This window comes from Lactuca serriola, chromosome 4 (genome assembly GCF_051521515.1).
Source record: "Lactuca serriola cultivar US96UC23 chromosome 4, Lser_US96UC23_V15, whole genome shotgun sequence".
Taxonomy (NCBI): domain Eukaryota; kingdom Viridiplantae; phylum Streptophyta; class Magnoliopsida; order Asterales; family Asteraceae; genus Lactuca; species Lactuca serriola.
The window spans coordinates 293,152,694-293,224,782 of record NC_136411.1 but is presented as its reverse complement, the minus strand read 5'-3'; the positions used below and the strand labels follow the sequence as shown (position 1 = coordinate 293,224,782).

General features: G+C 37.2%; 2 protein-coding genes across 2 annotated transcripts; one reads left to right on the top strand and one right to left on the bottom strand.

Annotated features, from left to right (window-relative positions):
* Positions 1-38,248: 38,248 nt before the first annotated feature.
* On the top strand, positions 38,249-51,010 carry LOC145097163 (DNA-directed RNA polymerase subunit beta). The gene is made up of 5 exons (XM_079034679.1): positions 38,249-38,401; positions 38,507-39,242; positions 39,392-39,445; positions 39,524-39,708; positions 50,782-51,010. Exons 2-5 carry the CDS (start codon positions 38,621-38,623, stop codon positions 50,845-50,847), a joined length of 927 nt encoding a protein of 308 aa, XP_078890805.1. The 5' UTR covers positions 38,249-38,401; positions 38,507-38,620; the 3' UTR covers positions 50,848-51,010.
* Positions 51,011-53,726: 2,716 nt separating this feature from the next.
* Positions 53,727-58,091, bottom strand: LOC145097162 (Eukaryotic aspartyl protease family protein). Its single transcript, XM_079034677.1, has 10 exons — positions 57,481-58,091; positions 56,741-56,858; positions 56,389-56,630; positions 56,025-56,252; positions 55,646-55,784; positions 55,488-55,558; positions 55,311-55,410; positions 54,753-54,816; positions 54,541-54,612; positions 53,727-54,160 (listed from the first exon to the last, which is right to left on the bottom strand). Exons 1-10 carry the CDS (start codon positions 57,798-57,800, stop codon positions 53,907-53,909), a joined length of 1,608 nt encoding a protein of 535 aa, XP_078890803.1. The 5' UTR covers positions 57,801-58,091; the 3' UTR covers positions 53,727-53,906.
* Positions 58,092-72,089: the final 13,998 nt, after the last annotated feature.

Genomic DNA, 72,089 nt, shown 5'->3' with positions numbered 1-72,089 from the left:
AACATAACATCATCCTAACCAGGATACCGACCTAACCGGTCACTAGCATAGCATCATCCTATATACCAGGATACAAACATAGAAAAGCAATAACATAACAATGATATCTGGATTACAATCCGATAAAGGGCCGGCCTTGGTGCCTTAGACCCTGTTGATATAGTGAGGATAACTCACCTCGCAACTGCTGACTGAAAAGGATAAGATCACGCTGCTCCAACCTCCGACACGAACTCCATCACTGATCAATACCAAACGACTGAACTCAATAAATACCCATAATTACCAAAATACCCCTGGAAGTCAACTGGTCAACTCTTGGTCAAAGTCAAAGTCCTCAGTCAAACTCAACCCTCCTGACCGACTCTACTCGCCGAGTGAACCCGCTGACTCGTCGAGTCCCCATGCTCTGAAACTCCCATAACACAACTCAACTCGCCGAGTTGCCCCAAGACTCGTCGAGTCCCACAACTCTGAGTCTAACCGTACTCAACTCACTGAGTCATCCCTTGACTCACCGATTCACATCTTAACCAAAAAAGGTTAGGACCTCACGACCAGACTCGCCGAGTCCAAGAACAGACTCGCCGAGTCTAAGGCTATCTTCAACCAACTCGCCGAATTGTTCTTCCAACTCGTCGAGTTACTGCCCATCTTCATGCAACTCGCCGAGTACCACCAACTCTTAACCCATAGAGAGGCTTTCCAAGCCATGCAGGGTCTCAAATCCATAGATCTACTCTTATACAAGCCATCCATCGCATAAAGTAGCAAACTTTACGTGAATCCAAGGAGATCTAAGCATAATACACTCTTGGCTAAGGTGTGGGACTAAAAGGCTTCATCAACAGCTCTTGAACATGGACTTTATGCTCTTTTGGATCATCACTACTCTAGATCTGATGTAGCAACCTCAGATCCAACCTCCAAACTCAAGATAGCACTAGTTAAATTCCCAAAAATACCACAAATAATAGATCTAGATGGATAACAGCTCAAGCAACGAATCCTTACCTCCAAAGAAGACCCCAACAGAAGAATAAGCCAAAACCTTGCAAAGCCCCTTGCTCCAAGCCTCTTAACCTTCAAAGATTTCTTCAACAAACACTCCTTCAAGGTCCAAATGCTCTCTAATTCTCTCACACACGAATATTAGGGTTTCTGGACTTCAAGGGAGAGCAAAGAGGCTGGGGAGAGGGTATTATGTTCTTTATATAGGGCTCAATCCCTGGGATTAGGGTTTTCTCCACACAACACCAAGTCGCCGAGTCCAGATGCCGACTCGCTGAGTTGGCCACTTAACACGCGACCAGAATCGCGACCCTACTCGCCGAGTCCACCCATGGACTCGCCGAGTTGACCATTCATAATTTCACTTTGAACCCTGAACTTGCACTCCTGAACTCGGGATGTTACACTTTTGCTGGCGGTGCACTCATTGGCGTAATGCCCCGTCTTCCCACACTTGTAGCTGGTCACCTCCTTGCTACATTTCCCCAAGTGCTTCTTGTTGCACTTTTCGCACCACTTCGCTTCATTTCCTCCTCCGAACTCTCTTGAACCAGACTTGATTTTCTTATTGTTGGGCCTTGCAGACCCCTTGAACTTCCTCTTCTCGCCAACCTCAACCTTGCTGGCAGCTCTTTCCTTAATCATATCCTCCACAGACTTGGCAGCCCAGATAGCTGCTTGACGTACGGGCACCGCGTACTCCCATGGAAGTCCTTTTGCGTACTTGTCGATTTTCGTCAGCTCATCTGGAACAATACACAAGGAAAACTCCATCTTTTCCATGAAGTTGTTGGTGTATTCATCAATCGACATGCTTCCTTTCTTCAAAGTCAGGAATTGGTTTTCTAGATCGAGCAGGTTTTGGGTCGAGCAGTACTTGCGTTTGAACTGCACCAAAAACTCAACCCACGTCAATTGCAGGGGCTCATTGGGGCTTAAAGTCTTCCTCAGAGTGTTCCACCAATGAACCGCACCTCCTCTAAACTGGCTCACTGCAAATGCGGTTTGTAGTTTGCCTCTACAACCACACGTCATAAAAGCCAACTCCATATTTGAGATCCAATCCATAACTCCCATCGGATCTTCCTTCCCGGTGAAGGTTGATGGCTTGCAAGTCAGAAAATCCCTATACTTGCATCCGTTCCTCTCGAATCTGTCATCTTGATTGTTCCTCCTTATCACTGGCAGATCATCTTGACCAACGGTCCCACTATAGTTACCTCGTTCTGACTGACCATTGTTTAGTTCGAGCTTTTCGATCGGTATGGTAGCTTCCTCTCGATTCTATAGGAGCAAACATCTGGTTTCCTCCATCTGACGATCCAACATCATTTGGATCACCGCTTGTACTCCGTCATCGTTATTGTCTCAGGAGCGGCTACCACAACCGGTATCTGCTCAATCACTGGAGGATGGTTTCGGTTTCCATTTGCATTACCGGCTTCACTTCGGGTTCTTGCCATTTTGATCTGTACACCGAATAAGGTGAATTTAGATCTTTATTTTGGATAGACGTTTAAATCATCCTTATCACCCTGAAACGTTTACATGTTAGTTCTAATATCGTAGTCGTGCGTTTAGAATTCTAAACACATAAGGTTTCCAGATCTGGTTGGCAACAGACCATAGATCCGAACAAATAACAGCATATCAGGCACAAAACATTTAGCACATAAAAGCATTTTAGGCACAATTCCTAAAATAAGCTTGTAACATCCTGTTCCAGATTGTTTTGAGATTTAAGGCTCGTGGGCCGTAACCTTAATATGAGAAGGTTTTGAGATTTTGAAGGAGACATGTTTAGGCCTTCTTGGATATGGATAGGGTGTATTGTGTGAGAAAAGGGTTCGGGTTGTGCTTTAGGTCCCAAGGGTATCGACAAGTGTTGGTTTGGGCTTTTCATAAATTTTGGATTTGAGCTCGAGTGGGCTCTAGGATATATAAAGTTGATAGAAGTGTAGAGCTTCTCGTTACCTTTTCGTGGATAAAAAGTTCGCCGAAAACGGACATTAGGTGAGGAAGATATGACACTTGGAGTTTTTTTTGACATAAATGGTCCCTTAAGGAGAAAAGTTGGTATGAAAGATCGTGCATGTGAAATGGAAGTGCGTGGGTACGCCCAACATAAGGCTGAGTTACGCCCAACGTATAAGGGAAATGGTTGCGGGTGCTCCTTGGCGTACACCCAACGTACAGGAGGTACGCCCAGCGTACGTCCAGAGTCCAGAAACCCTAAATGTAGGGTGTGCCACTATATATAGAACATTATGGTTCGAACCCTAGTCTCCATGTTTGTTCCCCAACATCAGAGAAGCCCTTGAACTCCTCATATCTTCTTCCTTTGGGAGATTTGGTTTTCAAGAGGTTCATTTGGTGGTGTAAGCTTGGGATTTGCAAAAGAGGAAGTTGGCCAGGAAGAACTTGGGAGTTTGGAGCTCATGGATCTGGAATAACATCATCATTTGGAGCTCTTTTGAGGTATAAAGTTCATAATTTTACTTAAGAATGCATAGATCTTATGTAGTGAAGTTTTGGAGTTATTTTGGTCCCAAGTTTGGACGTTTATGTGGGAATCTCGTTTTTGAGCTTAGGGCTGCCACCCTCAGAGCTAAAAGGGTCCTTTAAGCAGTAAAGTTTCAATCTTGTTGGTCCTAATGAGTTCATGCATGATATCTAGCTCTTGTTATGGAAGTATGTTGTTGCCTTTTGAGTTTGAGCTTATTTGGTGGATTACAAGTCACCAAGATTATGACTTTAAGGATTAAGAGGACGATAAGGACCTGGATATGAGTTTGTAGCCTCTGGATGAAGTAATAAGCACTTAATGGAAAAAGGGCTTATCAGGAAGGTTACGTTGAGCGTACGTGCAAGTACGCCCAACGTAGTTCCCAGCGAGTCGGTACGCTTAGCGTTCACAGGTGTACTCCTCGTGTAACTTGTCTTTGTTGGACTTTGTGTTTTAGGCCATGCTTTGGGTTGTTGGGCTATCAATAGTTTGTAGTTATGGTCCAAGGATATATTTGGGCTTGGGGTGAGGCCCATTAGAGGGAGTGGGCCCAGTTTAGCAAAGTGGGCCTTTAGTGGGCTTGGGGAGTTTATCTAATGTTGGGCCTGCCATTTAGTTTGAGAATTGGGCCTTGAGAGGGCCCATTTATTATTGGGACTTGGTGGGCCTAATGGATTTAGGGCATTGAGGAGTTGGTTATTGATCAACCTCTAGACCCAATGAGTGAGCGTTTGGACTTAGTTCTAATTGAGATAATTATGGCTGTCACACCCCAAAACCGAGAACGGCGGAAACGTTCTCGGGCGGAGGACGTCATGTAATGTATCACAACAATGTAAAGTAGTAAACAAGGAACAACATCATCCATTGAATTAATAGTATAATTTTAATTACAAGTGTGTTCTTTCATAGTATAAAACGACATAATGAATATTCAAAATAAAAGACGAGTCTTGACCGCTCCGTCTTCACAAAACCTGATCGTCGTACCTGTCTATTTGTGACCTGAGAATACAAGTTATTTTGAAAGCGAGTATCAACAATAAAGCTGGTGAATTCATAAGTATTTATGTGTCTTTGATTTGTAAAGCTATAAAGAAAAGACTTGTTTGGAGAAAAAGTTTGTATAAGTATGAGAATGTTTGTAAGTAATTGTAAACGTTTGAAAACCCTAGAAAATCCCATATTTCCTACTAGTATAAAATAGTAGCCTTCTACCAAGACTCGATTGTTTTGGAGGTTTGAACCTCTACATAAGTGAGGGTTTTTCCCTTGTACAACTATTATTATTCATATCTAATCTACCTCATCGATTATGTGGATGTGACACAAAGTAAAGGTAATAAGGAAAATAATATAATCATTTAAGTATTATCCTTTGGTACTAGGATAATCACGACGGAGGAACTTGCTGAATAGTATTAACCGTAGACATCCGTCGATGTGCATTTTCCCTTTGTAGCTAACAGCTGGGTGTAGAATGGTTAGTCTCGTCTTTATATAATAGTATCTACTCATATAACATGTAATAGTATCTCATCATATAATATGTAATCGTATCTCTTCCTATAATATGTAATAGTATCTCTCCATACAGTATGTAATAGTATCTATGTAATTGTAACTCTGTAATAGTATGTCTTGTAATTGTATGTATTAGTATAGACTCATGAATGAACTGACTCTTGTGTGATTCCTTGTATCTGTAATAATAAGTAGTATCTCCTAACTATACCTATTATAATTACTAGTAATGTACGGGTATAATCGAAGGTATACCTTTGCTACCCAAAGGTACTGAACTAACCGATGGAGCTATTATGTCTATATATATGTATACATGATATATAATTAATATTTAGACGACATTCGGACGAATAACCGATACCCTAAGGCCACATCCCAACGAGGAAAAGGAATTACAGCGAGCTAGTCGTCCTAAGTCCTTTAAACATTACTTATATAACTATACATATATAGGCATGCATTTTACAATATAAAAGTATAAAAGAAGTTTTGTAAAACCTTTGAAAAGTTTAATAACTAAGAAATGATGACTTGATGTCAGTTTATAAAACGATTTGAGAGTAGTTTGTTTGATAAGACAGTTTTAAGTATAAGGGAAACCTTTGTTTGAAACACAACTGTAACAGATATTGAAAGGAAACATACAATATGTAAGATGGTTTGATAAAGAGTTTTAACATGTAATAACGTTTGAGAAAGTCATTTGAAGTAATATGTTTGGTAAAACAGCTAAAAGTGTAGTAAATCCATTTGTATGCTAGTTGTTAATCACTTGTGATTGATATAATAACTAGCATGATTCAACTTGTATCCCCCCCCCCCATAAAAGCATTTATAAACATATAGAAACATTTAAAAGGTTAATTACAGGGTATGAACTCACTTGTAGTGAGTGGATCGTATGGAAGTGTCAGACAAGAGCTTGGTGTCAAGTGAAGACTTAAACACACACACAATGATCCTAATAACATATTAGTACATATGTATATATACAATTAGTGATTATAACACTAATTAGACAAGTATAAACATTCTAAGGTGTGGAAAACACTTTAGTCAAAGTGTTAGGAGGCCATTGGGTTGCAACAAAAGATTGCAAGGCATTGAAAGTGAGTTTATGGTCAATGGACCATACTTAATGGATTTTACGGCCCAGGGGAGTTTACTCCCGGCCGTAAACTCTCTAAAGAGTCTCCATTTGAGGCTTAAAGCTATGATGTCTTAAGTGGTTAAGTGTTCCAAGGCTTAAACAAGAGGCTAGGTGAGTTTAAGGTCCAGAAATGACCTTAACTTGTGTTTACGGCCTGGGGACCACTTCCCCATGAGTTTACGGCCGCAAACTCATGGTATGAAGTACCAATTCGATGTTTGATGTCCCTAATTCAATGGTGGTTGGTTCTAGACTAATATCCAAGGCGTGGTAAGGGACTAGGGTGCAATTTGCCCCACTTATAGGGGTTTACGGCCCAAGAACATGTCTTGGCCGTAAACTCCTTTGATCTTGTGTTTCTTTGTGATTTCTAAGCTCTAAACCTAGTGTACAACGAGTTAGAACAAGATTACTTATGATCTAGGATCTTGAATGGTCGGATTTGGCCAAGAACACTAGTGTGTGTTCTTGGTGAAACTTGAAGATCTACACAAATGGAATGATTTCACGGATGAAATCATGTAAGATCAGTAGTTCATGTAAGATATCAACTAGTTAGGGTAAGAAACTATCGAGTTTTGAAGATCGGGGACGAAGATCGGGATGATACTTGAGAGGATTTCAGCCAAGGGAAAGAAAGAAGTGAACTAATGGCCAAAAACTCATCATATAAGGTGGAGTTTACGGCCCACTTGGAGTTTACGACCGTAAACTCCATTGTGGTGGCCGTGAACTCCTTTTCAAGTTGTTTCAAGCTTGTTCCTTGAGCTATAACTTCAGCAGATAAACCCCGACACTTATCCCTTAAGTGTACACGGCTCATAATGCTCAAACGGACTCCAATTTGTGCTAAATGATAGCAAAAATGAGTTTGACTTTCAATGAAGTGTTTGACTGTACAGGATAGAAAATTTTGGGTTGTCACATCATCCCCCTGTTAGAGGGAATTTTGTCCCGAATTTAGAATTTAGGTAAGGAAGTAGGTGTGAATAATCAAGCCAAGAAGTGGGGATACTTCCTAATCGATTGATTCTCACACTCCCAAGTGAATTCAGATTCTTGCTGGGCATTCTAGCGAACCTTCACTAATGGGAAGCGGCTTTGCTTCGTTCGCCTGACCTCTCGGTCCATGGTCACTATGGTTCTTGCATGAAGGTGAGGTTCTTGTTGATCTCGTTCTCGTCGAGTGGGATTATAAGAGTCCTGACGGAAAGGTACTTTTTTCAAGTTCGAGATGTGAGGGTAAAATGTACGTTACTGAGTTCGTGGGGTAAGTTAAGTCGTGGGTGCTTCTTTGCTCTTTCTAACCACGTGGGTAGATAAGTAAGTCATTTACAAGGACAATGACGAACTGATCCAAGTAAGGATGACGTACCCTATTCATTAAGTTCATGAATACTACGGGCACATTGGTCTTATCCTAGGGGTATCACTACGAACTCGTAGTGTCCGCATCGAGTTTGGAAGATTGTCCTCGGGACTTCCTTCTCTAACACTCGTAACTTGTGATATTTGTATCTCAGGTCCATTTCTGAAAGGTAAATCGTTCCTTACGGTTGGTCAACCGACTCATCTATGCGAGGCAGAGGTAATGATTTCTAATGGAAATCTTGTCGAGGTCTTCGATAGTCGATGCACTTACAAAATAATTCGTCTACCTTCTTGAAGAATAAGACCGGAGCTCTCTAGGGTGAGGATCTTGGTCTTCCAATTCCATTGCTGAGTAGTCGTTAAGTTATCCGGACGGTTCTTGTATCTCTATAGGTGTTAGACTGTAGGTCGATTTGGTTACAGGAGTATCCTTTGATTGAATTCTAATTTTGTTCGCATGACGATGCGATTACTCGTAGTATTGGATAGTCTTCGTCCTAAAGTTCATATTAGAAGTCATACATGGTTCATCAATCACAGTCTCTGATGGGTTTTAGCCATATGAACATTCCTATGTGCACATGCAACCCTAATGCTTGGATCTAGGTTTCTCTAATTGAACATACATTGAATCCAAGACTTCTAATGGCTAATATACAATAACAATAATATGAAATCAGAGATTAGAAGTTTACCTTGAATCACTTGCTTGATCTTGTTGTCCTTGAGGCTTTAGAGTCATAATTGTCACTCCTCTAATGGCTTACAAACACCAACTAGCAAGGAAGATGAATTGAGAGAGAGGAGGGAAGAGAAATTCGGCCAGGGTTTCTTCTCTAAGCACAAGTCCCGAATTCCCTTAGCCCTAGAGGTCTATTTATACTTGTAAGGCTCCTAGGGTTTCACCCTTAAACCCTAATTGGATAACTTAAGCCCTAAGCAATCCAAATCCTTTCCATGATAAGCCTTGGATGATTTTATGGCTATCCTTAGCCCTAGAAATCGTCCACCCCTTATCCATAAAGGATATATAGCCCAAAGTGCAACTATCAAACAATTGATAGTTTATACCCCTTTATTTAATTAATCTCTTTAAGTCACCAAATAATTCCTAATTAATTTATGACTTATATTAATCAAATAATAATATTATTATTCCTTATATTATTCTTATAATATATTAATAATATTCCTTCTCTCTTTATAAATCATCTTGTCAAGTTGCTATGGTGAAGGCAACCCAAAAGGACCATGCTCAACCGGGTCAAATACTTGCCTAATATAGTTGTAGCCTTAGACACTATTCCAACAGTCTCCCACTTGGATAAGTCTAGTAACTATATATACAAGTATATTCCGATTAGCGATTGAAGCTCTCAAAGACGCTGTCAAACTTTGATCTAATCAATCTTGTCCTTTAGATAAGGGATCGTATAGTCCTCTGTTTAGATATCATGCTGACAATTCTATGGAACAATTTATCTAGCATTTGGTTTCTCGATCTCCGATTCATTTGACATAGAACTTAATCGAACACATCAATTCAGTTCTGACCGGGCCCGGCACATAAGTCAAATCAAATAATCGAGCGGCCGAGATATCGCTTTTACCCTCTTAGGATAAAAGTAACAGATAAACTTCGACTTATATGCATTTACTTATTCATTAATCAATCATACACAACAATGTGTTTTATAACATCAAGTTACTGATGCGGTTTTGCATTATCAATGTACGGCCAATTAACAAATAACAAACCATATATCTTGGTTTTAAGACCATATGATATTATCGTCTTGCGATCACCCTTTCTATCATATCCCATAAGGTGATTCCAGCAAGCGCGGGTTTGTTCCAATGCTCAAAACTAGTTCATAAGCACTCATCAACGTTGCAACAAACTTTTGCTATGTCTAATACTATTTAGACAATCTACACACCAATTCATGACAATCTTCATTCATACCTACTTCCAACATATAAACGATTGTGGACAATTTGAACAATTCGATTATTCTTAATAAACTCAATTATTCTGGAAGTCAAAACATGCAAAATGAAACAATAGTTAAACAATTAACATAAGACAGTAAAATTACTCCTAGCATGCTGCAAGTGCTTAACCCTACTTAGTCCCTTCGTAAGCGAATCTGCTGCGTTATCTTCTGATGATATCCTCTTCACTACAAGTTGTCCTTCTTCTATACGATGTCTAATAAAGTGATATTTTCTGTCGATATGTCTAGATCTACCATGATCCCTCGGTTCCTTGGTCAAGGCAACCGCTCCTTCATTATCACAGAAAATCTCCATGGGCTCCTTTATGGCAGGTACAACTCCAAGATCACCAATGAAGTTCTTTAACCATATTGCCTCCTTCGACGCTTCGCTCGCTGCAATGTACTCTGATTCACACGCTGAATCAGCTACGGTTTCCTGCTTAGAACTTTTCCAAGTCACTGCTCCTCCATTCAGGGTAAGGACCCAGCCCGACTGCGAACGGTAGTTGTCCCTGTCGGTTTGAAAGCTGGCGTCACTATACCCTCGCACCTTCAAGTCATCACTCCCTCCGAGGACTAAGAACCATTCCTTCATCCTCCGAAGGTACTTAAGGATATTCTTAACCACAATCCAATGGGCTCTGCCAGGGTTCCCTTGATATCTACTGACCATGCTCAAAGCAAAGGCTACATCAGGGCGAGTACAAGTCATAGCATACATGATAGAGCCAACTGCGGAAGCATATGGTACTCAGCTCATTTCTGCTATTTCAGCTTCGGTACTCGGACTTTGAGTCTCACTCAATTTGGCATTACTCTGTATCGGTAATTCTCCCTTCTTCGAATTCTCCATACTGAAACGTTTTAGTACTTTATCCAAGTAAGTGTTCTGACTAAGTCCTATTAGTATCTTACTTCGTTCTCTCACTATCCTTATTCCCAAAATATAGGAAGCCTCTCCGAGGTCCTTCATAGCGAAGCACTTCCCGAGCCAGGACTTAACCTCCTGCAGAGTCGGGAGGTCATTTCCTATGAGTAGTATGTCATCGACATACAGAACGAGGAAGCTTACTGTACTCCCACTGGCTTTGACATATACACACGATTCATCTTCGTTTCGCACAAATCCAAACTCTTTGACTTTCTCATCGAAGCAAAGATTCCATCTGCGAGACGGTTGCTTAAGTCCATAAATGGACTTCTCAAGCTTACACAATCTATTCGGATGCTTCGGATAGACAAAACCTTCTGGCTGAGCCATGTAAACATCCTCAGCCAACTTCCCATTAAGGAAGGCGGTTTTGACATCCATTTGCCAAATCTCATAATCATTAAATGCGGCAATTGCTAGCATCACTCTAATAGATTTTATCTTCGCAACTGGTGAGAAGGTCTCATCATAGTCAACTCCGGGAGTTTGAGTAAAGCCCTTCACAACCAATCGCGCCTTATATGTGTGTACGTTTCCATCCACGTCGGTCTTCTTCTTGAAGATCCATTTGCACCCAACGGTCTTACGTCCAGGCACATTATCAACCAAATTCCAAACTTGGTTGTCATACATGGACTGAATCTCGCTATCCATCGCCTCTTTCCATTTTGCAGAATCCGGGCCTGCCATGGCTTCCTTATAGCTATTAGGTTCATCAAGGTTTATTAGTGTACCATCACTAATATACGTGTCCCCTTCAGTAGTAATATGAAAACCATAAAACTGGGGTTGAACTCTAACTCTTTCGGAACGTCTAAGAGGTAATGACTCGTCAATTGGTTCAACCGGAGTTTCCTCCTCGGGTTGAGTGCCAGCGGTAGAGGTTCCTTCATCTATCGACTCTTGAATCTCTTCAAGCTCGATTTGCCTCCCACTGTCTCCTTGGCTTATGAGTTCTCGTTCTCGGAAAACTCCTATCCTCGCAACAAAGACAACATTGTCCTTTGGTCTATAGAAGAGATATCCAAAGGATTTATGCGGGTAGCCGATGAAAATACATCGCTCACTACGAGGTTCGAGCTTTTCGTGAGTATCTCGTCCTACGAAAGCCTTGCAACCCCAAACCTTGATATGTGCTAACGAAGGAGCTTTCCCCGTCCACATCTCGTGAGGTGTTTTGGCAACCTTCTTAGTAGGGACTCGGTTAAGGATATGAGCGACAGTCTCTAAGGCATACCCCCAAAAAGAGATTGATAGTGAAGCACGACTCATCATAGAGCGAACCATGTCCAACAAGGTTCGATTACGCCTTTCTGCCACACCATTCAACTGCGGTGTCCTAGGTGGCGTCAATTGTGAAACTATTCCACACTCTTTGAGATAATCGTGAAATTCAAGACTTAGGTACTCTCCTCCTCGATTGGATCGAAGCATCTTGATTTTCCTGCCCAATTGATTCTCCACTTCATTTTTGAACTCTTTGAACTTTTCAAAAGTTTCTGACTTTTGCTTGATTAAGTAAATATACCCATATCTACTATAGTCATCGGTAAAAGTCACATAGAAGCGGTTTCCATCCTTCGTGGTTGATCTAAACGGTCCACATACATCGGTATGTATTAGGTCCAATAGACCCTCACCCCTTTCACATGTACTTGTGAAGGGTGACTTATTCATCTTTCCAAGTAAACAAGACTCGCATGTGTCATCTTCCCTAAGGTCGAATGACTCCAACACTCCATCCTTTTGGAGTTGGGCTATGCGCTTCTTGTTGACATGTCTAAGACGACAATGCCACAAGGATGCTCTATCTACACCATTGGAAGAATCCATGCATAAAACATCATTTCCTAAGTTATCTACAATCATAACAGTTTCATAAATTCCATTACATGGTATAGCTTCAAAATATAAGACACCATTTAGATAAGCAAGAATAGAACCATTCTCATTATTAAAAGAAAATCTAAAACCTTGTCTAAACAAACCATGAAATGAAATGATGTTTCTAGCCATTTATGGAGAATAGCAACAATTGTTCAAATCTAAAGATAAACCATTCCTAAGCATTAAAGAATACACTCCAATCTTGGTCACAGGCGACGATCTTCTGTTCCCCATGATTAGATTTATTCTTCCATGCTCCACATCCCTATTTCTTCTTAGTCCCTGCAAATCGGAACAAATATAGTAACCATAACCGGTATCAAGGACCCAAGAATTAGCATGAGATGATTCATTAGATTTAATTGTATAAATACCTGCGAAAGATGGCTTGATCTTTCCTTCCCTTATGGCTTGCAGGTAGTCTGGGCAGCTTCTCTTCCAATGCCCTATTTTATGGCAATGATGGCACTCTGCCTCCTTAGGGTTAGGACAGGGTTTAGCAGGATCAAATTTGGTCCCACTAGAAGAGGAACCATCTCGGGACTTTCCCTTGCGGTGGCTCTTAGACGGAGCCTTCCTCTTCTTGCCTCTTCCTTTCCCAATGGCCAAAACAGGAGCAGCGGGTGGATTGGGAGTGGGTGCAACAGACTTGTCCTTTAGGCTGCTTTCAGCAACCCTAAGGAGACCTTGGAGCTTGCTTAGGGTGACCTCTTCCTTGTTCACGTGGTAGGTCATCCTAAATTGATTGTAACACGGAGGTAAAGAGTGAAGCACCATGTCGATCGCCAAGTCTTCCCCAAAGTCAACATTCAACTTGCGAAGACGATCAACATACCTTTGCATCTTTTGCAGGTGCACGGTAAGAGATTCTCCATGACCCATTTTAGCGGAAATCATGTTAGTGAAAATCTCGTAACGCTCTTGCCTCGCGTTCTGGTGGTATCTCTCCAACAAGTCTTGGTGCATTTCATACGGATACATGTCCTCATAGGACTTTTGGAATTCGACATTCATGGTGGCTATCATGATGCAATTTTCCTTCGTTGCATCACGCTCGTGAGTTTCAAAAGCGGTCATTTCAGCCGGAGTAGCGATTTCTGGGTTGATTTTCTCGAGCTTCTCATCTAGGACATACTCCTTGTCCTCATATCGAGCAATTGTGCGAATGTATCTTATCCATTCGCTAAAGTTCGTCCCATCGAAAGTGACCTTTTGACAAAGGCTCATCAATGTGAATGAACTAGCAGCAGCGTTGTTTGCGTTCGACATCTACAAATAGAAAGGACAAAGATAGATTAGAATATGAATCCCTAATTATCACCCAATAAGAAAAATTAGGGCTAGGATCCAACAACAATATTTACATATTAGAAAAGGGATGTCGTAATCTAACATGCAAACAATTTGAAGGTAAGTGAATGACGATTCACTAATTCTCCACCACATAACTTTAAGTTCTAAATGTATTGAGAATTCCTAGGTTTGGATGAGATTCATTGAAAAATTTTCAATGGCATGTTTAAATCTCGATTTGCCCCTCTCGTTTGTGACTGGGATACCGAGGATCACAAAGTGGGTGTGAATTACCATGCAAATTTACATGGTGCCTTCATTGTCACGATCACCTATTCGATGTGTCGGTAAACCACACACGCTCCATCGAACTATGATAAACAATGAATCACCCTTTGCCACCTTTGCTTAGAACCAATTAGTGTGCCGGTAAACCACACACGCTCCACTAACTTCTTAGCAAGGGTGCAAAGTGTAATTTCATGGGATTACATCAATTCACTTTTCCTAAAGTAACTAAGATTGGGAAATTTTTGAAAAACATGTAGCTACTTTGTATATTATACCTTTAATGAAGAGATGAGGTTGCCCTATCCTACCCGTTCGACTAACGACCCTCCACCGATCAAGCAAGCGGTGGGTGTGAGTGTGCACCCATTAAGCGCCATTTTATAGGCAGCAACCTTATACCCACCTTATAGACCGGCTTCGTGAATGAGGCCTACTAACGGTAAGACTAGCATTTTAATTATACACATATATATATATATATATATATATATATATATTAATCTTGTAATATTATATTAGTATAGGGTTGGATTTTAAACTTGTAAAATTCTAGGGTTTGAAATTTAAATTGTCTAAATTAAACTTTTATCACAAAACATAAATTTCAAAACTTGAGGGCAAGTTTTAAACTTTTAAAAACATAGAGGATCAAATAACAAATAATGTTAATTAACAATTAATTCCATAATTATCCATATTTGATTTATTTAATGATTTATTGCAAAACAATTTACCAATTTAATAAAATGATTAATCAATTATCACACAAGGAAACAAATATTTTATTAATTGATGAATATCTTCAATTAGGTCAAGAATATACTCATATATATAATAAAATCGGATTTATATTGATCTAACATGATTAAGGCAAGTATCTCAAAGATAAACAACAAGAAATCCCGAAGTTTCCTTTTTCTGACGCTCGAACTCGCCGAGTACCCAGATGGACTCGCCGAGTTGAGCCTACTCGCCGAGTACCACCATGGGACTCGCCGAGTTCATCAGCCAGAGGAAAAAAAACAATTTTTTCAGCAACAAACAAGCAATCAAAGTATGAATTCAATAGAAACCAATCTAGGCTTTGATACCACTGATGGTTTTAGCCATATGAACATTCCTATGTGCACATGCAACCCTAATGCTTGGATATAGGTTTCTCTAATTGAACATACATTGAATCCAAGACTTCTAATGGCTAATATACAATAACAATAATATGAAATCAGAGATTAGAAGTTTACCTTGAATCACTTGCTTGATCTTGTTGTCCTTGAGGCTTTAGATTCACAATTGTCACTCCTCTAATGGCTTACAAACACCAACTAGCAAGGAAGATGATTTGAGAGAGATGAGGGAAGAGAAATTCGGCCATGGTTTCTTCTCTAAGCACAAGTACCGAATTCCCTTAGCCCTAGAGGTCTATTTATACTTGTAAGGCTCCTAGGGTTTCACCCTTAAACCCTAATTGGATAACTTAAGCCCTAAGCAATCCAAATCCTTTCCATGATAAGCCTTGGACGATTTTATGGCTATCCTTAGCCCTAGAAATCGTCCACCCCTTATCCATAAAGGATATATAGCCCAAAGTGCAACTATCAAACAATTGACAGTTTATACCCCTTTATTTAATTAATCTCTTTAAGTCACCAAATAATTCCTAATTAATTTATGACTTATATTAATCAAATAATAATATTACTATTCCTTATATTATTCTTATAATATATTAATAATATTCCTTCTTTCTTTATAAATCATCCTGTCAAGTTGCTATGGTGAAGGCAACCCAAAAGGACCATGCTCAACCGGGTCAAATACTTGTCTAATATAGTTGTAGCCTTAGACACTATTCCAACAGTCTCGTGTATACGAGTCGTATATAATTAAGATTGAAAAGGTAGTCGAATAACTGATTCTTCTTTAAGCCCACATCCAAACGAGGAAAAGAAGTTAAAGTGGAATCATCAATTCTAAACCTGTAGAACCTTGATTATATACTACCCTTGTGTATACATTCTTCAGCGATAGATCAACCGTATGGGTCCTTGTATTGAACTTGACGTACTGTACGAGTGGTACTTCGGGGAGGTTTGCTGAGGTTTCTTCGAAAAGGTTACGAAACATGAGGTACTCTATGCATGAGTACCTCGGAGTTCTAGATTGACGGCTTTGCTAGAAAGATGTTTTACGGAGAAAGAGATGTGCGCACGAAACTGGTATTGTGCGGATCGGATTGACTCAAGTTGTATGATAATATCGGACTCACTTGGAAATAATGGCATTAGATTTGATCATAAAGGCGTTACAGACAAAACACAACAGTGCAACTTTTAACAGAGTTACAGTACTTTAGATTAATTACAAGATTACTGCTGCGAACAATGTATACTACAAAAAGCAAGTATACGCAGCACGAGGGTCCCTTAACTGACGGGATCTCGCAAAAGATAAGACTCGAGTTGCACTAGTTTTAAACATGTTTAAAAGCATACTTAATACTGACGATTGGAAGTGAACCTATATTATAGTAGGGTCCTTCGTTGCCTTTTTCCATTCTGAGGTCAAACTCCTCCTGTTCCACCGTCATTCTTCTCTGTTAGGCAGTCCTTCTTGAAGTGTCCCATTATGCCACATAGATGACATATCCGAGAAATTTCGACATTGGTGGTTGAAGTAATGTGTTGGATCCGAGTCTTGCAGAAACGGATAGTGTGTCCCTTTTTGTTGCAGTTTAAGCACTGCATTTCCCGACAAGGTCCATGATGGTGATAATTGCATTTGTTGCACTTTGGGAAATTGCCAGCATACTGTCTGGTTGGGTTAGGGATAACTGGGATACTAGAAGGGATGGTAGTAGGAGGTACAGATGTCATGGCCACGAAGGCTACCACATGTTGTTGTCTTTTGCTCGCCCATTGGGGTGATTTGCCTTTAACTCTATCCCATAACTTTCGTTTGTTATTCTTGGGCTTGAGATTCGGGGTGTCGTGGTAGTTTGTTACTCGTTGAGGTACTTGATTGTTACTTGGATTGGAATTATTTCTAAAAATCCCGCTAACATTTGCGTTGTTAGTGTTAAGGTGAGTCAGAACAGATGTCACGGTAGCTGAGACTGCAGCTTGAAAGGTAGCTGCATCAATATGAAGAGTTGGTGTTTGGTTGATGGATTGATTACTTTTATTCGGCGACATAATTCTGTTACACGGAAAGAAAATGATTTCGTGAGCGATTATGGTTGAACCTATATTTATTCCGATTGTTCATGAAAAGAGTATAAGTATGTTCTCTAGGGTTTGACCTACATCCCTATGATGCATTCCCAGTAAAGAGTAGAAGTAAGTTCATAGAATGGTCTCAAAACGTTGGTCGTTAAAACCAGGGTATTTTTGGTTGGTGGATAACATGATCCTGTTGGATTAATGTCTAAGTCCATAACTATATTTGGTATGTACTTGACCCGACCCGGCATGGTCCATTTGGGTTGCACTTCACCGACACAATTTATATGGATAATCTTTTGAGAATAGTATGTTTATGATTAATATTAATATATTATAATTTCTTATATATTAATATGGAATCATATTATTTAATTAGTATTGATCAATAATTAATTTATAATTAATTAAGTGATCAAAAAGAACTAATTAAATATGGACTCTTATATATATGGAATGGGCCAAGTTCATTTAGGTTGGGTTAAGCTTTCATGGATAGTCCATGGAGTGTTTAACCCATGGATCCTAGGAAATGAAAGGTCATGGGTATTAGGGTTTAACCCTAATCCTCCACACTATATAAAGATGTCATTGGTTGGTGAAATTGGCACTAGTGTGGTACACTAAGAAGGGCTATTCAATTTCACTAAAGAGAACCAAGTATCCATCTTCTCTAAAGTCTTCCAAGGTGTTTTGGTGATTTGTGATTCCATTTGAGGCTTCCACACTATTGGGGCTAAGCTCTTAAAGCTTGAAGACATCAAGCTACATCAAAAGGTATGTCATCTAACTAGTACTTTGTAGTTTAAGAACTTCATAATATGCTAGTTAGGATTAAAGACTTGGAAAGTTCTTATATGCATGTATTATAGAGAAAACATAGATCCAAGGTTTATAGGGTTGCATGTACACCATAGGAGTGTTAGAATGCTCAAAACCCAACAGTGGTATCAGAGCCTAGGCTTGTTTTCTTGTTATACTAGCAAAAGAAGCTTAAAAAATCGAAATTGTTGTTGTCTGATCATCAGACTTGGCGAGTCCATGCCTAAAAAGTGATCAAATCGATCCAACTCGCCGAGTTGGTTCATGCACTCGACGAGTTGGACCCCCAGACAGCATAAATTCGACTTTTTTGGTTGGAATTGGACTAGGAACATTACCCAAAGATGTTTTGGACTTATAAACTTGTTTTTTGATGTGGTAATGTTCATGCTAATTCAATTTTAAAGATAATTGTCAATAGATTCATGTTTTGTATTAGTTTAAAGTGTTACTCTAATTACATGGAAAAGTTTGATTTGAATTATCTTGTTTATATGAGTTGCTTAGATTAATAGAAGTTATGTGAAATTGTTGTTTTCAATCCAAATTAATCTAAGAATTGATTCTAAAATGTGTTTTTGTAACTTGTCCTCAAGTTATATGAAAAGTCACATTTAAGAATCATAAAACTCATAAAAGTTGGCAAAGGTTACAAAAATGAAGAGTCTAGTTCTAATTAAATGGTTTTATGACTCCATAACTTGTCCTCAAGTTATGGAGGACCAAGAGTCTCTTCATTTAATAAAATAAAAAAAAAGGTGTAACCTTAATTAATTCCATAAGTTATAAAATAAAGAAAATTTAATACTTTTATTAGTTTAAAGTCTTCCATAACATGTCCTCAAGTTATGAAACTTGAAGAGTTTTTTAATTAAAACTACTTTAAACACATAAGTTATGGAATAAGAAAAGTTTTGAAAGTTACAAAACTTGCCCTCAAGTTTTGGAATTTGAAAAGTTTTCTCTTATGAATACTTTAATTCCAAGTTAGCCCTTAGAATTTTAAAAGTTAAAATTCAACCCTTATACTTTATAATATTATAAGTTAATAATATATATATGTATAAGAGTAAAGTCAGTCTTACCGCTAGTACGCCTCATTCACGAAGTCGGTCTATAAGGTGGGTATAAGGTTGTTGCCTATAAAATGGCAACTTAATGGGTGTCCACTCTCACCCACCGCTTGCTTGACTGGTGGAGGGTCGTTAGCCGAACGGGTTTGACAAGACTAGAATTCTCCCTTCATTAAAAGTATTAATGATAAATACTAAGTAACTAAACTCTTAATAATACTCAATCTTAGTTACTTAGGAAAATGTGAATAAGGTGCTAATCCATGAAATTACACTTTACAATTTGTTTTAAGTCGGTTAGTGGAGTGTGTGTGGTTAACCGGCACACTAACTCGTATTTAACAAGGTAGGTAAAGGGTAACTTAAGGCTTATCTTAGTATCGATGGAGCGTGTGTGGTTAACCGGCACATCGATTGAGGGGTAAACACTTAAGGGTACCAAGTAATTTGCATGGTTACTTCACACCTTGTTTTGTGATCCTCGGCATCCCAGTCACAAAACCTGAAGGGCACACTCGAGATTGAAACATGCCATTGAACAGTTCAATGAATCTCAAAAGATCTAGGAGTTTCAAAACCAATTAAAACCTAATAATGCATTTCGTTTATCTTGGTGGAAATTGGTGAATCGTCATTCACCTACCTTCAAATATTTGATAGCTTGGATTACGGCATACCTCTTCTAAGTTATAAAATAGTTTGTTGGGTCCTAGCCTTAATATTTCATATTGGGTGTCATATTAAGGACTTAAGATCAACTATCTTGAATATCTCCCAAAAGATGTTTGGTTTAGACATTTATGATCTTCCCAAATCTCTTGAAACAAGCTTTCCTAATGAAGATGATGTCCCATGGATATCATACTTCTTTCACCTCCTCCAATTATTCTCCCTAACCCACAAGTTCTTGAAAAGTTTAAGGTCACTTAAGCCCTATTGGCAAGGCAAGGTCTAGGTGTGATCACATCTTGGAGGTGTAGTCACATATTGACAAGCCGGAAGAGTTGAGTGTCAAAGTCTTGAGAAAGTTGGTAGTTCAATCACTTTCTAAGTTACATAGTGAGTTCCTTTGGGACACCTATGAAATAGACTATGACAAGACCCTTAATGATCTTATCGATTTGCTAAGATAAACTTCCTAAAACTTGACGGACATTGACAATAGTGACACAGGAAATCCCGGAAAGCATTCTCTTCCCAATGGAAAGGGATCGGCCATAGTCAACTCGGTTGACCAAATGGTAAAGAGAAAAGCTAAGTCTGTGATAGTTCCGTGTACCATTATCAAAGGGTCCATATGTTTATATTGCCAAAGAAAGGGGCATTGGTTGCGAAGCTGCCAAATTTACCTAAGGATGTTAAAGTCAATAAGTTTGACTCTACTTCAGGTAAAGTCCACTATCTAACTCTGTTAAGTTTCTAATCTGAGATTCTTGATACATGATGTGACTGGGTCACATGTTGATGTTTTAAGAATCAAAGAAAAGTAAAGAAACTTAAAGAAAGAATATGCCGAATCTGATCGCGTAGATGGATTTCTAACGCGTAGTTTGAAGATCGGATTCTTGAGCTACTTCTTAGGAGTTATGAGATATTGTTTAGGAATAGATAACAACAAGTTTTCATATGGATTGTAAGGATAAGTTTTTCCGCAAAGTTTTAAAATAAAAGAAAATTTTAGATTTTATTTATTTTAAAATACCCTTACAATGGCATTTGATAAAAAATTGTTGCTTATATGATTCCATTAATAGCAAGAGTGGAAATATGAAATTGATTCTTTCATTTGTGGTAATCTCTAAATTTACCAAATAAGGAAAGATTCTCATCACCTAAGTTTCATTTGGACCGGAACTTGGAATCATGCAAGTTGTATAGCATGATGAATGAGAACTTTCAAGTATTGGAAAATTAAGACTAATTACTTGTTCACATGGATGTGTGAGTCAAGTGAAGGACTAAGGGATCGAGTACACATTATTGTGCACTGGTCAAGTCCACCACAAAAGATTGATAAGACTATTCGTCATAGTTTACTAAAGCTCAGTAAATATGATTATACTTACAAGCTTAAGTGTAACTCTGAGACATTGGAAAAGGTTCCAATGTATGGCAGAGCGAATAAGAAGAATCAAATTAGGCAGAAGGATAAAAGTTTCTCAAATCTGAAAATATGGGAGAGTACTTTAGTATCAGTTTTGTGATCATCTTAATGATTAAGAAACCATATCAAACTTAGTTCTCTAAGGAAATCTTAGTGCATTCTTATGACTAAGAAGAGGGATCTTGAATTTTTGAAATGGTTAAATTAAGAAATAGAGTCATACTTCGTTCCAATACAAGTCTTAGAGTCATACTCCAAGATTGTAACTTGAGTGACATGTCTTAAAGAAGGTTTAAAACACTTGTCAAATGTAAGAGTAAAAGTTTTCTACTCTTGTACATTTGAAATTGGTAAGTTGTGATGTTTTGGATAAAACAAAGACCAACTTAGGCCAATTGTGTGAAGTGGTTGTCTTGATAAGAACCCACACTATCTCTTGAATATCTGACAAGAAAGTCTTATATGTCAAGAGGACAGTGGAAGTCTTAAAGGTCTTGAAAGTCTCAAGAACTAATCAAGAATAAAACCTGAAGTTCTTCACTAGCACACGACTTGAGGTTTATAACCTATCGTGTTGACATATTCTGTGCCCATTCCAGTTAAAGTTGGCTTTGCATATGAGTTCTTAGAGTTCTCAATGTGTTGCACAACAACTTGGAAGCAATGGCAGACCCGCTGCCAGGTGGCAAGAAATTAAGATTAAGTTCAGTCCATATGAGTGTGGATTTGTCATTATCCTTGTCTTGTGTCTATGGTTTTGACAATTCACATGGATAAGAACACATACACCATTAAATCTAAGTGTCATAAGGTTTCTCTCCGATTCATGAAAATGATGGTGAGGAAACACTTTCACTAAGTAGATTTTAGCTAGATAACAATTGTGATATTTGCATTCTCAAAGTCGTTAGTGGAGCGTGTGTGGTTTACCGGCACACTAACCTGGACTTGTGAGAAGTGGCAAAAAGGTCTAACCATTATGATTACGGCATCCCTCTTCATAATTGTTTAGACACACAAGTGTGCTATCTAAGGGAAGGTGTATGATTTTGATAAAGTCTTATCAAAACAATCTAGTATCAGAAATCTGAACTTTGGTAAGAAAGTCAGCTGATTTCTGAGTACATGTCAAAGCTAGTGGGAGCATAAGTGTTATGCTAATAATCATCATGTTAGTGGGAGCATGATAATTATGATAAGTATTGCAAGTTAGCAATGTTAATTATAGAAAACAAAAGGTTTCAATTGGGAAAAGTTGTTTTGCTATAATTAAGGGAGAGGAAATTATACTTCATCTCAAATCTATAAGCTTAGATCATGAGGTTTTAATCACTTAGTCAAAGATATATATATATATATATATATATATATATATATATATATATATATATGAATTTCAAGTTGGAATGGCTCAACATAAGGAAATTCTATATATGGGTCCATTATTTGCGTTCTAAAATTCGATTATGATTACGGCATCTCTTTTCATAATCTGAATTATGAGAACTTGGCAAATTGAAATGGAAATGTTATAGCAAAAGAATGGTTTAGTCTTTATGTGAGACATCATGAATCGATTCCCATATGCTTCGGATATAGGATCGATTACATGTGCTATATTCATCCATTCTAAAATTTTCCAAATGCCTGGGGCATTAAGAAGGGAAAAGGTTGAGAACTGGATATGACTAAAAGGATTAAACAATTGTCGAGGACAATCTAAGGTTTACCAAAGATTGGTTGCTCAAGGACAGTTAGAAGTATAGTGATAATTCTGGAAGGACCATATTGACATAATCTGTAAGGAGGCAACTCCTGTTCAGAAGTGAAAGTCAAAATGGAATCTGGAAATGTTTCAAAGTTAGAATTTTCAATCTGTCTAAGATTAGGAAACTTAATGCAAGAAGGATGTTCCCAAGGAGCTGATCTCCTTTGGAATGGTCTGTAATGGTTGTTGTCAAGTCCTTCTGACTTTGTGCATAATCATTACAAGAGGATCAATGCATATAAGTTTAGAATCTAACAGATTTCAGTAAATGGCATAAATTTGGAATTCTTGCATTTGCAGTAACGATTTGGGAGTGTGAAAAAAGAATCATTGGAGTTATGTTCAATTGATTTATTTCACAAAGTAAAGATCATAGACAAACATAGTATGCATACTTGGTGTGTGGCATGACTAGTGTTTAGAAAACATAGTGTGCATGCTTGGAGCATGGGACTACTACTGTTTTAAATTCAAGAATAAAGTTGATAGCTGAAACAGTATACAATGAATAATGTGTAATCATATGGTGATAAATAAAAAGGTGTTTTATTTATGTTCATAGGTTTTGATACCATATTGGATTCAATTATTATTGTGTTTCACTTTGCATGTTTTGACTTCCCGAATAAACTGGGTTATTCTTCCAGAATGACCAAGTTATTCAAACCATCCATAGTCGGTCATATGTTGGAAGTAGATATGAATTAAGACTGTCATGGGTTGGCTTTTAGAGGTCTAAGGTGTTGGACAAAGGGCTACAACACTCATGAGTGCTCATAAGTTCTGAGTATTGGATTCAACCCACGCTCATTGGAATCACTTCATGGATTTTATCACGAGTGATCATGAGACGATAATATCTTATATTCTTCAAACCTAGAGATATGAGTTGTTATTATGAGTTGATAGTACATTGATTGCACGAAAACGCATTTGGTAACTCGGTGCTATAAAACGTGCCTTTGTGTATGATTCAACAAATAGTAGAACAAGCCATATGAGTCGAAGTTTATCCATTCCTTTTACCTTCGGGATAAAAGCGATATTTGTGGGCCCCTCGATGATTTGATGATGACAAATGAAAGTGCTCGGCCGGACCAGGACTGATTTGATTTGTTCAATTAGTCAGTCGTCATAAATCGGAAATCGGGAAACAACAAATGGACAGAGAGAATGATTATAATCCATGTCTCAGTCCATATGATATCTAGAATGGAGGAATATATGATCCCTTATCTAATGGACAAGTTTGTTGACAAGATCAGAGTTCGACAACGGCTTTAAGAGCTACGATTGCCAGTTAGGTTTGAAGTCATACGCAATAATAGTTTTAGACTTATCCAAGTGGGAGACTGTTGGATTAATGTCTAAGTCCATAACTATATTTGGTATGTACTTGACCCGACCCGGCATGGTCCATTTGGGTTGCACTTCACCGACACAATTTATATGGATAATCTTTTGAGAATAGTATGTTTATGATTAATATTAATATATTATAAGTTCTTATATATTAATATGGAATCATATTATTTAATTATTATTGATCAAGAATTAATTTATAATTAATTAAGTGATCAAATGGAACTAATTAAATATGGACTCTTATATATATATGGAATGGGCCAAGTTCATTTAGGTTGGGCTAAGCTTTCATGGATAGTCCATGGAGTGTTTAACCCATGGATCCTAGGAAATGAAAGGTCATGGGTATTAGGGTTTAACCCTAATCCTCCACACTATATAAAGATGTCCTTGGTTGGTGAAATTGGCACTAGTGTGGTACACTAAGAAGGGCTAGTCAATTTCACTAGAGAGAACCAACTATCCATATTCTCTAAAGTCTTCCAAGGTGTTTTGGTGATTTGTGATTCCATTTGAGGCTTCCACACTATTGGGGCTAAGCTCTTAAAGCTTGAAGACATCAAGCTACATCAAAAGGTATGTCATCTAACTAGTACTTTGTAGTTTAAGAACTTCATAATATGCTAGTTAGGATTAAAGCCTTGGAAAGTTCTTATATGCATGTATTATAGAGAAAACATAGATCCAAGGTTTATAGGGTTGCATGTACACCATAGGAGTGTTAGAATGCTCAAAACCCAACAGATCCAACCTTTGAAAGAGACATGGAAATGATTACGGAGTTAAATTTCTATAACCCAACAACTTGACTAGATAGGGTTTCAGATAGACTCCAATGAAAGTATGATAAAAGTATCTGAACAAAGATTGACACAGAAGTTAGCCGACTGTCAATATCATCGATGTTTAAGATGTAATAAGTTCGGGAAATTGACCTTAGTAGGTCTTACATCATTTCCGGAGTAGAAAAGTCTTTGACAGCATAAAGGCCTAACTAAAAGTACTTACAGTACAAGGTAGTCACATAGAAAATTGCTACATAGAACATAGACAGGAACACGGTTCTTTAAGACAAGGAAGGAAAGTAAAGCATCTCCTACTGGTGACGGTCACCCCTATGGTGAACCCTTAGTTCAGCTAGTTGACGTTCCATATCAAGCTGGTATCTTTCATACACCCTATGGCGTACTCGGAGCTTTATGACTTCGGCTCGAGTTTCAGCTAGTGCTTGTAGCAGGGTCTCATGGTCTCTCTCAGATCTCTCACGAGTGTTTTCAAGGTGATTGGTGCGGAGGGTATGCATTCCTACATTGGTATCAGCTTCTTCGGTACGATGGAGAGTCGTCCTGCCCTGAATTTCGTTTCGGGCAACTCTACAGACTAGGATTGGTAGAACTCTGTCTATTGAGCTCCCTTTGCTTAAGTTGTAGAAGCTTCGGTCTCCATTAAATGGCATCGTTGATCTTGCTCTTCGCTCCATGTTTCCAAGCATTCTACCCAAGGAGGCGTCGGGCCATGAAAAGTCGGACGAGGGTTACGATTTGGAATGGGAGCTACCGGGGGTAAGTTCTCAACCTCAGGCTCGGAGTTATCATCATCCGAAAGGTCTTCAGCATGGTGATCATTCAAATGGATTGGATGATCATCCTCTGGTTCTTCTCCAAACCATCCAACATTGCCTTCATTCGGAAGGTACGGGTTGTCGTGGGGATGGAGTCCAGCCATGTTATCTACACAAGAATTGGGGTAAGGAAATAATTATTAGACGAACTATCTAGATAATTATTAGATAATCTTCATTAGTTACATCACTATTTGTAAAGTGCATACCATTTATATGTAATCAAAACAGGATAGGCCTTCGAATAAGTGACCTTAACTCCAAATTCACAAGGAACAGGGGTAAAGCAAAAATTCACAGATTCTAAGTCTGAAATCCTAGTTACATATAACCTTGGTATATCCACTTAGCAGCTATCAACTTAGTAATGAAGATCCTTTTTGGTTCTCAAGTAAGAAATTATAGTAACACAAAATACTCCTATAGTATTTTAGACTTATGATCTGCTCTAATGTTCTCATTGTGGTAGTGTTGGTAAGTTTTTAGACTTGTTGCCACATCACAACCATTCTTGGGCATGTGCTAATCACTCCTCGGACCAGCATAGTTGATCAGGCTATGCCACTCCCAAGACTGACCATACATCCCCGAGCTTACTTGTGATATTCAACAATCGTAATACTTTTGTTCTTGTCATTGTGACACGGATTTTAGTATGAACGCAGGTATGTATACTTAGTTAAATATTTTATTATTTAAAAGTATAAACTCTTGGTCAGAGTATTTTTAATCCCATTGTGTTTATAGTTAGTATATCTTTTATGGGTTGATATACTCAATTCACTATAAACAATGCTCTGATACCAATCTGTCACACCCCAAAACCGAGAATGGCGGAAACGTTATGGGCGGAGGACGTCGTGTAATGTATCACAACAATGTAAAGTAGTAAACAAGGAACAACATCACCCATTGAAATAATAGTATAATTTTAATTACAAGTGTGTTCTTTCATAGTATAAAACGACATAATGAATATTCAAAATAAAAGACGAGTCTTGACCGCTCCGTCTTCACAAAACCTGGTCGTCGTACCTGTCTATTTGTGACCTGAGAATACAAGTTATTTTGAAAGCGAGTATCAACAATAAAGCTGGTGAATTCATAAGTATTTATGTGTCTTTGATTTGTAAAGCTATAAAGAAAAGACTTGTTTGGAGAAAAGTTTGTATAAGTATGAGAATGTTTGTAAGTAATTGTAAACGTTTGAAAACCCTAGAAAATCCCATATTTCCTACTAGTATAAAATAGTAGCCTTCTACCAAGACTCGATTGTTTTGGAGGTTTGAACCTCTACATAAGTGAAGGTTTTTCCCTTGTACAACTATTATTATTCATATCTAATCTACCTCATCGATTATGTGGATGTGACACAAAGTAAAGGTAATAAGGAAAATAATATAATCATTTAAGTATTATCCTTTGGTACTAGGATAATCACGACGGAGGAACTTGCTGAATAGTATTAACCGTAGACATCCGTCGATGTGCATTTTCCCTTTGTAGCTAACAGCTGGGTGTAGAATGGTTAGTCTCGTCTTTATATAATAGTATCTACTCATATAACATGTAATAGTATCTCATCATATAGTATGTAATCGTATCTCTTCCTATAATATGTAACAGTATCTCTCCATACAGTATGTAATAGTATCTATGTAATTGTAACTCTGTAATAGTATGTCTTGTAATTGTATGTATTAGTATAGACTCATGAATGAACTGACTCTTGTGTGATTCCTTGTACCTGTAATAATAAGTAGTATCTCCTAACTATACCTATTATAGTTACTAGTAATGTACGAGTATAATCGAAGGTATACCTTTGCTACCCAAAGGTACTGAACTAACTGATGGAGCTATTATGTCTATATATATATGTATACATGATATATAATTAATATTTAGACGACATTCGGACGAATAACCGATACCCTAAGGCCACATCCCAACGAGGAAAAGGAATTACAGCGAGCTAGTTGTCCTAAGTCCTTTAAACATTACTTATATAACTATACATATATAGGCATGCATTTGACAATATAAAAGTATAAAAGAAGTTTTGTAAAACCTTTGAAAAGTTTAATAACTAAGAAATGATGACTTGGTGTCAGTTTATAAAACGATTTGAAAGTAGTTTGTTTGATAAGACAGTTTTAAGTATAAGGGAAACCTTTGTTTGAAACACAACTGTAACAGAGATTGAAAGGAAACATACAATATGTAAGATGGTTTGATAAAGAGTTTTAACATGTAATAACGTTTGAGAAAGTCATTTGAAGTAATATGTTTGGTAAAACAGCTAAAAGTGTAGTAAATCCATTTGTATGCTAGTTGTTAATCACTTGTGATTGATATAATAACTAGCATGATTCAACTTGTATCCCCCCACAAAAGCATTTATAAACATTTAGAAACATTTAAAAGGTTAATTAGGGGGTATGAACTCACTTGTAGTGAGTGGATCGTACGGAAGTGTCGGACAAGAGCTTGGTGTCAAGTGAAGACTTAAACACACACACAATGATCCTAATAACATATTAGTACATATGTATATATACAATTAGTGAATCATAACACTAATTAGACAAGTATAAACATTCTAAGGTGTGGAAAACACTTTAGTCAAAGTGTTAGGAGGCCATTGGGTTGCAACAAAAGATTGCAAGGCATTGAAAGTGAGTTTATGGTCAATGGACCATACTTAATGGAGTTTACGGCCCAAGGGAGTTTACTCTCAGCCGTAAACTCTCTAAAGAGTCTCCATTTGAGGCTTAAAGCTATTATGTCTTAAGTGGTTAAGTGTTCCAAGGCTTAAACAAGAGGCTAGGTGAGTTTAAGGTCCAGAAATGACCTTAACTTGTGTTTACGGCTTGGGGACCACTTCCCCATGAGTTTACGACCGTAAACTCATGGTATGAAGTACCAATTCGATGTTTGATGTCCCTAGTTCAATGGTGGTTGGTTCTAGACTAGTATCCACGGCTTGGTAAGGGACTAGGGTGCAACTTGCCCCACTTATAGGGGTTTACGGCCCAAGAACATGTCTTGGCCGTAAACTCCTTTGATCTTGTGTTTCTTTGTGATTTCTAAGCTCTAAACCTAGTGTACAACAAGTTAGAACAAGAGTACTTACGATCTAGGATCTTGAATGGTCAGTTTTGGCCAAGAACACTAGTGTGTGTTCTTGGTGAATCTTGAAGATCTACACAAATGGAATGATTTCACGGATGAAATCATGTAAGATCACTATTTCATGTAAGATATCAACTAGTTAGGGTAAGAAACTATCGAGTTTTGAAGATCGGGGACGAAGATCGGGATGATACTTGAGAGGATTTCAGCCAAGGGAAAGAAAGAAGTGAACTAATGGCCAACAACTCATCATATAAGGTGGAGTTTACGGCCCACATGGAGTTTACGGCCGTAAACTCCATTGTGGTGGTCGTAAACTCCTTGTCAAGTTGTTTTAGGCTTGTTCTTTGAGCTATAACTTTAGCAGACAAACCCCGACACTTATCCCTTAAGTGTATAAGGCTCAGAACGCTCAAAGAGACTCCAATTTGTGCTAAATGATAGCAGAAATGAGTTTGACTTTCAATGAAGTGTTTGACTGTATTGGATAGAAAATTTCGGGTTGTCACAGGTTTGGCACAGAGTTAGTGGCCGGTGCGTAGCAGTAGCGTTTATAGGGGTTATTCGTCAACCGAGGTGAGTCTTCTCACTGTACTTTACCTTGAGTTGTAGTTATGTGCGACCGGAAGGTCTTATGTGCTTATAGTGAGTATTATGTTATCCTGTTTTATGTGTTATGTTGTGCATTATTTCTTTGTGATTTATGCCATGTGGAGTTCTACAGATCGGACCAGACGGTCCAACGATTTATGAGGCCAGAGGGTCCTCAATCAGACTGGACCGGAGGGTCCAACGAGCTAGACTGGACCAGAGGGTCCAACGGGCTATGGGACTGGAGGGTCCCGCTGAGACACTTCGGACCGGAGGGTCCTACATAGTTATAGCCTCAAGTGGATAATATGTGTATGTGGTATTTTGGGGAAACTCATTAAGCTTCGTGCTTACCGTGTTATGTGTTATGTGTTTCAAGTTCTTATCAGGATCGCAGGAAGTCTGCGACTCGATTGTACACGCAAGAGAAAAGAGTCATGAATGAGGATCCTGGATTTTGATAATGTTTTGAAAACTTTGTTGACTATTAAACGGTGTTTATTTAAAATGACATGTGTTTTATGAAATTAAAAATAGAAATTTTGGTTTGAAAGTTACAGTGTTACAAAGCTAGTGCTCACATCTCACAATCATCGCTTAGCATTCTAAGTTTAAGTCTAGAAATCCTATAAATTCCTTATTCGCTTAAACTAATGCTCTAATACCAATTGTGACATCCCCATTTTCACGGCTAGAAAAGACCGATTTGTTTATGCTTTGTTTAAAAATCAGAGTTATATTTTAAATAAAAGAGTTGCGGAATTTGTTCCAAAAACAAAACATGATAAAGATTTATCAAAGCATTTCCGTGGAATTGTATTTCATTAAGAGACTCGGGATGTCATGTTCGATACAGATCAAAGGCATAAACAGTACAACATAAGCCTTACTACATTATTTCGTATTTACAGGCCTATAATCCCTTATCTCTCATCCAAACATCTATGATCATGCGCCACTACCTGTAATACAAGAAACTGAGTGGGTTAGGCTTGGGAGCCTGGTGAGCACATAGGGTTTTCAACCCACAATAAATAAGTTTATTAACTTTATCAAACCAAACAACCCGATTACCCGTTCCCGTTTTCCTCACTTTACGACCCTAAAGCATCTATCACAAGGGACCTAGTCTAAGGACTTTCATCAGGATGACAACACATGCTTCGGGGATTCCTTAGCAATTCATGTCAATTAAGGCAACCATGTGGGGGATGGATTACTATTGGTGAGCACACAGTTCAAATAAACACCTATAGGTTGCGATCCTGCTAGCGTTCCACTGGATTGTCTATAATAGTCTGTGGTCATCATCTATACTACGCTGGATGACTGTATCATCAATAACATCGATAACGAGGCCTCTCATTATTTTATTTTGTCACACAGCAACCATTACATCTACCCATGTTTGACCCAACACATTTTGTAGATATAAAATACATATACAATTTAAAACTTGTATAAAAATCTTTCACCCAGCATATACAACAAGTATTCAGACATAGCACGTAATTTATATTAAATACTTCATATCTATGTGTACGATGAAAGTAACTATGCAATCACCAATTAAGGTGGTGATTCCGAACTTAGACAACGCTTCGTTACTCTTGAAACAATTTCCTTCGTCAAAACCTAGTATCATTACCACTAAGGTTTAGTCTATTATTCACCGAGACTAATTAATAGTCTAGCTATTATTACTATTATATAAGCGTTAAACAATACTTATATAACCCATAATAATAATAGCCCAAGTACTTATTATAAGTTCCTAATAACGTTACTATAATTAAATAAAAACTATATTAAAAATACCGTAGGCGTAGCTCACTTACAGCGGGTTTTATAGAAAACCGGACTTTGCTTGGAGCAACGTTTCCAAACCGAAAGACCCTTTTTCTCGGGACTCCGGGAGCCTCGGGGATTCCTTCGGGTGCTAGAGGGTTTACCTAGGCTTTAGGGGACTTAAGATAGGTTGGAGAGAGAAAGAAACTAGAAAGAGAGTGAGTTTTGGTGTGAAAATGGAGGTAGCCCTCGGCCTCTATTTATAGGCGCGAGCCTTCGGTTGTACGCTGGGCGTACAACACTACGCGGGGCGTAGTTCGGATAAGGCGGACAAATGGCGAACTTCGGATGGTGCGACGTGGCTCGTTCCTAGACCGCGGAAGACAGCTGAACGCAGGGCGTAACTCCTTTTGACGCGGAGCGTACTTCGCATCTCCAGGCTTTCTTCGGACTACGTGGCGCGTTCTCGGATACGCTAGGCGTACCTCTCGCACCCAACTTCGTGAATTGCACTCTCGACTTCAAAAATTCATATCTTTCACGTACGTGCTCCGTTTTCGACGTTCTTTATATCCACGCGTAGGCGAGAACGTACTTTACCACTTTCATTTAGACTCCGTCGGCTAAATTTGACTTTATTTTAAATTTTATATTTTTAACAGGCCGGGACAAGATTGGTCCGTTAAAAATCCATAACTTCTTCATCCGACGTCTGTTTTCGTCTGTCTTTTTACCGTTATGCTACTATTAAATAGATATTCGGTTCTCGTTTAGGTTGTGTTGGCTAGAAACCGGTCGATCTAATATTTGAACTTCGGGTTGTACACTGTTAAGCCGAAACTTCGAAAAATCATAACTTCCTCATACGAAGTCAGATTTGGGTGTTCTTTTTATGGATGCTATTGGTTTAACGTATTCTATGACTTCTGTTTAGATCACTAAGGCTAAAAGTCGCTCGATCGTAAATTCACTATTTACGCTTCTCGGTGTCGTGTCGGTTTCGTCGCGGAACTTCGACAGGTCATAACTTCTTCGTTATAACTCGGATTTCGGCGTTATATATATCCCCGAAATCCTTGTTTCGACCACTACAACTTTATGTAAAGATATCAGGCTTATCTCACACTTTAATTTTGACGCTTATTTTTATCTTTTATTTATTATACATTTATAAATAAGCACATAAATGCACATAATTCACATAAGACTCAAATAATTCATCTTTATTTCTTCAAAAAGAGTTACAATAGTTGACCTAGACTATTACATCATCTAGTACTGCTTAGCCCCGAACACGGGCGTTACATTTTAGTATAATATTCATTGCGACTAATTAGTAGTCTAGATTCATCATTAACTCAGAGTCTACTTCATGATCTATAAAGTAAGGATCAGCCAAACAGGACAATTGGGAGGCATGACCATTTCGGCATATAGTTTTTTTTGAAATCCAACAACCAAACCCAACGTGACCATTATAGACACCTCTCCCGTAAGTAGTTCAATTAGTATAATGACTTTGAATCACTAATAAATCTTATATATATATATATATATATATATATATATATATATATATATATATATATATAGGTTGTAACATCCCAAAAATACGAGCCAAAAATTTCATTTTTAAAACATATTCTTAGCAAACCTTAGAAAATAAAACGTTCACTGATCATATCATTTCATAAAAGTTATCGCATGTCTTGAAAAACATTTCATAAAAACATAATAAAGTCAGAGTACAAATTCCCAGGAGGATCTCATAGTGCGGAATACAAGGCGTGTGTGTGATGGGCCGCTACCGCGCCAGCTCCTTCCCCTTCGAAGAAGAGGTACCTGAAATCAAAACTGAAAACTGTAAGCATGAAACTTAGTGAGTTCCCCTAACATACCACATACCCTACAATCACATAACATACAAATATTGTCAGACATATCTGGGTGCCCGAACTACCCCTTCAGTCCTCTCGACCGGATACTGTCTAGTATATCTGGGAGCTGGCCTCCCCTTCGGTCATCTCGACCGGATACTGATCAGTACATCTGGGAGCTTGCCTCCCCTTCGGTCCTCTCGACCGGATACTGACTAGCATATTTGGGTGCTGGTCTCCCCTTCGGTCCTCTCGACCGGATACTGGGGACTATTTCACCCCTACTACTACCACATAACACATAAATCTCATAAACTATCTAGCATGGCTGGGCATGACTGCCCCTTCGGCCCTATCGATAGGTGTTCTGGGGGACTATCTCCCCCCTACTGTCACTAGCACATAACATCATATCATATTAGCACAATAACATATCACATGTAGTAGCAAACCTAGATGAATATCACAGAGACAAACATCTATCATACAATCCTACTGGTATTGTGGCCGTAGACCCACCGCTACTGGAAGGTAACTCACCTCAAAGTAGCTGCTGATCTGCGTGGGAACTGACTGTCTCCTGGTGCTGCTGCCCCGAAAATCCTCCGGCTATAATCCCCACAAAACACTCAGTCAAATGCTGCTAATCGACCTCAGGGTAAAATGACCATTTACCCCTAACTAAACCAAGAGTCAAAGTCAAAGTCAACTTCCAGTTGACCCAACTCGCCGAGTTGGCCTGCCAACTCGCCGAGTCCCTATCCCTTTGTCTGACCATAGTCCCGTCTCTACTCGTCGAGTTTGGCATTGACTTGACGAGTTTTCCTTCTAAACTGATGTCCAAACGTCCTTCATCCTACTCGCCGAGTTGTATGAACAACTCGTCGAGTTCGTCTTCATCCGAAGAACACTCTATGCTGAGACTCGCCGAGTTGTATGAACAACTCGCCGAGTCTGTTCTTGAGGCAAGAAGATTGCCTTGGACTCGCTGAGTCAGGGCATTGACTCGTCGAGTTTCTTCATGGGTGAGTCTGGCTTCCGACTCACTGAGTCACACCCCATGACTCACTACTCCACTCCGCAAACACGAAAAGGGGGAGAACTCGGGGACTTGCGACTCGACTCGCCGAGTCCGATGAACGACTCGCCGAATCCTTCGCATGAAAACACTATATACTCGATTTTGCTCGAATCCAGCTCATGCCATACATAGATATGGGTTTCTAGGGCCCGATTAACACGTAAAGTTTCCAACTTTACGTGTAAATAAACACCAATGAAGGTTTTAGGGCTCAAAATGCACTAAAAGAGTAGATCTAGGGCTTTCATGCAATATGGATCCATAAAGGCAGTAGACCTGAGCTCCTGGAGCTCAATCATGCCTAGATCTAAGGGTTAATTAGCTTATTACAAACCCTAATTCGTGATCAAGCTTGGAAATGGCTCAATGAGGACTTTAATGGAGCTATAAGGGACTATAATCATGAAAACAGGGGGGAAACTGAGTTATACCTCAAGGAAATCACTGAGATAACACAAGGATGCCTGGCCTCCTTCTTCTCTTCTTGATCTACTCTTCTTTCTTCTCTAAATCTTCAAGAAACACACCAAAGCACTTCAATCTCACAAGGAATAAGGGTTTGAACGATGTTAGGAGCTCTGAGGGTGAAGGGGGCGAGGTTGGGGCACATAAGGTTGGTTTAAATAGGGTGCAAACCCTTGAAATTTAGGGTTTCATCAGACAGCGGGGACTCGCCGAGTCGCCAACTTAACGTGCTCCCAAACTCGTCTCCACTCGGCGAGTCGGGCCTACAACTCGCCGAGTCCAAGGCTATAAATGTAAAATACTTAGATAAAATTTACGTACCAGGAACCAGGTGCTACATAGGTTCATAACAATGATATTATATTTAAATATAAGTTATATTTAAATTAGGGTAGGCGTATCTCACTTACAACGGATTTTGCTAAAAACCGGGCTCCGCTGGAGCAGAGCTTTTGAGCAAAAAACTCTTTTTCTCGGAGCCTTCGGGTGCTCCGGGGCTTTCTTCTAGCGCTATGGAAGTTTCCTAGGCTTTGGGGGAAGGGGTTGGGGGAGTTAGAGAGAGAGTATAGAGAGAAAGAGATGGCTAATGGTGTGAGAAATATGGCAAGCCTCGCATCCTATTTATAGGGAAGCTGGACCTCACTGCGCAGGGCACTCCTCAGAGCTACGCGGTGCGTTCCAGCTACGGAGTACGCTCCTTCGTATGCGGTGCGTTTGTACGAATAGGTGTCCAAAGTTGGATGGGGCGACGTTGAGCATCCGAGACCTCTTATCCGAACGTTGCGCGTTCCTTTCCTCTGCGCAGGGCATTCTGCTTGCAAACTCGCATTTGACCATCCCGACTTCAAAAATTCATAACTCTCGAATACGAGCTCCGTTTTCAACGTTATTTATATCCACAGGTAGGTTGAGCCGTACTCTACAACTTTCGTTTAGACTCCGTCGGCTAATTTTGAATTTATTTTTAAAGTTATATTTTTAACAAGCCGGGATAGAATAAGTCCGTTAAAATTTCATAACTTCGCCATCTGACGTTCGTTTTCGTCTGTCTTTTTATCATTGAGCTCCTATTAACGATATATTCGATTATCGTTTAGGTTGTGCCGGCTAAAAATTGATCGATCTAATATTTGAACTCTGGGTTGCATACTGCTATGACAAATCTTGGAAAAATCATAACTTACTCATACGAAGTCGGATTTGGACATTCTTTTTATGTACACTCTCAGTTTAACATATACTATGACTTTTGTTTAGATCACTAAGGCTAAAAAGCACTTCATCATAAACTCACTTTTTACGTCACACAACGTTGTGCTGATTTTGTCGCAAAATATCGACATATCATAACTTCTTCGTTATAAAACGAATTTCGGCATTATTTATATCTCCAGAATCCTTATCACGACCACTGTAACTTTCTTCATAGATATTGGGTCTATCTATTATTTTATTTTTGACGTTTATTTTTTTATTCTTAATTTATTATACCATATAAATAAGTATAATGCACATAAAATCACATAATTCACATAATATTCAAATAATTCATTTATCTTACTTCAAAGTATGTTACAATTGTCAACCCTAACTATTACATCATCATACTAATGCTTAGTCTGGAAACACATACGTTATAATATGTACTCACCATGTTTCCCAACCTGACCCACTTACTTTATTGTATCAAGGTGGTTATATGAAAGATACATATTGCTGAGAGATTCAAGGAGTATTAGGCAACTAGTTTAATTACTATAAAGCTTGTAATATTTCATTATGCTTATGTTTCTGTATTGACGATGACATCCCGCTGTTTTAATATAAATAAAATACATTTATTCGTAAATGCTTTGATAATATAATTATCATATTTTTGGGAACGAATTCCGCAATACTATTTTTCAAAAAGGATACTCTGATTTTTAAATAAGCATAAACAAATCGGTATTTTCTGACTGTGAAAATGAGAATGTCACATATTTCCATACCTTGAATTAAAACACAACTAATTTTAACACATGAAGAATCGATTTTAATGTCATGAATAGGTTTTAACATCAAAAACAAAATTCAATTAGGCACAAAGAATTGATCATAGCACGATTTTAACACAATTTGAAATCATAAAAAATCGATCATAGCAAGCTTTTAACACAATTTCAAAATTAGAATTCTTGAATTGGAAGCATTCATAAGAAGATTAACAATCATACCTTCGGTTGGAAGAAGACGATGCCAAAATTGCCCAAGAAGAAGCTATGCGTGAATGAAGCGACACAGTCGTGAATTACTTGATCTTATGTATCGACGTATGTAGGGAAATCAAAATTACATGTGCCGATTGCATGGTAATCAGCTTGAAACCTCTTGATAGATTGCAAAATCTTAACCGATAGCACATAGTGGGGTTCGAATAGGGGCAAATTGATTTCTCTGCTCTTTTTTTTGAGATTCTCGGTCACACTTCTTCTTTCTTTTCTCTTTTAAAAATAAAGAATGAATTTGATGGAAAAATAATTGATTTATTTCTTGATTCTTTATTTTTTGTATCGACCAAACAAGAGAAAGGGAATCAGTTCGTTTTCTCTATTTTTATTTCCCTGTACCAAACACTCCCTAAGGGTTTTGAAATTTAAAATTAACCAACTATTGATTAATTAATATTAAACCCTTTTAACTAATTAAAACTATTTAATTAACTCCCAATCAATTTTAAAATAGTTTCCGATTAATTTATTAAACATAATAAATTAATAAACTTATTTGTCCTTATGTTTAGATCTTTTAATTTCTCATTTGTGTCTTGAGGGCAATCCAAAAAGACCCGATTATTATTTAGAAATTACAAATAGTTAATGATATTAGATACTATTATCATTAACAGGCAACACCGATTTTGGTAATAGTAAGGATAATGGCTGGAAATTGGCCTATAGTATTGGCTAGCGAACATAGCGGTGATCTTTAAAGAGAAAAAGAAAGAAGGAAGGCGTTAGGTTAGAGTTTTGGAAAAGGATGAAGGTGATGGCTATAAAGTTATGGATTTACAGCGAGACAGATATTTTTCTAACAAAATAAATATTAATATAAAATTGAAAAAAAATTAATAAAAAATTAAAATTATAAAGTAATTTAAAATCAATTTAAAACAAATAAATCATAAAAACTAACCAAACAAACAAATTAAAATTATATATAAATGACCATACTAATTAAGATAAATCGTATGTACTAGTCATTTAATTTTGTCTTAAAAAAAATATTGAAATGAAGAAAAATGACTAAATAATAAATGAATAATAGCAGCCAAATATTGAAGGCGCGCATCCAAAATTTTTGACCCGTGAAGTTTAAAAAAGAATCAAATGACAACACCTCAGCTGCATTCCTCTCTCCCGCCTCAATAATTCAGTTTGAGATGTTTTGGGAAATCGCACCCATATATCCCTCGTAACTCTCATCCCCGGTCAACCAAGTTTCAGACTTTCCATACAGAAATTGGGTCTAGATCCTCCTCAAGGTCAGTATCTCAACGCTCAATTAATTAGATTCTCATTGTTTGACAACTTTCTACTGCTTATCGTTTCCCAATTCGAGCAAGACTGTAAAAATCGTGCTTTTTTAGGGCATCAAGTTGATATTTCGTCGATTCTGACATCTTTGACAAGCGGGTTTTGTATCATTCTTGAGTTTTGCTAGTCGAGTAAGTCCAGTTGAATATTGTCTGCTTACTTTAATAATGAGTGAAGAGATACCCTCGGATGCGACTTACAAACCCCGATCCGCGTTAGGAGATGTTACAAATCAAGTTGGGAAAAGGGGGTTTTCTTTCGTATCCACTCCAGGTGTTCAATCTGTAGATGGTTGTAAAAAAGATGAAGGATTTCAGTTTGCAAAGAAAGAATGTCTAAGAGTTGATAACTCCCAAAAAGAAAACTTCCATAAAGAGATCTCAGCCATAGCTAGTATATCTAAGATCTCATGTGAAATTAAGGAACCCTGTTCACAAGATGGTAGAAAAAGCATCACCTCTTCTGGTTTAAAAGCTGGTGATGTTGTGAGCCCATCTGATAGAAACGGTTCTCACGTGACAGTAGAAGCTGAAGAAGATGAAAGAACTGATTCTGTTTTTGCACCACAAAATCCATCAAAAGAAAAGTTGGAAAACAGTTTGGTGATGGATGATGGTGATGATGATGCCTGTCTTGATAATTTATATTCAAGCAAAGATGAGTATCTTGATTGCTCAAAATTTCCCGAGTCACAGGAGTCCAGATGCGGTTTAGAGATTAAGGGCGATGGATTCTCAAGCATGTGTATGGAGTCTATCAAAACTTGTCCATGTTCCTTTTGCATGAAAGGTGAGTTTCAAAGTTCAAACTTCATACAGAATTTTTACATTGTTATGTTGTTAGTTGACTTGATACACATGTAAGAAGCACAAATTTCGATACTTTGTAGAGTCTTACAATGATCTGATTAGACTCTGGTGTTCTTTAATGAAAATCAGCTGCTTACCTTTGGTCAGATCTACACTACCAGGATATCAAAGGCCGAATAGCTGGTGAGTTGGGGTGTACTTTGTATTTTTCTAAGATTTTGCACTTTAGATGAATACCTTTTTTTTTGTGTGTGTGTATAGCAATAAAGAAGAGTCAGAAAGAAGCGAGCATTTTGGTTAACCAAAACAGCAAGGATGGTGTGATTGGTAGATGTGGGGAAGGGAACTCAGAAAAATTCTCAAACTTGGAATCGGATCTCACGGGTCGATGGATGTCACTTTTTGTTCATATGGAGGAGATCTTTGTTCGTGAGGGAAGCCAACTAGTAAGATAACTAAACTCCATTTTGTTTCTAGTTTTTATTTACTTTTTATCATATTAGTTGGAAATCAAATGGTCTTATGCATTGCTCCTTTGATGAATTGGAAACTGATATGAACTCACTTGGAGAATGAAGTAAAAAACAAGAACATGAAATAAAAGCTCTAATGTATTGAATTAAACACTTCAAAATACCAAAAGAACATAATGATAACCTAATGATTTGCTACAATTTTGAGAGCCTAATCTCTCCTAAGGTATGCAATACCAAATCTCTCATAGATGTTAAGCTCTCTTTCCACTCCTAGACAAGCAACCAAGGGATGAAATTACTAGTTTACCCTTCTAACAAAAATAAAAACCTAAAGTGCCTAAGGGTGTGTTTAGTTATGGAAAAATGAGCTGATTTTCGGAAAAAATTTCCAAGAAAAATGAGAATTTTGAAAATGCGTTTAGTTTGTCTATTTTTCTAAATTTTTCATGGAAAATGAAAAAATTCTGTTTTTTTTAAATTACAAAAAAATTGGAAATTTTTGGAAAACCGATAATCATTGTTTTTCATATTTTTCTAATTCTAACATTTTTCTAAAATATAAACACATACCCATTCCCACCCCATCCACCTCTACCTACCCTCACTTTAACACTCCCAACCCACCATACCTTACCTACCCATACCCACCTACACCCCCTCCTATACACACACACACCCATCCCCATCCCCACCACCCCCACCCTTACCCCTACGCCCACAAACACACATACACACACATACCCATACTACTACCACAATCACCGACCTACCATCACCACCACCACCATCACCGCCACAATTGCCGCCACCGTCCCCACGCCCACCCTACCACTGCTACCATTTTCTAAAAATGAAAACCGGTAGAAAAATACACATCTAAACACATTTTCTAAAACTGAAAATGGAAAATGAATAAGTTTTAACTAAACGTGTTTTCTAAATTTTCCAATGAAAACGGAAAATTGTTTTTCCGTAACTAAACGCAACGTAAATTACCCTCCCACTACCAAAAATGATTTTTATTTGTTGAATTCCTCTTTTTACCCTTTTTATAAAATGTTTGATTTAGGTGTTTGTTTTTTAAGAGATAAAACGTTTGTAGTTTGTTGATCACATCTACAGAAGAGGAGGCGAACCAAACATCTGTAGTTTGCAAGAAGAAGATTGTTTGTTTTTTAAAAGTCTGCAAACTGCTAAAATAAATTTAAATTTAAATGAATTGATTTTTTAAACCTATAAGAGTTTTTCAACACTAAACTTTAACTAATTTTGGTTTTAAAACATTGAAATATAATTCATACAATTTTTTTTCTTACAAAATTTTATACAACACAAAAATATAATTGAGAAATATAATTCATGCAATGGTAATGTTTATTTGTAAAAAGGTCTTATAAAAAAATTAAAAAAACTGGTTCTTACTTCTTACAATTTTTTTATATAAAAACATTTGCAAAATTGTTTTTTAAGTTTATAACATGGCAAAATAACGATTGTAAAACTTTTTTGGATCTAATATGAAAAATAGTTAAAATATTGCATCTTTAATAAAAATAATCCAAACTTTGGAAGAACCAATACTAAAAAGTACTGTATAGTTTTAAGAATTAAACGTGAAGTGTAACTTTTTTTTTGTTGTCATTTTTTGTTTTTAAAATGTGAAGAATTAAGCTGGGTATTTTCCCCTAAACCTAGGAGTTTTTCAAGCTTAAAAGAGGTATGAAGATGTATGAAGTGGTTTGACCTTTTCCTCTAAGAAGAGGACATGTAGACCTTTTTATGTCTACATTCTTCTAAAAAACAAACCATAGCTACACGAAAACGGGATTGTTTTTGTATGTGGAAGGAAAACAAGGAAAACAAGATCGAGGATCGATAATCTATAAAATTTGGAATGCAGGGGGTAGTCTTTTCCGAAAAGCTATTTTGGTATGTGGAACGCCGTACCATGTAATGTGGTACGATGTACCATAAACTACCAAAATATATAATACTATAAATGTAAAATGTATACTACATACTTCATGGGAAAACATAAATGTCAAACTAACAAAAGTATAAAACATAAAGCTAAAATAACTTTAAAGCTCAAAACAAAATAACTTCATAATTCATGTCAAAAGTTTACCAAGTTTGATCTTTCCTTTGGCCTTTTTCATTCCTATCATTAGCCACATGATCTACATCTTCTAGATTTTCCCATTTCATTTCTTTAAATCTTGTAATTGACTCTTTCAAGTTCGTGTTTTCGCGATTTACATCCCACTTCTTGTATGGCCCGGATGTGTAACTTTCGGAGAATCTTGATTGGAGACGAATATTCGAATGTATAAACACCAATTTGTCAGGAGTTCAATTGGTTTCTCTTGACATTATGTATGCAATCATATGTACTCCAATTTCTCTCGGCTGATGAACTAGTAATAGCAAGTTTATCGATAGAGATAGCGAGGAAATAGCAACAACCCACCTATATGCTATGTAGCGATAGCGATGAAATAGCGACTGCTATTTCATATTTTGTGATTTCTTATAAAATTAAACACTATATTTACCTGCACCTATTCAACAATTAAAAATAATACATAGAACTAACAATTACCAGTTCTATTAAGCTAACATTAAGTTCCCAAAGATTTTTACTACAAAAGATTGGTTAGTTTTAGACTCTAAAATCTAAAATTAAGTTTTAATACCACAAAAGAATGGTTATTTTTAGACTCTAAAGTCTAAAACTATGTTTCAATACCATAAAAGAGAGTGTTATGACTCTAAAAGCCTAAACTCTAAAATACCACTAATTGACTAATCGTTATCCTCATCCTCCTCAAATATGAGTTCATCTTCCCCCTCTATTTCAACAAACTCCTTATAAACCCCAACATCATTTTCCTCTTCAGGTTCATCTACCAAATGGGGTTGTCTAGCTCTAGCTTTACCTTGTGAGCTCGACTCAACAACCCCAATAGCCCCTTGCATCCCACCTGGTGTTGTTGTTCTTCTAGTTAGATGAACTGACTCATCCACCTCCATAGCCTCTGTCATAACATTCCATCTGAAGTCATCTCCCTCAAACACAAGACCATCATCATCACTTGCCAACCACTCGAACGGGTCATGTATGTGCGAGTCTACCAAGATGATCGGGTCGATCATATCCCGCATATCATACCTCCTCCTTAATGCTCGATTATATTTGATGTAAACTAAATCATTTAATTTTTGTCGTTCAAGACGGTTTCTTTTTTTCGAATGGATCTACAAAAATAAAATTAAACCATTAGTAAATAGTGCAAATGTTATTAATCTTAAAAAAATGAACAACTTACATGTTCAAAAACACTCCGGTTACGCTCTCACACCCTGATGAACTATAAGTAAACTACAAGTAAGACTCAACACCTTCACAACAAACTTCTTAAGTGTTGGTGCTGATGATCCATATTGCATCCGCCATTTCGTTGGTGCAAGTGTTGTTCTTAATTTAACAACCATATGTTGCGCAAATAACTCTTCTGCATCAGTATATATAAAGAGCCCTTGGTGAATCTTGGTCTCGTCTTCTTCTGATGACATCTTCTATATGCATGCCATCAAGCGCTTAATCACCTCATTATCTTCTTTCACTCCTGGGTTGTAAAAAATACTCGGATTTAGATAGGACCAGCTGCATGCAAATCTTGGTGAAGTTGACAATTCCACTTGTCATCAATGAATTTGAAGAAAGCTTTGTATTTGTTAAATTTGTTGTTGAATGAGTATGCAATCTGCTCCTTTGCCCTATCCATGGCTTCATAAATATACCTCATAGCCGGTTTTCTTTCACTATCTACCAATCGAAGCACCGCTAGTAATGGTTCACCAACTTTGACAGCAATTTCAATGTTAATCCAAAAACTAGTTGAAAAAGTAGTTGTGACACATTGAGTTCCTCCCTCCTCCCCTTTGAACTTGCTTTTGTTCCAAGCTTCAGACGTGAACAACTTCTTTAAACTTGTCTTATGACTCCTAAAGCAATTCAGAGTTAAGAGGGCGGTTGCAAACCGGGTCTTTGCGGGCCTAATCATATCTCTTTGACCCATAAAGTCTCTCAACATATTCAAGAGCAATGTACGGTTGTAAATGTAAGTGTTAGCCGCAATTGCTTTGTCTAGTGTCTTCTTAAGATGAGTCACTTTGAAGATGTCTTCAAGCATGAGACCAATGCAATGCGTAACACACAGAGTCCAATAGATGTGTGGATATTTTGCTTCCACCATTTTCCCTGCCAAAACATTGTTGGCAACACTATCTGTTACAATTTGAACCCCATGATCGGGTCTAGTTTCTTTGATGAAGTAGTCAAACAACTTGAACAAATTCTCTCCTGTTCAAACAACAAAAATAGTCAATAACAGTTAATACAAGAGTGAATAACAGTCAAAAATAGTAAAGAACATAAACAACCAATGCTAGAACATAATAGTATAATACATAACAAATTAATCTTTCATGGTACATAACATAAACAACATAGAACAATGAATATAAACATAAGTAAAGTACATAACATAAACAAAAGAAAACATAAACATAAGTAAAAAACAAGAACAATGAATACTTGTATGAGAATAAGAAGATGCATCTACAAATTCTAGAAACATACTTCCTCGTGGAGTATTCACTAAGAAGTTGATAAGTGCTCTTCCTTTCCGGTCCCTCCAACCATCAGCCATCAAAGAACACCCGATTGCCTTCTTCTGGGTCTCATTAAGTATCAAAAGTTTCTTTGTGTGCTCCTTCTCTAGCTTTAACAGGGGAACACGTACCTCATGGTAGCTAGGGGGTTTTATGGGGGTTTTATATCGGGACCATGTATAGCAATGGCTTCAAGTTCCCACCAAGTACCCCTTCTTCTTCTTCCCTGTTTCATTGGATGACTTGAAATGAGTATCCAAAGCGCCTTTTACTTTCTTGTTGTGTAGGGTTGACTTGGAGGACGAAATAGCCCTCTTGCCTAACAAGAAAGGAACCTCACCAGCTTCTTCTTCATCTTCATCATTTATATCCACCACATCATCATCAACGTGAGTAATGTGACTCCTTTCAACTTTATCTTGTTTCTGTTTCTCAAAAATGTCTTTAAAAAGTTTCCTAACATCTAGTGGAGTTCTAAGACATTTGCAAACTGAAGTGGAATCACAAGCAAGGTGATGTTTGTCTTGTAATCCTACTTTTGGCAACATTTGGACAATAATTACACAACACCTAGTTTGTAGTTCCTTCAACTTTTTTGCCATGTTTCCAACCAATATCATCCTCTTTTACACCAGGAGGCATGCCTGAATTGATCACAAGATAGAAGCCAATATCATAAGAATCACATAATCAAAGATAACACAAGAGAATTCAAAGAATCTCATAATTTAGAAGAAAGAAAGAAGCAAAAGATTACCTTTTTTGAAGTTGAAGTCTTGCAGAATTGATCAGAATATAGAAGTTAAAAGCTGAAATTAGAAGAAATCAGTTAAAGCCTGAAACCAAGAAGTTAGAAAAAAAAAAACAGAGCAATTTAAAAGTCTTACCTTTTTGAAGTTGAACAATCGAGATGGATTCTGGAGTCGTCTGGGGAGAAAGGGAGATGTATTATTGTCGTTACTATCGTAGAATCACATAATCAAAGTCAATTTCGTGTCTTCCCCTCTAATCGACTAAGACTGTACGATTCACCGCCTAAACCTATTCCGAGTCTAATTGCTATGTTTATTACCGATTTAAACAAAAAAAAAATCAATTTTGCCGGATCGCTACGCACGCTATTTCATCGCTAGCGACCCATCACAGCTACGCTACGCGATCGCTATTAACAACCATGAGTAATAGGTTACGATAAAATTTTCTTTGCTATAGCAGCAAGTTTGGGAGTTTCTAAAACGTAACTTAACCACCAATCAATGGCATCCATGGTCACCGCATCCATGTGAATTGCTGCCATTGAATAAAGGCCTTTTTCATGTGAAAAGTAACAAATTGCTCACGTATAACATGCTCCTCTTCTTCACTTTTTGTGATCCTCTTAAAAGATTCTATTACACCAACCAAAACCTCCTTATCAAGATTTAGAGTTTTCCTACGCATTTCACCTGATGCCATCTCCTCAAGATAGTTTTTATCATAAAATCGTAGAGATAATGCAAATCCTAAACAATGCAAAGGGATTGTTATCTTCTCCCATCTTAGCTAGTACAATCTTCTTTACTCGAGGGTAATATTCAACATAACGATGATTCACCATGTCTCCTTAATCTCTCCTAGCATGTTATCTATTTTCTCGTAAATTTCTCCTATCTTTGATCCGTCACCATCACAAAATTTAATCATCAAGTATATTGGTTTTGTAATAGCAAGAATACTTTCCACATTATCCCAAAAGTTTTCACTTTTAATTGTATCAACTAATAATCCATTTTTCCTAGTGTTTTCATCACCATTTTTCAGCCACTATTTCCATGAATTAAGGACAATTGTAGTAGCAAGAGACTTTATAATCCCATAACCTTTTGAGCAAAAAATAATGAGATGCAAATCTAGTTTCTGCTACTTTTAACAATTCCACTTGTGAATTATCTCTAAAAATAGTCAATGCATGGGTGTGATTAAGAAAATACTTAACAGTTTTTTTCCCTTTCCTATATGTGTCCATTAGCGAAAAACATTCAATTGCAAGATCTTTAAAAACTAAATTCAAAGTATGGACACAACAAGGAGACCAGATGTTTATATACCTTTTCCACCTCTTTTCCAACAACCTTATAGTTTGCTACATTGTCAGTTACAACTTGAAGAACATTACTTCCTATGGTTTCAATGGCTCCAAGTAAGAAGTTTGCAATTCCTGTACCTGTCTTCTCTACACCAGAAAAGTCAATTGCATACATAAACATGGCACCACGGCTCTTGACAGTAATAACATTGATTAATTGTCGATGTTTAACATTGGACTAGCCATCCTACAAAATAGAAACCCCTTGTGTATACCATGTATCCTTCACTTTACTGAAGTCAGCCCCTTTTCCATATCTCTCACACACTTGTTAAGCAAAACGGTTCGAGCCTTATCATATGAAGGAGCCTTGTAGCTAATATGTGCCCTGTTTATGGCTGTGATCATCTCTTGAAACTGAGGATTATGTAGAACTTTCATATCAACTATGTTTCTTTCCATTACAAGTAAAAAGAATCGTCGAGTGCTTTTTAGAATTAGAGGTATTTTTTTTTTGTTAATTATAGAGTTCTTTAAAGGTTTAGAAAAACCTTTTGATTCGATAGCTTTTACTTTGTTTAACAAGCTTTGATATTTAACTCGATCCTTGAGTATAGCAGGACACCTTTTGATTTCTGGTGCTTTCCTTATTGCAGCACCAAAAAAGTGTACATGAGTTATAGTATAAGAGCTGGTAAACATCTAGTTGCAATGCTTACACACCCATTTCTTTGACCCCTTTGCGTTTACTCTCTGATACCCCAACTATGTCAACTTTGAGGGGCTTATCATCCTTCGATTGAAATCCCTTATTGCACAGAGAGTTTATATACCTTTTCCACCTTCTTCAGAGTTGATGGGTCGTTGAATTCATTTGATTGAAATCACGTTCCATCCTGTAACATGATCGAAATTTCAACAATTTGGGATTGACAGATTTTGTGATTGGATTGCTATTGGTCCCGATCTTAGTATCTAAGAAACAAAGAGTCTGCAAGTGGAAATATCTGCTCGTTGTGCCACGCAAGACGCAAACATAAGAGGTTAAGAAACTCTTTTGACAAAAAAAACATCAACTTAGTGGATATATAGCAATATCCAGCCCTCGAAGACCATCTTGTGCTCAAGGTGGATAAAATATTAAAAAATGGTGTATAGCATCCAAATTCTTCGAGGTAGCCTCTTTGTCTTGTCCTTAGCATCCATGGGCTCCGGTGGCTTGAAGTTCATCTTAATAACCTCATCAACCTTCCTATTCTCGCTTCTCATAAATAATCGTACTTGGGGCCAAAGTATCGGTCATTAGAACAAGGAACCTCCCTTAGTGTCTTCATCGCCCCAATCACCTTCTTGAACTTGATGCTTAGTAAACCTCTTCTCCAAGAAAAATACCTTGTCCTCAAGGTGAAAAGAAAAAGGTTATTCTAGGACTAAAATGCATCGAGCCTCGAGGTCTTTTCCCTTCGCCTCACGAGGCGTAAGCCCGAGGGTGAATTAAAAATAAATATAAAAATTATATATCTTATTTTTTTTTTACTTTTTTTTTAGATGAATAAAAGTTTCAATTAAACAACAAGTTCAATTGTCATTATACAATGAGTGAGATGGCAAACGGGCAACCGCTAAGCCTTTTTGAATGGTAAAGCTAATTCTTTTAAAGACTACATCCGAAGATCTAGGGGATATAACATTATTATGCATGATTCTTTGTACTCTTTTAAGAAGCTCTACCGCATCTGGTGCGAGGAAACCAAACGTATCAAATGCAAATGGTATGAACACGTGTTGATTTTCCATGCACAATCTCTCATGTTTGGTGACTTTGTTTGTGGCTGCTTTTAAAGCAGCATGTCCCGTTGTGAAACCCCCATCCCTCAGGCCCACGAGAGGGGATACCTCTGTAAGATCGACACATGTGTGTTTCCCTCCGACCCATCCAAAAATCAAAATGTCAGCCGGTCTGAGGGTTGACCTTCCTTCTGTCGGATCAGTCAAGAAATTAACAGGTACCTCTTTCTTAGCAGAAACTCCGGCACGCTTAAATATGTCAAACAAAACATCTCTAACCATATCGTGCCTGTATTTGAACCCCGAGAGTTTTTTACAGTGAACTGCATGCTCTCCAAAAGAGTCCAAAAATGTCTTGCGACACACAGGACATATCTCGTCAGTTGGGAAAATGGAGATCATAAGTCGATATTTAAGAATAGTACGATACTCCACGGGAGACATGTGTCGGCCAAGTCCATCTAGAGGGATAGCCCGAAGAAAATCTTGAGCATGTGGTGCACGTAAGCACTAGAAAACCACTTTCTGCTGAGTCGTCATGTCGAAATGCATTTCCATATCTTGGACAATTTTACAAAAAAGGGCACTCGCCAGTGTATTCTGGGATTTAGGGGGGGCGGTGTCTTTAGTAGTAAAATTGTTAAGGTCAAAATCTGGAAGCTTGTTGCGAAGGGATGCCAAGGCACAATCATAATCAGAATCCATACCATGTATACCGCTATCCCGTAAGATACGGTATTGCAATACCCAAGATTGGGTCCGTGAGGCAACAAAAGCATAGGAGGTAGCCTCTACTGTCGAATATAAACCCAAACCCCCAAACCTAATGGGTAGCAAAACAATTCGCCATTGTATGTCACCAAAAAAAGGGCCCCCACAAACCACAATGTCCTCAATCGCCCCGCGCAATCCATTGTCAAAGAATATTGCCGCCTTCTCCATGTGAACGGGTTGGCACGTCCTCAACCCAAAGAAAAGCTTAGCAATACTCATACAAGACCGAAGAAGAAGGAGCTCACTCTGGGGGTCAGACAATTGTGGAAGAAGACGCATCAAATTTACAGCGTTTTCGGCTCTCTTTATGGCTAGACTGCGAATGAAACTAGCATCTCTACTAACAGCACCTCCAAGAAGTTTCACCCCCAAAAGCGGCCTCTCAATGTCTGCTGGAAATAGCCCCTCCTGTAACTTCCTACCATCACACGAGGGCCAAAAGAGCTCGGTTTTCCGATAAATGTGCTATCATCCAAGTACCAGGCATGGAGAAGAAGCTTGCAATTGTCTCTAATCTTATGCAAGAGCGGGTGCAACACAATGGCAAAGAGAAGTGGTCTCAAGGGGTCTCCTTGTGTTTAGTAGCTCTAAGAGAAATAAGTAGAAGTATCATAAATGTAATAAAAGATTAGCGAGGGGGCAATTTGGTAACATTCCTTGTTAATTCGGTTTAGGTTAAATAATAATTTAAGATATAACTTACATAAAAGTTTCACATGAGAAATTACTTCCTCGTTGCCACAATTTGAGGGTATGATCATTGTAGATCCATCTGAAAGCCATGGTTTACTAAGCAGATCGAAACAGTAGAATCCAGGGAAACCACACATCATAACATGAAACACCTCATAACAGAATATAAGAAGTCAAATCTAAAATTAATATTTCTGGATATGTATCTGCAACAATGGATGCAAAGATGAGAAAACCAAGTAGAAGATTAAAATACGAACATAATTAAATGAATACAAAAAGCCGATTATATATATATATATATATATATATATATATATATATATATATATATACACACACACACACAATAAATAAAAATATATTAACTAAATTATCCAGTTTATTTATTGAATTCGATTCAATTTCCTGCCAACCAAACACATAACATATTATGATTCCTTCACATTCTAAACCATTCTACCAATCTAATGCATGTTAGGTTTTCAAATATGTAAAATCATCATAATAATGCAACCTGTATAAGCTAAATTCTAAACAGCGATCTTCGCATTAATGTCATTCTTGTAATGAAGATTCATACCCATTTCAAAAATTTTGTTATACATATGTATTTTAAGTCATTTTTTGTAATGAACAAGTGGAATACGATAAAAGAAAGAATAATAACAAATACTGTGTACATAATAATCTTGATGGGATCAAAAGACTGCATGCATTTATTTCACTTGCCAGACAGTTTGGTAAATATATTTGATTGTTAGTTAAATTTCTGAAATAAGCTTCACTCTTATGGATCATAGTCACTTCCTTCGCAAATATGTAATTATTAATATGGGTAAAAGGTTCATGTTAGTTTCCAAAAAAGGAACTTCACCATTAATATGGAAATTGTGTTTGTTGACATTTACTTTTTGCCAAGGAAATAAATAGTTTTTATAGCAGAATATAAGGAAGGGCTAAATGCAAGAAATATGTAGTCCTAAAATTCTGATTTTTGAGTGAAATCCCTTTAATATATATTTGTTTTGAACTTATTATGGCAGGAAACAAGCTTATCAATACTTAGAGAACTGAGAGATGATTGCAAGGGTGATTCAGAGGAACATTAGTCCTCGTGTGTTCAAATCTTGTTTGAATTGTTGTAATAGTTTTTAGTATTCAAAACAATTTGTAAGGTAAGATTGTGCAAGTCCCTTGTGGTTTAGTTTCCCAAACTTTTTATTTATGGATGTCTTCATATGAATTGGATCAATGGTTCCCAAATGTTCATAAGTCTTTTATGCTTTTCTAATTTATATCAAATCAGTTATGTTTTCCTCATTTCATGAAAAGGAACAAAAATGAACATTCATATGAATACTGAATACATATATGATCAACATTTGAAGATTTTTGTTTTACATTTAAAAAGATAAAAAAATTAACACAAAGTGCATGTTTGTGCCAACGTCCAAGTATAAAATGGAAGATGGTCTTTACATGCAAGTTATCAAGTTTATAACTAGAATTCATGTTTTTCTCTTTGCATGCAAAAATTGTCTCTTTGAAAACACAACACAATAGTTATGTGTTTAGGATTTGGAAGAATCCTGAATCCAAATCGATTGCTCTTCGATTATCCTAAATCAGATTTTGTGATACCACAAGGTCGAAATCACATAGTTTGGAAAGTGTATATACAAAACATGATTCTAAAATTATCCAAGTTATTATTGATATTCTTAGACCCAAAATCTAACATTTCATTAAGTTTTAATGTTAAAAATTATCAAAAAGACCATAAGCAGCAAAAACATGAAAATTGTGATCCAAAAGAAAAAGTAGTCAAATGTGAGGGTTTTTTTTTTTAAATTATCTAGAAAAAATATCGGTAAACCTATTAAAAATGTCAAATCAAGAAAAAAACAAAAAAAAAAATGCGTAGTTTTTTTTTTGGGAAAAAAATCAAGATTTAATCTGGAAAAAATATCTAATATGTGGGGTCTGTAAATAAAAACCATCTTAACAGTCCTTTCAAAACTCCAATGGTAAAACCAGATGTGCACAAATGAATCGGTCCTAACTGGTCCATATTTTTTTTTACATAGAAGCAGATCGTTAAATCCTTAGTCAGTCAATACCAACGATTCGGGTACGTTCCTCATTTTCAGCCTATTGTCGGTCCTCAGCCAATCCTAGCTATGACTTATGACTGGTCTTTCCATGAGATTGTCCTAAAAATAAAAAAACGGTCCAAAACCGATCTTAAGGCATGGAGGCTCTTCAATGGCTGCTTGCCTTACTCCTCTTTTGCGTAAAGGCTTACCTTTTTTTTTAATAGCTTTAAGATACTTCCCCTCTTTATTCCAAAAACCCAATTGAAATGCTTTTAAGAATTAGACATCTACGGTTAAAATAACAAAACTAACAAAAAAAATCAACCTATTTTTTTTCCTTTTTCCAACGGCTATAATTTAGAAGCAACAACTACATTTCATTTTTATCTATTCTCTCAACCGTTAAAAAGTCGTTTTTTTCCTACCAAATAACACCATATTAATACCCATTCATACCCAACCATTTTTCTCATCCCAAAACCTAATTTTCTCAAAAAAAATCTCGATAAAATTGCAAATAAAATCAAATTTGGCAAATTTCGAATATTAGATAGTTGGAAAATGTTGGAGCTAAGGAAGTAGCTCTCGTGCAGCCGATCGCAACATTTAGCGCTTTTATCTAGACATACAATTTGAAGACATTAGCAAATCAAACTAAACGACACAAATGTGGTTAAGTTTTGCAAATAACATGGATATGAACTTTCTAATTTTCTTATGTTAATGATGTGTTTAAGTTTTTACAAGTTATGTAATGTTATGAACCTCTTTCTAAGTTTCTTAGATTAATGATGTGTTCATGTTTACAAGTTATATATTAAGAGAGTAGTTTCACATTTATTCACACATTTGTTATAATAAAGAAAACAACAAATACAATGAATGATATAAATAGAGGAAAGAAAATGATAGAGATAAACAACTACAAATGCATACTACTCTTAAACATGAAGTTATTTAATTTAACAACACTAACAAGAAAGCTTCATGGCGTGGAAGCCTAAAATTCCCTTTGGCGCAAGCAAATCGCCACATTTTTTGCAACGCACTTTCTATGACCCATCAACCATTTCAATCAACTTAAAAAGTTTTTCAAACACGTGCATGTCGAGGGTTTGGCAAAACAACTACTACATCGTTTGGGACTGCAACAATTACTTTCAGAACCCTTTTAAGTGTGAGTGTGTGATAACACTAACCAAACCATGACCTTTTTATAGGTAAAATGGTGACTCTCATTTACGGACCACCCAACGCTAACCTAAATCGGGCATTTATGTAATCACCCAACTCCAACCTAATTCAACCTATTATAAAATCAACTTACTCATACCTATAACCTAATCCAAAGGAGTGAAACCAAAATGGGAAAAACAAAAATAACCCCAAATCCAAACAGACTTAAGCAAATGGAAAGACCATGAGACCCACTGGTCTAGAGTGGCCCGAGAAAAAGACCGATTCTAAAAAACTGACCCGTGACCATTTTGTGCACCTTGAGGTAAAACACTTCGTTCTCCGTCCATATCTTGGCAATTAGGGTAGTCGTACTCATGATTTCAAGATTCTAACGATTGCTCAAGGCATGTATTAAGTTCATTGATAGGGTTAGTGCTCTCATTCCACCAAAAATCAACCAAATCAGTTAAATTACAAGGTTGGAAGGATTCTCTATGCCTGTCATTTAATCCTATTTCAATAAATTCTTGTAGGTGAAATTTAGGTTTGTTACTACTTACTTTCATAATTCATTCTCAGAAAATAACGAATTCCTATGTGCACACCATGATGGACCTTGATTTAAATCCAGTTGTTGACTTTAACTTAGAGTTGGAGAAGATGCAAGTACGTTTGGGAAGCAAAATGTTGCATTTCATAGAGTACATATGATGTGGATGTAAATGAGAAGCCATAATTGGTTGATTATATAAACCAGTAGTTACTCATCATATTACAATATACCCATGTCCAAAAAGAGCCATAACAAGTCAAAAGTCCATGATTGACACACACACCACTGATCTAACAACAACATAAGACTCCTAAAAAAAAGCTAAACGGAGGAGTGACATTTAGTATTTACAGAGGTGAAGGGAGGGTGACTGATGAAATAGCAGTAAAAGAAGAAAAGGCAGTAAATTCCGTAAAAAACATGATGAATTTGAGAGAATTAAGGTGGCTGATGATTTCGAGGGTGTTCTTCCGGCAACAGCAGGGGCAACTGCCTGGGCGTTTGGGGTCCTTTGTTGTTCGGTTGTTGGCAGTGAAATTGGTGACGTGGCATTGGCATTGCTTCCGGAAGCTTTCTCGTCTTTTAGAGGTTGGCCTAAGAATAAGATGACCCAAAATTCATATATTCATGTAATAATCTATCTACTTGGAGGATTAATTAAGTAAAACATATTTTCCCTGTATAATAATAATATATTGTAATTTTGTTTGTTTTCTGTAGATATTTAGTATTCCGTTTGTTTATAATTTAAATTTTAAATATTAAACTATTCCATTTGTTTAAAATATATACTTTTTTTGTTTAGTATTCTGATGTTTAAAATATTTTGTAATCTTATAACTAATTCCAATTTCATCTGCTTTATAAATATTTAGCATTCCGTTTTTCAATTTCCATTAATTAATATAAGTGAAGTGATGTACTTTTGCTTATAATTTATAATTTATAATTCAAAATGTAGTTGGAGTACTCACATTTTGAACATGACCACCCAAGTGTAAGATTCTCCCTATTAAAAGCCAACCGATATCCTTGCATGAAGTTCTCTGCACACACAGAATTAATTAGATGGATAATAAAAAAAGAATATTATATAAACCAACATGAAGAAATGAGGGCAAATTTGTAAAAAACTCACGAGACGTTTTTATTAATATTAAGTGAAAAAGAAATTCAGAATGCTTACGTCCAATAAGTCCCATTTCATAAGGTGATGATTGTATAGCTAAACAAAACCCTGCAACTCCTCCCTGCAAAACAAATGTTATTAAAAATATTTTACGACATATAAATATAAAATATAAATATTATTTCTACGTTACGAATATACATTATTTTGGGATTCATATGTTTCTGAATAACTATCCATTGTTCTAGTGATGCAATTATTAAAAATTACACAAATGGTCCTTGTGGTTGGCAGAAAACGACCCATCGCGTGCTTTTTAAACATGAAAAGGACCAATCATGTTAAAAATTCCTCAAAAAAGACATGCAGTGGTATTTTCTACCAACCACAAGGACCATTTGTGTAATTTTGTCTTAAAATAATGTGTAGAATATAGATTAATGTTATATCTTGTATATCTACATATGAAAATCCATTACATTCCTACAGGTCAACCCAACATGATCATAGAATGGAACGACTCATTGACTCATTCCATTACATCATGGATTCATGGATTCCATTCCATCCTTGAAAAAAAAAGTAAATCAACAATTATCTTTTTGGAATACCAACCTGACTGTCATTTATAAGAAAAAGTGGATCACGGACCACAAAGCTATTGTTGACTGCAAACTTAATAGTCACCAATGGAGTATCTGGCAACTCCTGCGAACTATTTTAACACCAAAAACAAAATGAATACAAAATTTATTAAAAAAAAAAAAGGTATTCTCTTTCTTCAGAAAATACCTGGACTTGTAACAGTATTCAAAGGGTAGGTCTTCAAAATCAACTCTTGTGGCATTTGCTTGTCTGTCAAACTATATAAAAAATAAAAAACAAAAAAGTCACAAACTAAAATTAAAAATTTCCAACTGAACTTTATAACTGAGTTATTGAAAGCTTACCTCTTTAACAACTGCTTTATATATATCATCTGGAAGGGATGTGAAAGTTGTCCCACTATCAAATTGAGCATTGAAGTTTGTTTCATCAAGACATGTAGTACTGATACAGACCTTCTCTACTCCAATTATGTAGGCAATGCTGCATATATATATATAATCTTTTTTAACAAAATTCATCAACTTTAAAGTCAAACATAAAAAGCAATATATAACTGTCTTGATTAAGTGCTTAACCTATTAAGCTTATTAAATCAAAAAGAAACAACCCTAACTTCCACCATGGATTTAAGTTGATTCAGATGATCTGTAACTGTGTTACATTTATAGAATTAGATAAGTTTTGATATTTGAAAGAGAAAAGATAAAAAAAGTGGCTTACTATTTTCCATCAATGGGCAAAAATGGAGTGGTTTTTTGGGTAGGTGGTCCTTGATCCCCAAAATATATATTCCCAGAACCTGTCTCACCAAAACATAAAGAGAAAGCATTTTTTGTGACTCCTGATTTGGAAAGGAGGGTTGGAATTGAAACTTCACCAAGCCCAAGCCCAAGGACACCATCAGGGGCAATTCCGTCCAAGTAACCACCACTTTGGCTCTTACCACATCTGCATTTAATAACTACCAAAACTAAGTCTTGATGGTATATTTGCTGTTTCTTCCATTTAACCCTTTTGGAATTGGTAAAGATATTTATATCTATAATCTATGATGTGAAAGTTGGAGAAGAAACAAAGAACATACCCTATAATAACTGGAGCCCTAACATAGGTGTTGGATGTATTAACACCATCTGATGCAAGATGCAATATGTCTTCAACGAGTGATCCAGAACTGGAAGTATCTGTAGAGGCATACTTAACAGTGTAAGGGCATGGCTGCTTAGGGTTTTGGCAAGTTGGACCCAATTCACACAATTGATGGCTGCATGTTATGCTTTTGCTTGTGTTTGAGTGAGATGGATTGTATTCATTCTGATCTGAATCCTGCATAATAGATGCCCCAAATACCAGGGAGCACCTGCAATTCAATCAATTTGAATAAGTGCTAAACTGTAGCCATGTTTTGTCGTTTACAGACTACCATAGTATCTTACTGAAAGTGGAGCACACTGCACACAATCACATGGAAGCCATAGAAGATCACTTCCAGTATCAAGTGCAACAAGGAAGGAAACACTAGGCATCCCTATAGCAATCCAAGTATAATGCAACCTGTGAAAGATGCAAGCTCAGGGAAAATAGCCAAGAAAAAACTGGCAGAATGATGCCATAACAGGAACTAAACAAAAGAACATTGGGATGAAATAAGCTTCACAAGTGATCTCTATATCATCGTTATCAGTGAGATTGAGTTAGGGCTCACACATGGGAAATGTAATCAATTTGCTAAAATGTATAATTCTTTTTTGCAAAATGGATTTTCTTGACCATTGGCTTGATAATATCCCTGATTTAATGACTGGGGCATGGAATTATAGTATCTTATTTATTGTAAGATCTTGACCTACTTCTAATTCGAGCTAACCCTACATGTTTGGTATTATTGTATTCCCAAAATTCAATTCTCAAAAAGAGAATGCAACGCTTTTTGGAAAAGCAATTTTATCAAACCAATAGGAAATTATTTGTTAAACAAATAGATTGAGACATATATATCTTGAATCCACTTGTGTAATAATTCTTACAAGCGGACGAGCAGATAGCGACAGACAAATAAAAGTTTCTTACGGAGTGAACCCTCATGATCCTAATTGTATTAATTGATCCAGCTATCAGCAGCTAGTGTACAGAAAATTAGCTCAAGAGATTAACATGAAAAAGTAAGAGAATTAACCATCCAAGTTCATTTCCGCCAGACATTGTCTTGCTGCCGGCAGATGGAAACAGGAGTTGATGCTGAGACCCAACGTTCATCGTCTGCCTTTCAACATCTCTCTTAATAAGCCGGCGGAGGTAACCCAAGCTTCCCTGCTCCGGCCAATCCTCCACCGTATGTCCTTCCCTCGAAACCCTAAGAGCTTTCATTTCATCAGAATACCGATGAATCATTCTGGAAGAGTATATCACATGTGCTTGGGCCGAAAAGCTACATTGCACTAACAGAAGCACCACCGCCATGGATACAGCAACCAAAAAAGCTCGAGCTACTTCCATGGCGATGTATATCAGTGTATGGCAAGTTGAATCGAAGTAAATGCAATGCAGTAGCGAACGGAAGGGATGAGATCTAGGGCTGTAGCAGTAGAGCACAGTAGTATGTGTGTTTGTTTGAGAGAGAGAGAGAGAGAGAGAGAGAGAGAGAGAGCTAAGCAGACATGTATGTGTACATATGAATGGAAGCAAGCGTAGCAGTGGAGATTGTGGCTGTTCACTGTTCAGTAGTGACAGAAAGAGAAAATAAAGTTGGAATGGAACGAGAGGCGCAATGCGCACACCAGGAGAAAAAAATATCATGATTGCGGTCCGATTTAAATATGTGTCTTCTCTTTTTTGAATTTTGATAACTTATTTTTTATTTAATAGAGTGTAATATATTTTAAAAAAATAATAATAATAATTTAATAGAGTGTAATATATTTAAAAAAAATACTAATTTAATAGATTAATATATTTTTTTTTACTTTATATATTTAGTCATTGAATTTATTTTTTCTGTATTTAACCATTTAATTTGTTTTTTTATACATTTAGTCTTATAATCGGTTATTTCAAGTTAAATCGGAAAAATGATTTAACAAGGTATTTTTGGAAAATTCTATATGTACCCATAACTTACTTAATGTACAACCTATGTGAGTGTAATAGTGTTTGTGTACCCCCATGATTTGATGATTTATGTGACTGAGGGGGTACATATAGTAGCACCTTAATTTTTCAGTTTGTACACATTTAGTCATTAATGTTTTGTACACATTCAATCTTTATGACAAGTTTTTTCAAGTTTTGCTCGTGGCATCCAACATGGCTCGCCCCTCACGTATATTAGTAACTTAATTCACGAATCGTTCGAATAATATTGGTGCTCTAGATTTCTTCAAGCAGAAGATGTCTTCGACTTCGGTTTTAGTTTCATCAATCTTCATAGCATACAACAAGATTCTTTGTGATTGCTTCCTTCCAATTTGAATTTGCACTTCTTAACTCGAATCTGGCAAAAAAAATGTAACATCTTGTTTCCTTCCATTTCTGAGCCATGGACCGGAAGTCGATTTTGTGAGATTTTAGGCCTTAAGGAGGCAAAGTTTAGTCCTTGTGGAAGGAGGTAATGATAGTTAAGAGATTTTACCCTTGAATTGTGTTCTAGGCCAAAGGGTAGAAAGGGAAAAGTCATTGGCTGGGTTCTTATGAGAAATATGGATTTTTGTTCGAAAAGTTTTTAGTCCAGGATGTTTAGATAATATTGTATAGCTCTTGAACACCTTTACGTTGATATAAAGAATGTCGAAAATGAAGTTGGAACGAAGAAGTTATGGTTGTTTGAAGTTAGGGCGGTTTAGGTTGAGCCACGTACGTTGGACGTACTCAACATGTACGTCGGGCGTACTAGGGCATCCCTAGTATGTTGGGCATAAATGGAGTACGATGGGCATACACGATCAGTTCCCAAACCCTATTTTCATGGTTGAGCCCATTTTAGCTCCTTAACTCCTCTAAACCCATTCCATTCTCAACCTTCACCTCTCTAACACCCTCTCATGAAACCCTAACCATAGATTGACCCTTGTGAGCAAAAAAAGGTGTTTTTAAGTGCTTTGGAGTGTTCTTGGTGCACCTTGGAGAAGAAGGAACTCATTGAAGAAGTGTTGGTTGCATTGGAGCTTGTAGATACAAACTGTATTCACCTTGATCTTTCTTTTAGAGGTATAAAGTTTGAATCTTTATGATGAAATTGTTAGATCTAGCTAGATTTGGGTGTTATGAGCTTTTGGTCACTTTAAATGCATAAAAATTTAGATCTTAAAAGTTTGTGACCTTGTTATGGATAAATTTAGAAACTTTATCCATCTAAACATCATTTTGATTTAGATCTGAAAGTTAAAGAGATGAACTTAATGGATTAAGTTGAAAAGATGCATTTTTTGGGTCCCTTTGAAACTTAAAGACTATGTCTTGTTTGTTGGGACCATTCTGATATATAAAGTTGGAAACTTTATCCATTATAGAGCTATTATGAACCATAAAAATATGATCTTTAGTGTTGTATGTAACCCATGTGTGTGTTAGATGGTCGTTTGGGTTAAGAACATAAAGTTTTGGACCTTAAGCACTTAATAGCCATGCAAAGTCATAAAGTTGGAAACTTTATGACTTAGGACATCATTTTGGGATTGGATCTGAGTTTTGGACTGAAGGGCTTAATGGAATAAGCTCTTAATGGAGTTTTGGTACTGGGCTTTGTACGTTGGGCATACCTGGAGGTACGTTGCGCGTATGCGGTCAACGCCCCGCTTTTTGGTCAACATCAGAGTACGTTGGGCGTACTCTCTTTGTACGCAGGGCATACTCCACTGGGAATGATATTGACTTTTGGGACCTTGGCCGTTGACTTTGACTTTGACCTATGGGTATTTTGGATTATGTTTAAGAGTTGATCATGTGGATGGATAGGTGACGGTTAGAGCAGAGATTTGGATTCGGGACCTCATCAGCTATTGTTTAGATTAAGATGTGAGTTTTCCTCACTGTGAAGGGTTTTAGTATACTACAACATCCTATGTTGTACATACAATCCTAAATGCTTTGGATCTATGTTTTCTCTAATTATACATGCAATATTGTTTTCAAAATAGAATTACCTCTTTGTTGTAGCTTGTAGAACTTCTTGAGTTTGGTCTTTAAGAACTTAGTGCCCTAAGTGTTGCACCTCAAATGGAATTACAACACACCTTTGGACAAAGGATGAATTTTGAGAGAATATTCTTGCTCCTAAAATTGGCTCATGGAACTCCAAGGATCACTAGTGTCCCATTTTGGATGCTAAGGGGCTTCTTATATAGTATGGCAAGATTTGGGTTAGCACCATGTAAACCATATTGCCCATGACTCTTCATATTACCTAGGATCCATGGGTTAAACCTCCATGGACTATCCATAGACTACCATATTGGTTTAGGCGTTTAGCCCATCCTAAATAACAATTGGCCCACACTATAAGAATCATTGATTTACCAAATCAATCCCCTTACATTTAATTAGTCTCTTTTGATCACTAAATTAATTCCAAATTAATTTTTTATCAATACTAATTAAATCATATGATTTCATATTAATATATCAGAACTTATAATATATTAACAAATCATAAATAACCTCTTCTCAAAAGTCCATGCTATCAAATTGTCCTTGTGATATGTAACCCAAATGGACCATGCAACCCAATTAGACACCTAATCCAGCAGTCTCCCACTTGGATAAGTCTAATAACTATTATTGCAAGTACGACTCCACAACCCGACTAGCAATCGTAGCACTTAAAATCCGCTGTCGAACTCTGACCTAGTCAATGACGCCTACATAAGATAAGGGATCATATATTCCTCTATCTAGATATCGTATGAACTGAGACATGAATTATAATCATTCTCTCTGTTCATGTGTTGCTTCCCAATTTCCGATTTATGACAACTGACTAATTGAACAAATCAAATCAGCCCAGGTTTGGCCAAGCACTTAGGGTGTCATCACTAAATCATCGAAGGGCCCACATATATCGTTTTTATCCACATGGGGGTAAAAGAAATAGATAAACTTCGACTCAAATGCTTGCTTGTACTTACTCATCAAATTACACACAACAATATGTTTTATAACACCAGGTTACTATGCGCTTACATATGTCAATGTGCAACCGACTTGTAAATTACAACTCACATGTCTTGTTTTCAAGAAGAGAAGATATTATCGTCTCACAATTACTCGTGATAAAATCTATGAAGTGATTCATATGAGCATGGGTTGAATCCAATACTCGAATCTTATTCCAAGAGTACTCATGAACACGGCAGGCAAACTTGTGCTATGTCTAAACGCCTTTAGACAAACTACATACATGTGACATTCCCATTTTCTCGGCCAGAAAAGACCGATTTTGTTTATGCTTTATAAAAATCAGAACACCTCTTCTAATAAAAATGTTGCGGAATTTGTTCCCAATAAAACATGATAAATACGTTATCAAAGCATTTCCGAAGAAAAGTATTTTTATTCATTTTAAAACATTTGGGATATCATTGTCAATACAGAAACATAAGCATAAACAGAACTTACATTCATTATCACTATTGATTTATATGTCCTTAATTTCTCAGTGTAATGTGACTTCATATCAACACCTGTGATATAAATAAACTGAGTGGGTCGGGTTGGGAAACCTTGTGAGTACATAGGGTTTTCAACCCACAATAATATAATTATTATGTTTAATCATCAAATAGTTAACCCAATTACCCATCCCCATTATCTTCTTTAATCTTAAGGATCTACCCTAAGAATCAGTTATTTATCGTTCATTCATTCCTAATGATTATCGTAAGGAATAGATACGAAGTCCATCGATATCAATGACACAACTGTCAAGCACATCTGCTAGTTCTATCACTTAGGCGCAGCTGCCATAATTGTGATATTCGATATGAGGCGCAGCTGAGAGTATCGTCTTTCGAGCACAGCTGCTAGGGTTATATCGTTTATTGACAATATCGTTTTCAAGAGTCCACTCGCAATACATGTCAATGGGTTTTTAGAGTACACTGGTGAACACATCGTTCACAACACCTACAGGTTGCGAGTCTACTAGTGTTCCACTGGACTGTCTAGAATAGTATGTGGTTGTCATCCATACTCTGCTAGATGACGGGGCCAACATTTGGGAACAAGGCTTCTCACATTGTCCACCTGTCACCCTTAACTCATGGTCTATATCACCTCTCAACTCATTATCTAACTCATATTTCATCTACCCATGTTTTACCCAACATATTTTGTAGATATAAATACATATACAGTTTAAATCATATAAAACTTGTATAAAACCGTTCATCCAGCATAGATAGCGAGTATACAGATAATATGCACACATAACATGTAGTTTATATAAAATACTTCATATCTATGTGTAAGATGAAAGGGACCATGCACTCACTTGAAAAGGTGGTGATTCCGAACTCAGACAGCACTTTGCTTCTTAAAAATAATTTCCTTTGACGAAACTTAGTATTATTACCACTAGAGTTTAGTCTATTATTTGTCGAGACTAATTAATAGTTTAGCTATTATTACTATTATATAAGTGTTAAACAATACTTATATAACCCATAATAATAGCCAAAGTACTTATTATAAGTTCCTAATAACGTTACTATAATTAAATAAAAGTTATATTAAAAATAGCGTAGGCGTAACTCACTTACAACGGGTTTTCTAGAAAACTGGGCTTTGCTTGGAGCAGCATTCCCGAGCCAAAAAGCTCTTCTTCTCAGAGCCGTCGAGCACTCTGGGGCTTCCACCTTGTGCTAGGGAGGTTCCATAGGCTTTTCAGGGGGTTTCGGGGCTAGAGAGAGGTTCTAAAGAGAGAGTAAAAAGAAGAAAGAATGGGAAAGATGTGAAAAAATGAGGGTGGTAGAGGTTCTATTTATAGGGTGAAAAATGGCTGAACTTGGTGCCACATGTCACCATCTAGTGGCAAGACTTGGGGAGAAAGCAATGGCCAAGATTGTGCCACATCACCCATTTTCGCACAGTACACTTCCAACTTCTAAAATCTGTAACTTTCACATACGAGCTCCATTTTTGACGTTCTTTATATCCAAGAGTTGGTAAAAATAAGATCTACAACTTTCATTTTGACTCCGTCGGCTAATTCTCGACCTATCTTAAATTTAACAGTACAAGGAGATTATACTGTTAAATGTCCGCGTAAAATTCATTACTTCTACATATGGACTCTGTTTTCGTCTGCCTTTTTACCATTGAGTTCCTATTAATGAGATCTTCAATTCTCATGTAGGTCACATAAGCCAAAAACCGCTCGATCTAAAATTCGAGTTTCGGGTCGTGCACTACTATGCCAAATCTTAGAAAATTCATTACTTCCTTATACGAAGTCAGATTTGGGCGTTATTTTTTTGTATGTTCTCGGTTTAACGTGTACTACAACTTTTGTTTAGATCACTAAGGCTAAAAAGTCCTCTACCGTAAATTCACTATTTACGTCTCCCGGTGCCGCGCCGGTTTTGCCGTAAAACTTCGACGGGCTATAACTTCTTCGTTATAACTCGGATTTCGACGTTCTTTATATGTACAGAACCCTTGTAACATATACTACAACTTGGTTAAGATTAATCCTTCTAAATAATCTTCCATCAAAAACTCATTTTTGATGTTCATCGTCTCTAAATTGACTAGCCCGAAGTTGCGGGTGTTACAATACCCATTCATGACAGTCTTGCCTCAATACCTACTTCCAAAGTATGATCGATTGTGGATGGTTTGAATAACTTAGTTATTTGGGAAGTCAAAAAATGCAAAGTGAAACACAAGAATAATACTAATCCTATATGGCCCCGAAACTTTTGAGTGTCATATTGATTACTCATTATTCATTGTATAATGTTTCGTATAATCAACTTAATACTTGAATTAAAACAATAGTTGTCACATGCTCCAAGCATGCACACTATGTTTATCTATGATCCTTACTTTGTGAAATAGATCAATTGACAACATTTCAATGATGCTCACTTCACAATTCCAAATCCTTACCGTAAATGTAAGAATATCAAATTCTTGCGGTTTACTGTAATCTGTTAGATTCTAAACTTATATGCAATGATCCTCTTGTAATAACTATGCACAAAAGTCACAGAGACTTGGCAACAAACATTACAAAGTATTCCAATGGAGATCAATTCCATGGAAACGAAGTCTCAAATTCAAAGTACATTCCTTTGAACATCCTTCTTGCATAAAAGTTCCTAGCTTTCTCATATATTCTTAATCTCCAACTCCCAATATGGAAACATTCCATATTTGTCATACGACAATTCATTATTAACAGAATCTTATATATTCATAATAATGCTGATATGTTACATCCATTACTATACTTTCAACTGTCCTTAAGCGACCAATCCTTGGTGAACCTTAGATTGTCCTTAGCAGTTGTTTAACCACTTTAGTCGTATCCGTTTCTATTCCCTTTTCCCTCTTAATGCCCTAGGCACTTGAAAAATTAGAACACGAGAATATTATAACATATGCAATCGATCATATACCCAAAGCATATGGGATACGATTCATAATGTCCAACTGTAACACCCAGAATCCGAAAGACCAAGAAAGGAAAAAAATCCCTTAGTCAAAGGAGTCAACTCGTCGAGTTCACGGAAAAACTCGACGAGTCGGAGCGGGCTCCGTGTGGAAGAGTAAATGACCGACTCGATGAGTTGGTGAGTGGACTCGGCAAGTATGGTCTAGGTTGGGAAACCCTAATTCCGGGACTTGGTACCCTATTTAAGCGTATTATTCTCTTTCCTAGGGTTCATTATAGGCCTCTCTCGTCCAGAACCCAAAACCCTAGCCACCCAACTCCATTGTTTGAGCTTTTGAAGAAGATTAAGGGCCATTGGAGTGCATCTTGGAAGCTTGGAGGAAAAAGGGCAAGGAAGGAAGAGTAGATCCAGCCTCCACATCGAATTAGCAACTATTAGGAGGTAAAAGTCTGAATCTTGAGCTTTTAATTGATAGATCTCTTTCTAGATTGCCTTTTTGTCACAATTGGACCATTTCCAAGTAGAATCTTGGTGATAAGCCTTTGAGGATGGATTGGACAGCAGATCTGGACACCTTTGAGCTTTGGAAGCTCAAAGTTGTTGGCTTTATCTATTTAGGGTTCCATTTCTTGACCTTGATCTTCAAAATTAGTTTGGATTTGGTGTTCTAGCCTCATAACACCTTGCATGCACGTAAAGTTAGCAACTTTACGTGCAATGCTAGCATAAGGAGTCCAGATCTATAAGTTGGAGGTGTTGGGATGGACTGAAATCGACAGGGTAGAGATGTCACAAGGAGGACTCAACGAGTTAGTTCTTGGACTCGGCGAGTCGGGTCGCAAACCCAAACCCTTTTGTTTATAAGTCGGATCAGTGAGGGGGTTAGGGAGGATTCAGTCAGTCAGGATCCATAATGGTCATGAAGATCATAATACTCGACGAGTTCAATGAGGAACACGGCGAGTCCAAGACAATCTTCTTAGTTATGAAGATGAACTTGACGAGTTTTTCATACAACTCGGCGAGTCAAAGCCTAGACTTTCATACGATGATGATGAACTCGACGAGTTCGAAGATGAACTCAGCGAGTCAGTTGAAGATGGTCCCGAAGTGTTAGTTGAAGGAGAACCCATCGAGTTATTGCCAGACTCGAAGAGTGGATTCAGGATGTTTTGGAGATAGAGGGGCATGGACTCGGCGAGTTGGTAGAACAACTCGGCGAGTCAGGTGTAACGACCCAATTTTCATGTCCAAAATTTTCATTTTTAAATCATTACTTTGGAAAACATTTGTGAATAAACATCATTTGATTCTATCATTTCATAAACATATTTTGTGTCTGAAAACTAAAACATAAAAACAACCATAATGTTAGAGTACAAAATCCCATAATAACTCATGGTGCAGAAAACAATGTGTGTGTATGATGTGTCGCTACTGCGCCAGCTCCTTCCCCTTCGAAGAAGAGGTACCTGAAAACAAAATTGTAAACTGTAAGCACGAAGCTTAGTTAGTTCCCCCATCGTACCACATACCATACAATCACATAACATACAAATACTGTCAGACATATCTGGGTGTCCGACCTAACCCTTCGGTCCTTTCGACCGGATACTGCCTAGCATATCTGGGCGCTGGCCTCCCTTTCGATCCTTTCGACCGGATACTGCCTAGCATATTTGTCACACCCCTGAACCAGACGGCGGAAACGTCCGAGGGCTATTGTGACTCAATTAAATACCATCACAATGAATATACATGAAACATAACATCATACATCACCAAGCATTGAAGTATTACAACTGGTAGCGTTTACATTCAGTACATTGATCCATAACATTACATGCCCAAAAGTAAATTGTACGATACTAATTAAACAAACAGCAAGACATTACTGAGTACATTTTTCCCTTTCGATTTACCTGTTACCTGAGAATACAAGTATTTTGAAAAACGTCAACATATGAAATGTTGGTGAGTTCATAAGTAATGTTTGAAATATAATGTTTTGTATTGTTTTGAAAACCACCAGAAAATCCGATATTTTCTGAAAAGAGCATAGTATAAAAAGTGTGAAGATCCGTAAGTATGTTTGTTTGTTTCTATAAATGTAAAAAAAAGGAATTTGTTAAACTTGGTATGCATCTCGTAGGTGTATGAATTGAAAACCCTAGGAAAACCCGATGTTTTCCTAATACTTTGAATTAAGCGCTTTATATTTTGTTATTTTGTTGCGACGTGTGTATTCAATGAGTCCCGGTGACATTGGATTAATTATGGATTGTGAATTGTTATAAACACACATTAATGAAAATGACTAGTTTACAACTATACAACCGATCCCTTAGGTGTCGTTCGTACTATTCACTTAATCCAACCACCCGACTTCTCATAGCCCCACAACCGAGGAGGAAAAGAGGGTACGAAGCCCCCGATATTTCCATAAGTCGTTCAAGGCTATCGTGAATGCGAAGGGCCCTTAGCCCGACTCGCATTGGTAAATTCTCGACTTCGCTAGCAGTACCAAAGGACCCTTGGGGCCCAACAGCACAAAAGCCGCTGAAAGTCCTTTTACACGAAATTAGGTCATATAAGACCCAACTACATGTAAGCGAGTTTCCTTCGGGCCTAAAGATCATGTCATTGGGCTAGCTAGGCCCAACAAGCACGATTTGAAACTTTCGGGCCCAAAGATGGTGTATCGACGTCTGGTGTATTCCCACGTGTGTATTGACTTCCCGAAATTTCTGCGTGTGTATTGAAGTAGCGTCGTGTTATTAAGTTCGGATTCGTTATTGATTCGAGACCGAATCAGTTCGTTTGATAACGATTTTGGGTGTTGAAGGTGTATTATATTTCGTCGATAGTCGTGGTACTAGTATTCCATCCTAACAGATTTATTGTTTAAAATCACTAGAATTTTTCTTTTGCAGCCCCTTTCTTTTGGATAAATTTTCAATTTTGGCCCTTTGTATAAAAGAACTTCCGTTTTAGTCCTTAAACCATTTTTCTTGACACTTTAGTATCAAAACTTATTGAAAGGGTATTTTTCAGCTCAAGTTTATTTGAAAAACAGTTTTAGTCCCTCAAGATGAAATTTTCTCGGCTGAAACCTCAATTTTCGCAATTTTTACATTTTTGGCCCAAAATAGAAATTTTTTGCATCTTTAGTCCCTTTTGAATATGAAAAGTATTTTTAACCCTTGAAATGGACTTGGAGCACTAGTAGTCCTCTGTTTTACAGAAAAATACAGATTCAGCCCCTCTAGTTTGAAAATCTCGCAATTTGGGCCTTGTTGGGCCGAAAAGTGCATTTTTGGCCCATTAGGTTTAAAATTTTCCATTTTAGTCCTTCAAAAGAGTAACCTTTCCTTGAAGATCTCGAGTTTAGGAGCTTCTAAGGTGCAAGATCACAAGATTGAATGAATTTAGAAGAGATTTTTATGAAGTGAAGGGAGTTAGATCATAAGTTAGCCATTATCTTACCTTAGATGATGAATCACTTTATGAAGATCCTTAAGCTTCTAGCCAAATTTTCAAGATCTTGGATGGAGAGAGTGGGTGATTCTTGAGTAATTTAGAGAGTGTTTTTGTGAGGTGTGTGTGTGTGTGTGCTCTCGGCCGAAACAAGAAGGGAGGGAAGGAGTGAGAAGCTTGACAAGATTGTTTCTTGGAGATATGTGTGTTGCATGGAAAACCTAAGGACAAAAATGAGGTGTCATGAAATAATTCAACTCTTCCTTTTCTTTTGGGCTTGTCTTGGGCCGAGAATAGAGAGAGGAGAGAAAGGATTTTTGGGCTTTTTGCCCCTAAGCCCATATTAGAGTTAGGTTGACTGATTGTTGGCCTTATAAAATATAAGTGTGATTTTTATGCTTTATTAGGCTAGATTAGGTTAATTATGGTCCATAGTAGTTCATATAATTGATTTATTTCATTCTAGGCCCAATATGGCCCAAAATATTGGAAATAAATGAAAGTGGGTCCAATTAGAGCCCATTTAAGGTTCTAAGCCCAAGATAGCCAAGTTGGAAGCTTATTGGCCCATTGGGCCCAATAAGGAAGTCCTAGTCCAAAATGGACCTACACAAGAACTTCTAGGGTTTCCAATTACTTGTTGACTATTTGAAATACTTGTATGGTGTACTTGATTGAAATTTTGTTGCCATGAAGTAAGTATCTTACATGCTCTTAAGTTTTTGATTCAACATTTTACTTGAGTGTTGTGATTACAAGACACAAAATTTCTAGTTGTGACAATATTTGGGTGATGGCCTCCCCTTCGGTCCTTTCGACCGGATATTGATGGGTTTTGAGCATTCTAACACTTCCTAAGTGTACATGCAACCCTAAGAACCTTGGATCTATGTTTGTCTAATAATCATGGAAAGTTGTTTTCCAAGGTTATGAACCTATCTAGCATACATAGGGTACAATTTTCTTTGTATAAAAGATAGAACTACATACCTTGTTGTTGTAAGTGTTCCTTGAAACCTTGTGATCCTAGCACCTCAAGTGTGATGCCTCAAATGCTTCACACAACACCAAATGCAAAGTATAAACTTAAGAGAATACTCTAACACACTCAAAATCGGCCAAGCCCTCTTGTTTCTCTAGGGTCTCACTAGTGTAGCCGATTTTGGGGAGAGGCATGGTCCTTATATAGTGTGTTGCATTAGGTAAAACCCTAATGTAACATGACTCTTCATTTCTCAATCCATGGGTTAACTCCATGGAGCATCCTATGGGTGAAACCCAACTTGATAATCCATGGAGTCTTTTAGCCTACTATATAAGATATGGAAGATTTACATAATCTACCCATATATTTAATTAGTTATCCTTTTGATCACTTAATTAATTCTAAATTAATTCTTGATCAAAACTAATTAAATAATATTATTAATATATTAGAACTTATAATATATTAATAAACCATATGTGTTATTTCTCTCATTTAGTTTATCCAATTGCATGGTGCCATGCAACCCAAATGGACCATGCCGGGTCGGGTCAAGTATTTACCAGAAATAGTTATGGACTTAGACACCTTATCCAACAGTCTTCCACTTGGATAAGTCTACTAACTATAACTGCAATACTTCAGAAACCGATCGGCAATCATAGCTCTTTCAAGGTCTCTCGGAACTGAGAAGATGTTGATACGTCATTTAAGATAAGTGATCATATAATCCTCTGTTCTAGATATCAGCCGGACAAATACATGGAACAATGTCTTACTTATTGTCCAGCAGTTTGTTTCCCGATTTCCGATTTGTTTGACTAAGAACTTAATTGAACACATCAACTTAGTTCTGACCGGGCCCGATACATACGTTAAAACAAAATCATCGAGGGGCCCAGATATCAGCTTCTAATCCAAGAAGGAACAGATAAACTTCGACTCATATGTTTGTTCTACCACTCATTGAATTACACACAAAAGCACGTTTTATAACATTGAGTTACCAAAGCGTTTTCGTACAATCAATGCATAACCAACTCGTAAGTAACAAATCATATCTTTAGGTTTGAAGACTTATATGATATTACCGTCTCATGATCACTCGAGATAAAATTCCATGAAGTGATTCCAGTGAGCGTGGGTTGATTCCAATACTCAGAACTTATGAGCACTCATGATTGTTGTAGCCATGTCCAACACCTTAGACCTCTGCAACCAATCATGACAGTCTTGATTCATACCTACTTCCGACATATGACCGACTGTGGAGGTTCGAATAATATGATATACCAAACATAATTATTCTGGATGTCAAAACATGCAAAAGAAATATAGTAAACGATTGACAAAAGATAGTAACACTTTACTTATAAATAAACACAAGTTTTATTCATCATCAAATGTCAATTACACTTTACAAATTTCAAAATTTATCTAACTACTAAAACTTATATCATCCTTCAGCCCTATGCTCTGAGCATGCTGGAGATGCTTAACCCTACTCAGTCCCTTCGTGAGGGGATCTGTTGGGTTCTCATCCGATGATACCCTCTTTGCCACGAGGATTCCTTCTTCTATGCGATGTCTGATAAAATGATATTTTCTGTCGATGTGTCTGGATCTACCGTGATCCCTTGGTTACTTGGCTAAGGCAACAACACTTTCACTATCACAGAAAATTTCCATGGGCTCCTTTATGGCTGGTACAACTCCAAGGTCTCCAATGAAGTTCTTCAGCCATATTGCCTCCTTTGTTGCCTCGCTCGCTGCTATATACTCTGATTCACAAGTGGAATCAGCCACTGTCTCCTGCTTGGAACTCTTCCAAGTGATTGCTCCTCCGTTTAAGGTAAAGACCCAGCCCGACTGAGAGCGGAAATTATCCCTATCAGTTTGGAGGCTAGCATCACTATACCCTACAACTCTCAAGTCATCACTCCCACCGAGAGTAAGGACCCAGTCCTTAGTCCTCCGTAGGTACTTGAGGATCTTCTTTACCGCAATCCAATGTGCCTTTCCAGGATTCCCCTGATACCTACTAACCATGCTCAAGGAAAAGGCTACATCAGGTCAAGTACACGTCATAGCATACATGATCGAGCCTACTGCTGAAGCATAAGGTACTTGACTCATTTCTGCTATCTCAGCCTCGGTACTTAGGCTTTGTGTCTTACTCAATCTGGCGTTACTATGGATGGGTAACTCTCTTTTCTTGGAGTTCTGCATGCTGAATCTCTTCAACACCTTGTCCAAGTATGTACTTTGACTAAGTCCAATTAGTCTTTTACTCCGGTTTCTCAAAATCCTTATCCCTAGAATATAGGCAGCTTCTCCTAGGTCCTTCATAGAGAAACACTTCCCAAGCCAAGACTTAACTTCCTGCAGTGTTGGGATGTCATTTCCTATGAGTAGTATGTCATCCACATACAATACCAAAAAGCTAACTATACTCCCACTAGCCTTGACATACACACAAGATTCATCTTCACTCCTAGAAAAGCCAAATTCCTTGACCTTTTCATCAAAGCAAAGATTCCATCTGCGAGGTGCTTGCTTTAATACATAAATGGATTTCTCAAGCTTACACACTCAATTAGGGTACTCGTTGCTGACAAAACCTTCTGGTTGACTCATGTAAACATCTTCAGTCAACTTTCCATTAAGGAAAGCGGTTTTGACATCCATTTGCCAAATTTCATAGTCATGAAA

Bases quoted from the DNA above. Each gene is read 5' to 3' on its own strand.
- LOC145097163 (XM_079034679.1), top strand. From the start codon at position 38,621: ATGAGTGAAGAGATACCCTCGGATGCGACTTACAAACCCCGATCCGCG. The intron at 39,243-39,391 runs GTGAGTTTCAAA...AATGAAAATCAG, and splicing joins ATGTTCCTTTTGCATGAAAG to CTGCTTACCTTTGGTCAGAT. The intron at 39,709-50,781 runs GTAAGATAACTA...TTATTATGGCAG, and splicing joins TTCGTGAGGGAAGCCAACTA to GAAACAAGCTTATCAATACT.
- LOC145097162 (XM_079034677.1), bottom strand. From the start codon at position 57,800: ATGGAAGTAGCTCGAGCTTTTTTGGTTGCTGTATCCATGGCGGTGGTG. The intron at 56,253-56,388 runs GTATGTTCTTTG...TATTAAATGCAG, and splicing joins AGGGCTCCAGTTATTATAGG to ATGTGGTAAGAGCCAAAGTG. The intron at 54,613-54,752 runs GTAAGCATTCTG...CTGTGTGTGCAG, and splicing joins TGAAATGGGACTTATTGGAC to AGAACTTCATGCAAGGATAT.